This window comes from Onychomys torridus, chromosome 11, assembly GCF_903995425.1.
Source record: "Onychomys torridus chromosome 11, mOncTor1.1, whole genome shotgun sequence".
Taxonomy (NCBI): Eukaryota; Metazoa; Chordata; class Mammalia; order Rodentia; family Cricetidae; genus Onychomys; species Onychomys torridus.
Window position 1 is genome coordinate 50598769 of NC_050453.1, and position 72089 is coordinate 50670857.

The following is a 72089-nucleotide window of genomic DNA, read 5'->3' on the forward strand; positions in this document are numbered from 1 at the left end:
TCCACATGGTTTAAAGTGCCTAGAAAACGGATGCATCTCTGGATTTTGTTTTGTAAGGATTTATTTGTGACTTCACCTTGGAGGTGTTGTTCTGCATTGACCTGCTCCTGGAGACCAACACCAGCCTGCCTACTGTACTTATGTGAGTGAAGTAGTCAATCTGGGGGGATTCTGAAGTTGGAACAAGGAATTGGACCATGGATAGAAGACCCAGAATAGAACCTGAAAGGTATCTATAGAGTCAGTGATCTAAATGAGACCAACTTGAGCATTAGAAAGAGAACAATACTGCCAACTGAAAAAAGTGTTGAGGTAGAAAAATATTTGATGTGAGATCAAACCATGTTTTGAGTTTGGCTTCTGAGGAAATGAATCCTGAGGAACTTAATATCTGGCATAAAGAGATTTTCCCTAGTCAGCTGGTTGACATGCTAACTGAAGAGTATCTTGAGAATCTTATTATAATGGGGAAATTCCACAGTGTGATGTCAAATATCATTGTTCAGCAGAGAGCTTATGCAAGTGAGAAACCCTTTTGTTTATGTGTGTGTGTAAAAACCTCTTATATAGGTCAATCTCTTTGTATATCAGAGAGCTATAGATTAGAAATGTGCTGATGAAGATTTAGTTGTTTGCAAAACATAAGTAAATCATTAAGTATCAGATAGTCAAGTCATATACTCTATACAAGTATATATGTGCATAATTTTGTATAACTCGTAGTGCTACAGGTGTATTTACACCAGCATTAAAATAGATACCTTAGTTATTCATTGCATATCACTTTTCAGGAGGAATTTTTCAACTCCATTATAATTGTATGGTATTATCTTGATATATATGATCAAACATAGACCAAAATGTTGCCATGTAGCATATGACTGTACCTCTCAAAGTCCTCATCTGCAAATGGGATTCAAACATGGTGATTTTGAGGAGATGCAACCATTTAATCTATTGGGACATACTGATTGGAGTTGGATTGACATGAAGAGTAAGTGGACATTGTTTTCCTAGTCTAAGCACTGATATAAGGTGTCTATAATTAGCCTCATATTGGCCAGTATAGACTTGGTAAGGGAAGCACAGTTTCCTGTGCACATATCTCCTGTATTATTAGTGGCATGGAATATTCCTTTCCTCTGAGTTATCTTTAGTTATGAGTAGACTCATGTAATAGGACAGTTTGACCAAAGATTCTTCATTGACTTTGGAAGGACATTTGCTTTAGAAGAAAAGCTTAGAAACCCCAAATCTAGATACCAGGGAAGGACTTACCACATAGGGATTGAGGAAGGCTGACTGCAGCCTTCAAGAACCTGAGACTAAGAAACTATTCTTTCAGTTTGGGGCATGGAGAATAGAAGATCCAGCTGAGGGTCTTAGATTCTAATCACTCTCTGGATAGGGTCTTGTCATCTCTGTAGCCCTTTTTAAGGAAGTTTAGAGAGGTTTACAAACTCCTAGAGTGTAGATGAATTTCTAAAATGGTCTTATTAAATAAAAAAACATGGAGTCAAATATAGGAGTGAAAATCTTAGATCAGGGAAATAGGCAAAGCCACCAGCCAACCTTATCTCACCAACTCTGCAGCTTCCAAATGCACAACTTCCTGTCTACCCAGGCTTTATATTCCTTGCTTTTCTGCTCTCTCATTGACTCTCTTAGTCCAGCTACCTCACTTCCTCTTCCTACACAGCTCTGTCACTTTCTGTCTGTCTGTACAGACTTCCAGGTCTCTACGGTAGGTACTGGAATTAACGGTATGTGTCAACACGCATGGCTCTGTTCCCTAGTATGACCTTGAAAACACACACACACACACACACACACACACACACACACACACACACACACAGATCTGCCTGCTAAGTGATAGGATTAAGGGTGTGTGCTACCACTGCCTGACTTCTTTGTTTACTTCTAATGGCTTTTTTTTCTGATTCTCCAGACAAGCTTTATTTATTAAAGCACAAATAAAATATCACATTTCAGCACAAGCAAAATATCACCACCCTAGAGTTCTTCACAAGTACTTGTGCTACCACCAAGAGAGATTTGGGGGAGATACAAATTCAACGCACGTGTTGCCAAGTTTGAATTGAAGGTAGTTCAAAGATAGTGTCTGGCTGCTACTGGAACGGGAGGAGCAAAAATTACCGGATCTGGAAAGATCTGTACAGGAGAAAGGTAGAAGGGGAACTCTAGCAGAGACAGGTAAATCATAAAGAACAGAACCTCTAAGCACCTTGCAAAGGACTTAGATAGAACTTTGGGGAAAGCTTTGTAGCTGTGGGAGAACAAAGCATGGACTGAAATGAAATAAAGGGGTCAGTGTAGAAATAGCTGAGTCATGTGAATTGAGATCTGTTTGTTTGTTACAGACGTTAAACTTCTCGATGGTAGAAACTTTCTCATCCTTTGTGTATGTTACTCCTAGCACATTTCTATAGATTTTTCTATAGAATTTAAATCTGTCCATAGATTTTTCACTTAGTGCTTTCTAGGTCCTGGAGCAATTTTAGAATTAACTTTGACCTTCAACTGAGACTCTATGGCATGTATGGGTACAAAGCACTCACAACTGTATGTACCAAGCATGGCAGTGGTGGTGTGCTCCCGGAGCATAGAGCAGCACAAAGGCTGTGGGAGTTTACAGTCTATATGGCACAGAAGTCGGAGTGCTTCAGAGAAAATAACCTTGAATTTAAGAACGAGTAGGCCTTTGTGCAGCAGCCTAGGAGACAGAGATACTTTTCCTGAATGGGAGACATTACTACAAAAAGAGTCATGATTTTCTCTCCTCAAAGAGAAAGGAAGCAAAGCTGTCTTGAGCATAATGGCCTTGTCTGCTATTTGACATAAAACTGAAGGATGACGTGAGACCTGCAGGAGATGGTGTGATCCAAACTCATGGGAAATGGCACACGCATGAACTCGTGCTGGCATTATTTAAGCCAGATGTTTAAGTCCAGATCTGCCACCTAGTTTGTCCTCTAGGTATTTAGCAGATTCTTTCCTTTTTATTGTAATTTTTTTCAAGTCTCCTTTGGAATCCTGAGTTTTCTGATACTGCATTGGAAATGGCTTGCTATGCAGGGCTTCAAGGTGATAGGAGAGGATGAGTTTGGCAATATAGTTTGTCGGTAGAACTCTTGCCTTGAGGCTCTATGTTTAATAAATAGCACTATAATTAAACAAACAAAACCAAAACCAAATTCCGTATTAATGGATGATTTGTAGCATTTACCTCCTTAGGAGTTTTAAAGTGTATTCTGGAAAACTACAAAGTACATAGAATTTATTGTGATTGCCCATTTTAATAACCAAACTAGAACTGGCCAGGAGGCTACTAACTGGCTAAGTCAGTATTAGGACTTTACACACTAGATGCTATTTAATTAAGGGATGTTATTTAATATCATGTAAAGAAATATACCTTTTAGTACATTACCTTTTGGGGGAAGTGCTGGGTATTGAGCCCAGGGCCTTGTACATGCTAGGCAGGTGCTATACATCTGAGGTGTATCCTCAGCTCTGAGTGCATCATTTTAAAAGAAAAATTTAGTCTACACTGTAAAATGAAATAAAAACAATACTTCCTTTGATTTGCCATTTTATTTGTATTTCTAGCAGAGTTTAAAAAATGGCTATACTCATTACATCACAAAAGCTGTTATCTGCTCAAACTTGTGTGAGGTTATTAAGTAAAAAATAATAATAAGCAAAAAGGATTTGAAGACCAGAAAGTCATCACACAATCAATGATTCACAACTGAATTAGAGGAAGTTTAACTTTCTCCTTTTAATTATATTTTTACCCCTTAGAATCTTATAGATAGAGCTAAAGATTAACACTTAGAAAATAAAGATCTTCAAAATCCTGGCCTTCAGTGAACAAGGGAAAAATGAATAAACTCCCCATAATAACTTAAGAAAATGTAGAATAACTTACATAATCTAAAGTTTGGCAGCAATTACATGTAGATAATTTCAAGAGAAAAATGTCAAGTAGCTATAGATATACTGGAAAAATTATATCACAAGGAAAGTCACTTCTAAAGCTTTACCATTGAACATTCCTACGCTCATTAGAAACCTTCCATGCACACTGGATGCCTCTTTGAAAAGCATAAGCCAGTGGACATAAACTCCACATTCATTAGTCACTGGGCTCCATAATTTCTGTGTTGTAGCTTTATTACTGCTGGCATATGTTAATTTATGTTTGAAAAAATTAGGCTTATTGACAAAGTAGACTTTTTTTATCCACTTTTGAAATTCTCTCAATCCTTTAAATATTCAACCAACAAACTCGATGCAAGAATTTATTCTAACTCCTCCCCAGTAGCAGTGATCGAGTTTCAGAGTGTCCTCATCCTAGATCTGTCTTTTAATGTCTACATGTTGCTAGGAGTGTAACTCCATGACTGCAAGTCTCTCTTAACCTGTAAAATGGGGAGAATGGTAATATTTACTTCCCCAGAACACTTACTTTGCAGACAACAACCTAGAGTTTAAGTCTCATTTTGTTTCTTCATGTCAGTAGCTATACTTTCCCATTAATCAAACTTTAATAACACCTGTCTTACTTACCTCAGTAAGACCAAAGGCACAACGTATGTTAAAGCAATTTCCAAATCCTAGAACATAGTGAGAAGTTTGATTAAATCAGGACTATGGACTCAATCTCAGTTACCAGAGAAACCTGGGCTGAGAAATGTGTTCAGATTTTGTTGGATGAGTGGTAGATTCATTAATGAATAAAATCTACTGGGTAGGAGCTACTTGCCAGTACTAAATAGGAATGTATAGTTTTTGACACTTTGTAAAATATTCAGTGCAAAGTAACTCCTATATAGCTATTATGCTATGTAAACGTAAAATAACATTAAGAATTCTTTTCCTCTTAAAAAAGTTCCCAAATATGAAAACAATGGGAAAGCAGTTCAATTGTACAATTAAAGACTTTCCCTTTTACCATTTTAATACTCACCTCTCTTATATTTTTCTTGTGAACATTTAATGTACCTCTTCCTCCACCAGCAGACTCATTCATGTTTTAAAACTGGAGATTTATTTCATCTCTTCCAAGGGCAAAAAGGCTCCAACCTCTAGGGTTTCCCCCCTCAAAGCTCAGGTTAAAGCTGCCATTTTCCTCTGAAAGAGATTTAAGCTTGAACAAGTACCAGAACACAGTTATGCCTAGTTATGTCAGCACTGTGTGGGAGTGAGCAGTCTCAGCACATAGAAATACTCCCTGTGCTCTGGCCGTTGCAGCAGGTACTGGAATAACATCTTCTGTGCTGGTTCAGTGGGAAAGAAGATACAAGCTGTTCACTAGGACAGAAGTTCAACCAGGGTAAGAATGATTATCTTGTCTGAAATAGTCAATATTGACCATTGAGGAGGAGGGCCAAGAAGTATAGATGTGGAGTCATGGAAACTTAGACTTCTGAGTGCAGTGAATAGTTATCCATTTGTGGTAGCTATACATCACAAAGCTTTAGGAGACTTCTGGCACATCAAGTTTCCAATCTTAACTCCTGTAACTTTGTTCTTAGAAGAAAAGAGTGGGTGAAAAATTAAGTTCTGGATTCACAATTCTGCTCTCCCATTCAGAGCAGCATGGACTGGCTGCCCCTTTACTTTGATTTCAGTTACATTACTGCTTGCCTTGTTGGCACAATCCATTGATGACATTTTCTTTTCTTTAGTAACGGAAAACTAAGCACCTAGGGAAAGAAGTTTGAGGCATTCATCATTTTATGCAGGTTTGTGTTGAGACTCACACAGAAGGTCACTTGAGAGTGTCTTCCTATTATCATAGTGGACTTGATCCTAAGTCAGTTGAGCAAAAGTTATTAGTTTCCATTTATCTAGCTGGGAAAACAAAACTATTCTAGATTCATACTTGGCTGGGATGGCAGTGGGGATACATAGAAGCAGCATCTATTTTAAAGTTCAAATAATAAAGAGAAAGAAGAGAATGTGTTACTGAAAGTTAAAGCTGATTTCCCCAAGATCCATGAAGGCAAACTGGGAAACTGGGTAAACTTTGAGAGAACACAGCCCAGGCTAGAGTTTCAGAAGATTTTTTTTTAGTGCAGTGGCTCTCAACCTGTGGGTCGTGACCCCTTTGGAGCTCAAAGGACCCTTTCACAGGGGTCACCTAAGACCACTGGAAAACACATGTTTATGTTATGATTCATAACAGTAACAAAATTACAGTTATGAGAGAACCTCAAAAATAATTTTATGGTTGGGGGTCACCACAACATGAACTGCATTAAAGGGTCACAGCATCAGGAAGGTTGAGAACCACTGGTTTAGTATATCTATAGAATGACAGTTATGAACAAGGAAGATCTGAGAAAAAAAATCACAGTGATTGGAGTAAACACATCATGTTCTGGAACCTTAAAAGTAACATCTGAACAAGAGACCAGAACAAAATAACACGTATTGACAGGCATGGCTGTGGGATCTGCTTTGAAAAGGGTGCCTTTCAGGGTAGAGAGAAAGCATCCTTGTGACAGGTGATGATGACAGCTTTAGAGCAAGGGTTAATTGTAGCAGCGAAACGGAGGCTCGCTGCAATTCTAGGAAGAACTCAACCAAAAATGGACTGAAACAGGCCAGGCGTTGAAAAAGGTAAAAAGACTCAAATAGAGATTTCCCCTTTTTTTTTCCCTAAGTGTGGAAGTGAATTTGAACATAATAATCATTTACTACAAGTTTTGAAGAACTAAAGCAAGCATTTCAGCCTCCTGCAATTACTTAACCATGTTTTCTGGCAGTCTATTTGCCAATAAGCCGTTAATTATGGTTTTCGTTGGCAAGTGTGGTTGTTAATATAGTTAATGAGTAGTGTGTTAAACTGTGCACGGAGCTCATTGGCCTTTGCCTTCAGATACAACCATCAGACAAGTCAGTAACTATTTCAGATGACTAATTTCCTAGAAATTGCTGCTTGCTATAGAGTTTCTAAGTGCTTACCCCTTGATCTTCAGTGAGTAAATACTAAACAGAACAAATTGTTAACCACTAGCCCAGGGATTGCACATTGCAGTCCCAGAGGAAGGAATGAGGTCCTGGAAGGAGCAATTATACAGGCTGGGAAGTAGCTGCAGAGTCTCCCTCAGGTCATGCCATCGCCAGCAGCTAATACTGTCATAGAAGAAACACAGCACAGAGGCTGCCACAGAGCCAGAGCAAAACAATCAGAAAGTACCTGCAGATGGCTGAGTGATGCCTAGTAAAGAAGGTAAAAGACTTCTCCAGAGCAGAATTTTAAGCTGAGTTGATTTAAAAACAAAACAAAACAAACAACTTCAATATGGCTGTTGCCATTCTGAGAATGCCAGACTATGGCATAAAAGACAAGGTCTGTGTGTTTGTCCAGGTCTGTAGTGATGTCACTGTGACTTCATTTCCAGGAGATGATTTGAATATTTGTTCCTTTAATGGCTCTAGCTCTGCAACAGTCTGGGCTTTTCAGGCACTTAGGGAGCCCTAAGGCCTTGCCAGCGGCCTGCAGAGTGTGTTCAGTATTTCCCCGGCCTGATGGGAATCCCGTATGCCCTCTTGATCATGCTGAGAGTTTCAGTAAAACACTTGTTTTTTTTTTTTTTTTTTCTCCAACGCTTTTGGCTGGGGTTTTATTGTTACCCTTGTTAATCAGAATTGTGGTGGTTGATTTTGCTGCTAATGTGCTAAAATACAAATGCATGGATGTTTAGTTACTAACCAGATTGCTAATAAAATATTTTAAAACTAAAACGTGGAAGGCGGTTGCCAGTTCTGCTAGCTAATAAAGCAGCCTGGAACCATCACCAGTTTCTCTCAATGACCTGATTCCCTACTGGGATTAGAAGTCACTGATTTTTTTTTTTTTTAAACTCAAACCCTGTGTAAAGTCCTAGTCAATTTATTTAAAAATAAGCCTAACAGCCTGATGTGTAAAATTGTCTAGAATCCCTGATTATTGGTATTTAGTAGGCATTCTGAGCTTTGAGCAGTCAGCTTCTTCAAGATGTTTGGGAAACTGTCCCTTCCCGAGTTACCTGAGACACAGCTATATAAACTCACGCTGTAGCTGCTAGCAGGGACGATCACTATCCTGAGGGAGATGTACTTTAGACAGTGTGAATAATTGGGATTTTATTTACTGCTGAGAAATAAACTCAGGCTGGCATTTTTATGACTATTCGGGGACTTGGATGCATCATTTTCCATGATTGCAGATGCCCAGTCGGGGTTGCTACTGGGGCAATCTGGCAGAGAGAGGAAATGTTATCTCGTTGTGGATTCTCTTTTTTAATTATCAGGGATTTGGAAATCCAATCTGAAAGATTAAAGTTGCTCAAATAAATTTCAAAAAGACCCACAATGCAAATGGGGCTCCAGAAGCTCGATCCCCAGTTTTATTTTTACAAGTTTTAAAAATCCAAAGTAGGTTTTTTTTTTTTTTTATTTCCAGCATGATGTTGAGAATGTCTTTGATCATGTTTTTGGAAGTCATAGTTAGATCTCATCTCTTCTCTTTGCTGTTCCCAAGAAGCTGTGAGGACTGAGGTGTTACTGCCTTACTCCAATTCTTGTCCACATCAGAGTAGAACAAAGCAGGATTTGGGGTCAGAAATGCAGTCACACTGTTATCTGTGGATGTATTTCACATATTGCAAATTTTTCCAGAGTCAAAAAAAAAAACCAAAAAAAAACAACAACAACAACAAAACAAAACAACCCACAACCAAACACTGCATTTGTTGAAAAGACCATGAGCTTAAAAATGTAATACTGTATTAACCCTTTCAGTTTTCACGTTTTGGAACTTAGAGATAGCTAGAAATTGAAATTAAAATGGTGTAATTATGGAAGTTAAACATGTCTTACAATACTTCTAAGTCACACTTTATGTTATCCAAAAATTGGAGAGTCACTAGTAAAAATATTTTCAAATATTAATGCAGCATTGAAAACACTTCTGATTTGTAGTCCCCCCTCCCCTATTAACAATAAAAGCTCAAGACACAATTTTGAGTATCTGACTTTTAAGTTTTCACACTTTTCCAGGAAATCAACATTATGAGAAAAGTCATGAGTGCCATACAGATGGTGGGGAGTCAAACTTGAATTCTTTCCTGGATTTTATTTTTCAGTGTTGTGAGTTTGGTGATGCCATGTGACTTCAGGGAGTGGCAGCTTCCTCATCCCCCAAGTGAGAGGTTCATATAAAGCAGTACTTTGGAGTCTTTTCATAGCTGCCTCTTATTCTTCCTCTCCCATGCGTAGGGACTGTAAAGCGGAAGGGGATGTAGCCTTTCAAGTTGGGTGATACTTGGCACATGGCTTGTGAAAGATGGTTAAGAATATGCCAGTAGAACAAGAGTGTGTGGGTTTGAATTCTGATTAAGTTGCTACTACTAGTTTTGGGGAAGACTTAATTTTGCTCTTCTTTGATTTTCTTCCCTGGAAAGTCAGGGTCGTATTGAATCTCTATCACCGGCTTGTTAGATGATTAAATGAGTCAGTGTGGGCAAAGACAGACACATAGCTGACATCAATGAGTTATATACTCTTATTAATTACACACCAATTATATTTACTAGGGTTCAGGAATCACACTAGGTATTAATATGGAAGACTGTGTGGGGCTCATAAAATAGGGAAGAACGTGAAGGAGAGAAAATTGAGGGTGAATTCTAGTCTACTGCACATGTCTTAGCTACAGTCTAGGGACCGGGAAGTTACTGCCCAGGGTTACAATTGATACTCTGTCCATGTAGAACATTTTGTTTGGAATGTCTACCAGCAAGATGGTGAAGAACTCTGACTTGCCTGATGCAGACTTCATGACTGTGCTGCTGGGATGGGGTTTTTCTTTGCATCTGGACGCCATGGCCATAGAAAAATGTGGGAAACACAGCATGACTTTTCCACCCGTGCAGTAAAAGATATCTATATCTATATCTCTCTCTCTCCCTCTCCCTCTCTCTCTCTCTCTCTCTCTCTCTATATATATATATCTATATATATCTATATCTATATATATATATATATATATATCTTCACACACATGCACACATATATATGAATAAGTGCTGAATGCTGAGCACCTGGGTCTAGGTCTAAATATCCTCAGCTTCCTATGCAATGTTCTCCACTTCAGAGCTGAGAGCTCTTGTGATACACTGCTTCTTTAATCCTCACAACCCCACTATTGTACTGCTATTATTATTCCTAATTTCAGGAAGAAAACAGGCTCAGAGCAGCTAAGTGAATAGCCTGGATTGAAGTGCTGTGGCCAAGTTCTGCTTGTTGGTGGTCTGATCCTAGATTTTTAGCTCGGCTCTTATCTCGGGATTCAGAGCTGTGCTATTTGACCTCCTGAAGGACTTAAAGGACCAAGTTCCACTGAAGTGAGCTTCACTGGCTGTATCAGATGACTAGAACCAAATTACCAAAGCTGTTGAAGTTATAGGCCACTGGGTCAGGTTGTCTATAAGCCAGTGCTGAATGGTGAGTTGGTTCTTGAGAAGAGAAAGAAAGTGAAAAATGTCATAAAGAATGTAAACAATACCTATGCTGTTTATGGTGAATCATACTATTTTTGATCTTGTCTCAAATGGGCGATCTGATTTTTGAATACAAAGCTGCTTAATGGCTGAAAAATTAAAAGACTGAAAAATTATCAGCAGTGAGTGTCTTATGTATGTTCCTGCAAATGAAATATTGTTGGGAGTTTCTAATATTTTAACCCAGTTCTGAAATATAACAAGTGATAATTCTAATGAACATGGTCTTCCAGAATTTTCAGATAAACAGTTCACATAAAATTGTTTGTTGAGCATGTAGTATGTGCATTGCTGCTGTTGTATGAGATACACAATGATAAAAAATATTCCCAGTGTTCTGCTAATGATGGTTCTATTCTTGGGAAGGGCTGCTAATCAATTGGTAATCAATAAAAGAAACAATGACCTGCTTTGAGTTTGAAAACTTCCAAGAAGAAAGAAGCGTGAAGCTGGGATGGAAAGTGTAAGGGGTAACTAGTCTCAAGAAGTGACATTTGAGCTGAGAGGAGATGGTGTACTGGAGGGGTTATGTGAACACTAGGAAACAGGACAAATTCAGAGACAAAGGACAACACAGAGGCCACAGATAGGACTGACCTGGGTGAGCCAAAGGCAGCAGTGTAAATAGAGTGGCAATGGACTAGAGTTTGTGAGTTAGATAGTCATGTAGAACTTGGAGAACAAAATGGTTAGATTTGTTTTCATGGGAAACTACAGTAGATGATTGTGTTTGGGGGGAGAAGAAATCTTGCTTTATATAGATCTCCTACATAAAGAAGGGACCCTCAAAAGGTGACAATGGAAACAGATCTCACCAGGAGGCTATTAAAGCTGAAGATAAAGACTGTGATGCTATGAATCAAATTATAGCAGTGGATAGGAGTGGCTAGCTTCTAGGTTGTGTGTGTGTGTGTGTGTGTGTGTGTGTGTGTGTGTGTGTACATGCATATAGGTAGAGGTCAGAGGCCAAAATCACATGTCTTCCTGAATCATATTTGGCTTTTGAGGTAGGGTTTCTCATTGAACCCCAAGCTTATTGATTGGCTAAACTAAACAGCAAGCCCTAGGGATACTCAGATCTTTTTCTCCCCAGTGCTGGGATTACAGGTGCACACTGCTGCACCTGACTTTATGTGGATGCTGGAGATCTGAACTCAAGCTCAGGTTCTCATGCTTGCACAGTAAATGCTTTACTCACTGAGACCTCTTTTTAGCTCCTCTATCTATCTATCTATCTATCTATCTATCTATCTATCTATCTATCTATTTTTTTTCTGAACTTTTATCTAAGTACATGCACTGACAAATTGTGTAACTAGAATTCATCACTGAACCTTCCTAATACTGTGGTGGAGAGACTTGAAGTATGGGAAACAGAGGAATCAAGGATGACTTCAAGATTTTAAATAGATAACAGGGTAGACAGTGCCATTAACAGATGAGCAGATTAGAGAAAGAATAACTTCCGTGTATAAAAATCAGCAATTCTCTTTTGGACACTTTAAATTGAAGATTAAGATAAGACATTTGAGGAGAGAGAGAGACTAGACGGATGTTTGAGGCTGGAGTTTAGAGGAAAGATGGGTGTTCCATGTTTAGATAGACATTGGGTTCAAAATATATAGATGCTCTGTGCATTAGAATGAGATTTCCCAGGGCGACTGAGAAGAGAAGTGAGAAGGCCAAAAAAGAATACTATATATTGAAACAATCTGGCAGGGAAGTCAACAAAGGACACTGAGAAATCCTTGGGTTAAGTAGAAAAGGGAGACATCCAAGTCCCAAATGAATGCTGAGATGTCTAGTAAGGGAAGGACAGTTATTTAGCCCCTGGATGTGTGGAATATTACTTTAACTAGGCAAAGATGTATTGCAAAGATGAGTTATATTTGTTTATGGTGCGTTTGTTTAATTATGTAAAGATACGTTACAGTTGTTTATGCTGTGTTTGTTTAACTATGTGAAGATGTGTTGCTGTTTTGCCTTGCCTGCCTAAGGCACCTGATTGGTCTAATAAAAAGCTGAATGGTCAATAATAGTAGAAGGATAGGAGGGACTGGCAGGCAGAGAGAAGAAATAGGAGGAGGAATCTAGGCTTGAGAGGAGAACAAGATAGAAAGAGAGGGGCACGCTGGGGCTAGCCAGACAGACATGAAGTAGTAGGACATACAGAATGAAAGAAAGGTGAAAAGCTCCAAGGTAAAATGTAGATGAAGAGAAACAGGTTAATTTAAGGTAGAAGACCTAGTGGAACAAGCATAAGACAGGACTGAGCATTCATAACTAATAATAAATCCCCACGTCATGATTGGGGGCTTGCAGTCAAAGAAAGCCTGTTATACCTGGATTTGCAAAATGAAGGGCATTTTCTAATACTGGTTAGGGCAACAGCTTAATTGGATCATAATGTACAGAGATGTAGGGATTTGGTGTTTTCTTTTGTAGCATGGCCTTAACCAACTTATCAACACAAGTAGGGCCTCCTTTGGGGGCAAAAGTCAGGTGGCTCTTGTACTTGTCTCCAAGATCTGATTGGGTAACTTGGTATTTTTCTTACATAGACTTGAGCATCTTGCATTAGAGCTGTGATTTCTAGCAGTAGAATTGTGTCCTTATTCAAAAGGAGAATAAAGCAGCTTCATACTATTAGCTTATGATGTTTTTCAGCTGATCTGATTAATAGAAAGCCAGACTATTTTTAGCATAATTGAACAGCATATCTAGGGCACGCTCAGGGGAGATTAGGTAGACAATGAATTGCTCTGGTTTGTAGATGGCTGATGGAAAATTTGAATAATTTACCAAAATGAAGGCCTTTCCTCAAATATCAAGCAGTTCATTGAATTTCGTTGGCATTCCTGGACACTAATGCACATAATGCGTGGATATATTCCATTGTACATGACATCTGGACTGGGAACCAAAACAGGATGTCAGCAGATAGAGTACAGGTTATGATAATGGTCACAGCCAATCTGGCTGACAATGCTGTGTGTTCATTTGACTGCCTGTGGGTGAACAAGACAATCTTGTAAAAGCAAATAAACATATTAACATAAGACAGGCAGGGTTTTGAGACAGTGCCAAACTGCAAATATCATGTGTGGACTCCTCTCAGGGCTGGTGCATTTGGAAAGGTACATCTTGCCCGCCGTGTAGAGCTCGCATCCCTCTCCCCTGTGGAGAGAAGTTGGACATGTTGTTTAAGGGTTAGGAGCCTGTGCCAAGACGTGGATGTTGATGTCCTAGTTGTTTCCTGACTCCCCTTCTGTGAGCATATGTTCAGCTTGGCTCCTCCGCGTTGTCTGGAGGAGGCTTCCAGAGTGGTTCTGGGCAGAGCTTGGCACTTGTCAAAGAGCATCTGATCCCACTTCATTTTCCTACACCCTGGCTTCCTGTGCCAATCACTGCTGGGAAGCTGGTGATGTGAGTTTGGGGCCCTCTTTGTGAAGTGGAGCTGCTGGTTGTTGCATCTATAAGAGGCTGGCTGTGAGTCAGAGAAGATGTCTTGACTTGTGTGGTCATATTTTAGCCATAGAGAAATCCTCTCATCTGATGTCGAAAGAATAATGGAAATGTTATAAATACGATAAAGCATACAGTAAGTTGCAGGCCGACAAATGATTGGTATCACAAGGGATGTTGGTATTTTGCAGTCGATAGGAATATTTTCTATGGGGGGAGTGTGTGGTCAATTTAAATGTTTCAAATCCAGGAGAATCATGTAAGTATTTGGTTCAGGTTATAACATCACGGAGCAATGGGCCCTGTAGAAGATGCCCGATTACACACCTCTGCACCTGTATTCAATTAGGACAGGCAACAACACAATTAAGTCTAAAAAAAAGGAAGACATTTGAAGGATGGATAGAACTACCTCGTGGCAGCTAGTGACACAATATCACATAACAATAGAATTTTCCAGGTGAAAGAGCACTTTGACATTATTTTGGCAATCTTCAGTTTTACCAATAAAGGAACAGAAGTCACTAATCTAATTATAGGGAAAGGTAAGTTCAGAAACCCTCTCCATTATTGCTAGAAATCTTAGCTGGTGTCATCTTTGTGGATTTGTGGGGATTTCCGTAGCATCAGGTTTCTCCCTAACCCCTTAATGGTTCCCTCTACCAAAAATATCTTTCATTGCTCTCTCTCTCCCCCTCTCTGTCCCTACTCAGCCACCTCAGTCCCTCCTGTCCCCATCCTCCATCCCTTCCCTTCTAACCCACCTCCGAGTTTACCTAGGAGATCTTAACTATTTTCCCTTCCTGGGGCCCTCTATGTGTCCCTCTTAGGGTCATCGTTTTTACCTAGTTTCTCTGGGGTTGTGGATTGTAGCCTGGTTATCCTTTACTTTGCGTCTAATATTCATTTAAGAGAGTACATTCTGTGCTTGCCTTTCTGGGTCTGGGTTACCTCACTCAGGATGATTCTTTCCAGTTCCATCCATTTATTGTTATCATCGACCCTACATCCAATAACTGATGGAAGCAGATGCAGCGATCCACAACCAAGCTCTGGGCTGATATCCTAGGCTTCAGTTGAAGAGAGGGAGGAGGGAATCAAGGAGCAAGTGAGGTCAAGACCATGATGGGGAAAACCACAGAGATAGCTGACCCAAGCTGGTGGGAGCTTATGGACTCTGGCCTGTCAGCTGGGGAACATGTATGGGACTGAACTAGGCCCTCTGAATGTGGGTTACAGTTATGTGGCTAGGTCTGTTTGGGGAGCCCCTGGCAGTGGGACTAGGACTTAACCCAGGTGTATGAAATGGCTTTTTGGAACACATTCCCCAGAGTGATGCAGAGGGGAGGGACTTGGTCCTGCTTCAAGTTCAACAAAGTATGCCAGACTTTGTTGACTCTCCAAGGGAGGCTTCACCTTCTCTGAGGAGTGGATAGGGGGTAGGATAGTTGGAGGTGGAGGACAGGAGAAGGGGAGAGAGGGGGGACTGGAATTGGTATGTAAAAAGAAAAAAAGATGAAAAATGAAAAAAAGTGAAATGAAATGAAAAATTCATGAAAAAAGAATGAAAAAATGAAAATGAAACTTGAAAATGAAAAAAAAAATCTTTCTTTAAAATAAATAAAAAAAATACAAGTGAAAGGGCCTGGGAAGGGACATTTGGAGATGATGGATATCTTTGAAGAATTGCTAGTAGTGATGTTTTATGGGTATATTTTAAATCTCTAAACTGATTAAATTATATACAGTACATTAAAAAAAAAGAAGAAGAAACAGAAGTTGAAGCTCTTCACCTTCTCTGTAGTCCTACAAGTTCTATGAACCAGAGTTATGACCAGAACTCAACTGCCCTGCATGCAGGCTGACATTCACCAGAAGACTGAGGGCCTCCAGGGGTGCCATATTTCAACTGTGGTAAAATAGGTGCTGTACTGTACTTCTTGTCCTCTCAATGTAGTGACCTTTCCAAAACTCATTTTAAAGTCCTGCTGATAAAACTATTTGAATAAAGTAAATTCCTGTTTCAAACAATGTGACAAGGGAATAAATTCATAGTAATTACAAGTTACACATTCAGCAGAATATGCCTGCACCTGGGGTTTATAGAGGAAGACTTCCACCAAATTAATTGTAGCCATGGAGCACAGACTTCTCACAGGGGTCAGAAAAGTATGACCAATTTTTACATAATGGAATTTGAGCAGAAACATTATTTTTAAAAAACAGAATGTGATGCTGTTTTTTGAAGTGTGAGCTGTATAACTGCTTTGGAAAGCGGTTTTGTGTTTGCTAAAGTCCAGTGGTGGCATGATTTTGCTGAGCAACAGGGTCACTGGGAAACACCAGTGCTCAGAGCATCATGGTAAGAGATGAAATCCTCATCAACATTTAGGTAACAAATTGTGTTTTATTTACATGGTGGAATCATTCACAGTGTGAAAACAGATGGGTTATGGTTATGTGTACTAGTGAAAATAAGTAAAAAGCACAAAAATCTACACAGGATCTCATATATTCAAAATAAGACCTTCAAATAGCTAAATGCTGTGTTAGGGCCCAGAAAACGTCATGTGAGTGTGGGAAAGTAAGGCAGTTATCAACACAAGAATAAGGACAGTGATTTCCTGATGAGTGATAGATGCATCTGAGTGGGGGAAGCAGGTGTTTGTAACATTAAACGATACAGTGGTGGATATATCAATAAAATTCTTTAAAAGTATATGTTGTATGGGTCTGCATTCACCCTGATGCATGTTATGGGTTTCAAAACAGAAAATATGAATAAATGTCATTTGAGTAATCTGAGTTCACTTCCTCTATTTTGAACAATAGTTTAATATTCAGTCTTAAGTTAAGGCTTTTACAGACATGTATGCATATAGGCATGCACACATAAACACACATAGAACCATCCTTTGGAATCTCTGAGGAATAGGTTCCAGAACCTCATATGGATACAAAAATGCAAAGATGCTTAAATTTTTGTCATATGATAACTTAGAATTTACATGTGATGCATGCCTTTTTGGATACATTGCTCATATTGCATTGTAATTGGTCATAGGACTGCTAAGAATCTGCTATATTGATTAGCTAATAATGATACAATAAGAAAATACCAGTACACTTAAATGTGGACAAAAATTTTTGCCTGGATTATTTTTGTCTATGGTTGGATTTCTGGACACACAACTGTGTTGGTAAGTTTTTATCACTGTGATAAAAGGTGAGAAAATTTATTCATATATTTTTATTAATTTTTTTCACATACTATATTATGATCATGATTCCCCTCCTTCATCTACCCCCAGATCTTCCCCCATCTCTCCATCCTTTTCAATTCTATGACTGATTTCTCTCTCTCTCTTTACAAAATAGCAAATTAAAAAAAAAACAGGATAAAACAAAAAAATCAAAAAAGAAAAAGTATCAGAAAAACACACACACACACACACACACACACACACCCTAGAAAAGCACAAAACCAGAAACAATAATATATAAGTAAAAGACCAACAAGATAAGAAAAATGCCTGAAAAAAACCAATATGAGACAAAAGAAAAATCTTCAAAAATATCATTGAGTTCACTTTGTCTTGGCCATCTACTGATGGGCATGGAGCTTGCCCTTAAGTTTGGTTTGTATATACAGTGAGACTCCATTAGAGAAATCTAATTTTTCCTTTGTTAGCAGTTGTTAATTGAAGATAGCTTTTTGGTTAGGGATCAGTGCTTATGTCCACTTCCATTGCAAGGGTTGGGACCACATCTGTCTTAGACCTGTGCATGTTTCTACAGTCTGTGACTTCATACATGCATCAGTCCTATGGTGTCTGTAGGACAGTTCCCCTGGAATCATTCTATTTCCTCTAGCTCTTATAATCTTTCTGCCTCTTCTTCCATATAGATCCCTAAGCCCTGAAGGTAGGAGTTAGAAGATATTCTATTTAGGACCAAGTGCTTCAAGGTCTCTCATTCTCTGCAGATTGTCCAGCTGCAGGCCTCTGTGCTTGTTCTCATCTACTGCGAGAGAAATCTTAGCTGAGCTATACCACTGATCTAAGGGCATAACAGAATATCATTAGGAGTCATTTTCCTGGTACATTCTTTTAGCAGAACAATAGTATTTGGTTTTCCCCTATTTCCATGGCCTGTCTAATGTTGGGTTTTTGGCCATCTGAGCAGTGTCAGGCACAGGTTCCAGCTCATGGAGTGGGCCCTAAAGTCAATCAGCGAGTGGATGGTGACTCCTACAATGTTTGTGTCACTATTGCAGGCAGGTCATGCAGGCAGGTCACTGTTTTAGATAGTGAAGAACCCAGGCACCCCCATTTCAAGCAAGCCCCTCACTCCAACTTGAAATAGGCCTGAATTTAGAAAGTCTCAGAGCTGCTGACATAGGTCCCAGGAACTCAAAAGTACAAAGTCAGGATGTTTGAAGGACTATCTGGTAGCAACTGATTAACTATAGAATGCCCCAATGCCGGAGACGGTCAAAAGTACAAAGTCAGGATGTTTGAAGGGCCATCTGGTAACCACTGATTACCACAGAATGCCCCAATGCTGGAGACAGCCTATAAAGTTTGACCAACAACCGGTCAAAACTGCAAAGTAAGATAACACAGAAATGTTGGAAAGCCCCTAAAACTTGAGCCAATCAGAATTGTACCCATATTTGCACCCCTTAACTGATGTAACCTTGTGGTTTTTGCCTTTAAGAACTGAGCTTGCAGAGGGTTGGGCACCTCCTCCAGCCTCTGCTGTGCTGCATTAGTGTGCGCAAGTCCCTGCCTCGCTGCTGGAACTGCTCCAAGAAAACTTGCTCTTGCATTTCAGTGAGTTCGTGTCTCTAGTGGTCTCGTCAGTGTCTCGCACCTAGGGCACAACAATAGCAGGTTTGTAGATGGGTTGTAGCTTACCTGTCTCTTCTGGTTTTGAGGCAGGGTATTATTCTGCACCTTGGTCTATTATGAAAATTACAGCAATTTTCCTGCAGAGCCTCCCAGTGCTAGGATTTCAGGTCTGAGCTACCATACCTGATAAAGGAAAAATTTGAGGGAAGACTAATTGTTTTGGCTTATGGTTAGAGAGGATATTTTGGTCTGTGGTCACATGGCTGTGCATCTCTGGGCCTGTGATAAGATAGTACAGCATTGTCAAAAAGCACAATAAAACTACTTATTTCCTGGCATGTAGGAAGCAGAGGACTTGAAGTAGAGGGCTTAATTCAGAGGTACACGGCCAATGGCCTGGTATTCTAACATACCCCAGCTTCTATAGCCCATTGACTTTAAGCTCACCAATGGATTAGCCCATTGATGAAGTTAGTACCATTATGATCAGTCTTATTGGGGAATATTATTTTAAAGTGTGTTGCATTTTTTTCCTCTTTTTTTTTTTTTTTTTTTTTTAGCAATGTAGCAAGGGTTTTTTTTTTAAGTGGGCGTTAAGAGAAGAAAGGTTTTTTTCTTTTTTTTTTTTCCAGAAGTTGTAAAGGGAGAAGGTTAGCTACTAGATGTTTAAGCCTCTGTGAGCAGAGTAAAAGTCCACCTACTAAACCACTGAGTTGAATGGTGAGTTCTTTAGATTTAGATAAGCTCCCTTAGTAGCTTTGAAAGAGTCAGTGCCTGAGGGAACAGAATCCTGTGGCTGAGGCTGTTGTTCAAGGCAGCCACTGTAGATACCAGAAAACAGCTAACAAGACAATCTACTCTCTGTAGCTTTACCATCTAGGAACTGAGCCCTCAACATATGCAGCTTTTAGAAAAAACGTTATTCAAATCACAATATGTACATAGAGGTAAGGAATATAATTGTATTTATACTTAAATTCAGTAAGGTGCTTTATTGTGGAATAATTTAGCATCTTAATCATTTTGATTGTACATATCAGACATGCAAAATGTTGCACAACCAATGTCTTAAGCTTTTCTCTTATAGCTCTTTACTCATTAAACTGCACCCCCCCAATCCCATGGCAACTATCATTCTCTTTTGTTTATAAGAACTTACCTTTCTGTAGTCCTGCCCTCCAAATTGAGACATGTTATCTAGGAGGAAAGCTAGCTAACTTTCAAGAAGTTCTAAAGAAAGGTTCATTAACACTCAGAAAGTAAACAGCTCACAGATCTCAGAAGTCCATGAAATTTATCAGACCCACAACCCCCCTTCCTTTAAAGCTATTTTTTCAATAATGACCTTGCAAGAAAGGAGACTCTCTAACCTGTGGAAATGCCTGCAAGTCAGACAGCTGTCTTCATGATGGCTTGTACTTGTCTTTGAGTCAACATTGGTCCCATAAGTAGTAACCTTCCTTATATTCCTATAAGTAACTCCAATAAACACATTGGTTTACACATACATACACACACAAAAAACAAAACAAAACAAAACAAAACAAAAAAACCCTTACTGTCTACATCCCAGGTTAGAGGAATGTTACATGACTTATATATACTTGCTTCCATGTATAGAATACTTTGATTCTTCCCTCCAAGGAGAGAACTGAAAATGCATTCCAGTTATTTATTCTGGGCAAAATAATGGAAACAAATACATGATACTCAGTTCTTTCCATCAGGAGCACATATAAGCTCCTGTGGCCAAGCACTTTACACAATTAAAGATGTTAGTGTAATAAGTTGATGGTTACTGAGCAAGAGGGTCAATTTTCTTTAAGGATGAAGTTCAAGAAGAGGCTACCTATGCTCCATTAGATGGACCTATACCCATGCACACACAGGGCGCACTAAAAGGACTCAGTGTGTGTTAAACAATAATAAAAAAGGCAGAGCACTTAAATTTGGAAAGGAAAAGTGTTTGGAGGATAGGGGAGGAGTTGTAGGGAAGGGAATAGGGTTGGATTAAATGTAAACACATTATATGCTTGTATAAATATTAAATAAAATTTTATCTAAAAGCGTTAAAAAATAAATTCATCTAAAAGCTTTAAAAAGGATGTTAGTGCACCTGGGAGTTTCATAGAGGGGAAGATCTTGCAGGAGGAGGCTCATGAATTGATCTGTCAGGCATGCTGTGAATATTCTGCTCCCATCTCTTTCACATAGCTCTCTGTAACCCACCACCTTCTACTCCCTCAAACAGAAGGCCTGCTATTTTACCTCAGTCCCTTTGTCAGTTCTTGGGGCATAGTATTCAGTGCTTTCTTTGGATTGTGATAAAACTTGATAGCCTGGGATTGCTCTGGAATTTCTCTGTGGGGGATCCTTCATCCCTAAAGTGATAGATTTGATAGGATAATACTTTTGGCTTCAAATATTTTTATTTACCTTAATGAGCCTCTTCCATGTGTATAGTTGGAGCAAGGCAGGCTCCAGAGTTTCAGGTTTGCTGCGTTTCTGTGCCTTTGAAGTTGATTCCCTTTTCCAGATTTCTTTCTTTCTTTTCTTTTCTTTTTTTTTTTTTTTTTTTTTTTTTTGAGCTGAGGATCGGACCCTGGGCCTTGCGCTTGCTAGGCAAGCGCCTTACCACTGAGCTAAATCCCCAACCCCTCAGATTTCTTTGATGTAGCTCACCTTTTGGAGCATCCCTAATTCTTGTTCCTGGCTAGTATGTTAGGCAAACTGAAATCTCAGCATAGCCATGGTTAAAATCTTGCCTCTGATAAAGCTTCTGTACTAGCCTCCTTCTCTGTGTAAGGTCATAGATATAAGATCAAAAGAACAAAACACCAGATTCTCACTGGAAGATGTGCTACCTAGCTCAATTTTACAGAATACCTGTATTTGGAGCTCCTTCTTGGACAAGATAGTGAATGTTTTTATTATCTTGTATTGATATGAGACATTCAGTGTCATTTTTATTAATCCAAAATGTCCCAAGTGAACACTGTGTATCCCTGAGAAATAAAACAAGGAGAATGTGGTATTTAAAAAAACACCAGGTCAAATGAACGTGTTATTTCCCCCATACATGTATTCACACCTTGCATAAGGAAATGAATGGTAGGTATAATACATGTGAGTAGGAACTGAAAGCTGTGACCACTTGTGACAATTGCAAGGATAGCTTGGAACTCATAGTACCACTACTTAGAGCAAGATGAAAACATTGGTTCCCACATGGAACCAAACAGGAAGGAGAAAAGCAGATTGTAGTTAGAGTCAGACACTGAGTCGTGGTCTGTTTACCTCTCCCTTTGCTGCGGACTCTCCTGTCTTCCATTTGGAAAAGTGTGAGCACACTGAAGATTTAGGAAACTAGAAATGTCTCTAGGATTCGGATGTTCTAGGATAGTATTGGAAGGATCAGAACCTAAGAGGTTCCTGGCTTTTATCTTCAGATGCACGTTTCCATGTATTGTCTCTCTTGTCTTTTCTTCCACTCATAATGACTCAGGGATGCCTCATAGACAAATTGTACAATTTTGCTAGCAGAAAAAGAAAGGTTAATTTTAGTCAGCTCAAGTGAACTAGTAAGCAACCAGAAGTTAACTAATGAGCACAAATAGGCCATCTATTCTTGAAGATGCCACAAAGAAGCACCCAAAATAAACCCTGAAGGAGGAGGGAGAAAAAAGATGAGATTCACACTTCACTACACCCTTTGCATCCAAAATGTTGAGAGTAAAGTGAGGGATGGTTTGAAAATTTATGCAGAGGCATTAATTATTCCAAAAAAGGGGGAGACTGTGTTTAAAAATATAACAGAATATTCTAGGAATCCCAGGGTGTTGATGCAAAAGCATCCCTCTAACTTTGTAGGGGAGAATACAGTTTCTTCGGGATCCAGCTGTGAGTGACCAGGGCCCGGGAACAATGATTTAGGCTGCTCCATTTCTATTTTCTAGCAGGATACTCTTTCATGAAGTTTCTATAGTAACAATGAGGAAAATTACAAATCAATATACCTTTCAAATATATTGGATGCTCCACACAGGTAGGCTATAGCAGAGTGTGAAACCCCTGCTAGAGAGGTCGGGAGCTACCTGTTGACTTCCTTTGCCTTTGAGTTGGTGAAGCCAGGATCTGTTCATTCATTGCAAAGGATTTACCTAATAGTCACAAATATGCAAGACCATACACAGAGATGGACAATAAATGGGCATTTAAGGGTGTTTAGGATAGCCAAAGATAGTGTAGCTCTGGATCTGCAACATTCCAGCCTCTCCATATTACTGAAGTTCAAGTTAGTTATCTGCCTTGCAGATGGTTCTATGTAAAAGGTGTTTTCCTGCCAGGAGTATTGGTTCACATGTAGACAGGTGAGAGAACATGCCTCATGAAAATGTCTCCATCACTTGAAACTTAAAGTTGTTTTGAGAGTGCACTATAAAAGACATAAGGGAAGTAGTTTGTTATTATGGAAGACAATTAAAAAATATGGATAAGCCCAAAGGAGAAATTATTTTATTATCCAGTGATGATACATGTTAAGCATGGTTTATAAACATGTCATTTAGAGTTCAAGTTATACATTTTGAAGTTTGAATCTTTAGAAACTGTCAATATAGGCAAAATATGGTATTGGTGGCAATCATTTATTTAAGCCTTTATTCTTTAGCTTTTCAAATCTCAGGTTACATGAGAGCAGTGAGAGGGTGGAGGATAAATGAACTTCTGATAGTTGTCAACTGCCAGAGTGAATGGAGATAAGCAAAGGAAAAGGAAAACTGAACCAGAGGAAGCTATACAAACCTGTATCAGTGATGCTGTGGTCAGGGTTGAGGATAGAGAATTTAAAGAGGCAGAGTAAAGGTAAAGAGAGAAAGAAACTGAAAGTGTGGTTGAGTTTGTAATCAGATCTCCTCTTGGTACTTAGAATTCTGTAAGCAAATGTTGGGATACATTTGCTGAAACCTCATGACTCCTCTTTGAGTGCAGCAGAGGGAACTCATGCTGTATGGAGCTCTCTGCTGCGGTCAGGTTATATTTAATAGTCCTCATGGGGACCCTGGAAAGGAGTGCATTTGATAGCAGTAATAGAACCATTTAAAAACAACGCCTCTGAGTTTATCTGCGTAACTGAAATGTTTTGACTATCAAAGTGATTGTTTTTTTTCTGATTGTCCTTTTTGACTTGAACATATTTACAGTTTGTTAAATGAAATGGATTTTGTGATTATTGGTTGGATAATAAGTATATATCAGAAAGAGTTATTATATATGATATGTATTGTGCTGTGTTTTACATTCCCATTGTGAATTCTATAACCTAATTTGAATGTTTAAGAGGCAAGAAGGGATTAAAGTTAGGGATATGACTGTTACACTTCTGTTACATTATTGTTCTGATATTCTTAGGCCTTTGGGTTCTATATTTCTTAGGCATTAAAAATTATGTTACTTGAGCAGTTCTTTGGGAAGGTCTGGGCTTTAGTCCAGACACCTGCAGGGCTGGCTCATGGAAAATGGGGGAATATAGGCAATTTATCTCTGGCACTTTCCTGTTCAGTGTCCTGGGTTTCCTGCTGTGCTTCAAACCATCAAGGACTATGCTGCCATAGGTAAGCTGTTCTCGGCTCCCATTGTAGTATTAATGGGACCCTTTCTGCAGGAATACATTTTGATAGGAGGACCAGAAACAACTGAAAACCCTTAAGTAAGGGACTTCATTCAACTAATCACTGTTCAGTGACTGTGTAGTATTGAAATGAGTTAACTCTTTGAGTCCTTAGCACATACCAGCCACAGGTGCTGCTCATTTGTTTTGAGTTGATTTCATCTCTGTAATAAGTCTACCACACTGGAACCAGTGTTGACACAGGTGCCAGATTTCAGAGTTGTGTCATATACTTGGTTTGGAATTTACTGCAAAACTTGTGAAGTCCATATTTTCCAAATGTTTATAAAGAAAACAAATTTTTTTTCCTTTACACCAGCATCTATGTGACATTCTTTTCTTTTCTTTTCTTTTTTTTTTGCCTCTCGCATTCATTTTCCAGGTATTCCTTGGAGATGAATTTGAAGTACTTGTTGTGGCTGCTTGCTTTTCTCTCATGCCAGCCCTTCCTGGAAAAGAACTTGGTATAGGATGCAAGGCTGACAGTGTTACTAGGCCCTGGCTGTGTGGTTGAGCACCCAAAGAATTATAACTAAATGTCATTCATGTTGTTTCTGTTTAATTGTTCTAGTGGGGAGCCCTTACTTCTGACAATTTTAAACACTGCAGGGAACATAAATATGTTAAACACTATTGGGACAGAGTGAAAAATGATTTAATTCTCTGTCTTCCTCATTTCTGTTTGGTTCTCAGAACTATGCATTAATGAACCAATGGCTGTTTTTAAAAAAATGAGTCAAAAAATAAACCTCAAATAGAAATGATATATAAGTAATCAATGATTTTTACTTTGATCATTTTTAACATTCAACACCTACCTAAATGGTATCATTAGAATGAAATGAAATTACAGCACAGCTGGGTTAATTATAAAAACAGATTAAAGCGTTGGTCTTCATCATTTGGGTTTCTCAGTTTTGAGGCGAGTTGCTGTGTTTCTTCTTCCTCACACTCATATTCCCATTCCTCCCCCTCATTCACTCTCCCTCCCACTCCATTTAACATTTTATTGGTAGCAGAAATTTGACATTGTTATAGCTTCCTCAAGGTCTTTCACAGGTGCCAGAAGACACACTTTGCATTCCTTATCTGCAATAAGGCAAAGTGTGCCGAGTAAGGAAGATTAAAAACAAATTTTAATGATCTATACTCCCACTCTCACATTTAATCTGTGCCTGAAGATGTTGTGGCCCAAATTACAAAATATATTATTGTCTCAGAGAAGGTAGCTGCCCAGGTTCACTCTTAGCAAGCTCAAATTGAACTCTGTGGAATATGGAACAGGAGAAATTATTTACAATCTATTTGGTTGCCAACCCTTCCTTTGGGCTGAAGACAACGCACATTTGTATTCCTGTTGCGTTCTATTGTGCTCTTCCATCTTTCACATCCCCTAGGACAGGGAGAGAGGAGCTTGAGGAGAGAGATGCTTGCTAAGCTCCCAGGTTCCTGGCAGGATGAATAATGTAAACAAAATGTGTTCTTTGCCCAGTGGTCCTCCTTGAGTGGTACACAAGTTAAGTAGCATACAAAAATAGGTCTGCACGATGTGGTTTATTTTTGTCTGCAAGTTCAGATACATGGATAAAGTATGCATTAATATAGAAAATACTCTTTGACTTCAGAAAATATTCTCTTTTAGGAAAACCAGTTAGCCTCACTATCAATATTATGCAAAGCCAAGAATATGACTTAAAACTATGATGATTTCCTTCATCACTAAAGTGAACTGTTAAAGGAAAGCAGACTTAGTGATTAAATAGTCTTACCATGAACTTTCCATCCAAGTAATCATACACAATTGGCTCCATTGAGAAACTGCAAGTAGAAAGTTAATAAATTGCTCTGATTAATATAAAAATCTTTTAAAAGCAGCCTTTGTTTTAATAGTATCTTCAAATGGAGACTGATAGGCACGAAGCGGTGGTTTTTATCTTCCTTGTAAAGGTGCAGAACTGTGAAACTATTGATGTATTCTATAATGTCGTTTGCTATGGATGCATTTCCCAATTGTCAAATTAGGCATAAGTGTGTTTTGCTAAGTGGTTATCATACTCCACAGTTAATATTTATTTTAAAAACAGGAACTGGCAGTTTCTATGATCATGAACCATTGCACTGGATAGTTAATTTTAAGTAGAATCAATAGTGCGGCAAACTGGGTACCATTTTGGTGGAAAACTTGTTTTTGGAAGGGGTATTTTCAGCCTGCCTTAAAATTTTCTGCCAGAGCCATTATTCCTCACATAATGAGAGACTCCCCTGGACTCCTAATGAGTGCAGCCATTCTCCAGTGTAGTGCTCAATACTGACTTGTGGACCGTGCTGTTCTAGACCTCAATTGAAATTCATCAATGCCTGTGTTGTTGGTAAAATCATTGGGAAGCAATACATTATTAAAGAGTTTCTCAGACACATAGGGGTTGGAATTGGAATTGCTATTGATAACAAATGCTGCTAAAGTGCTCCTGCAAAAAAAGCCATCGTGAAAGGCCCTAGATTTCAAGCTTCAAGCAGTTTTGAGAGCTTGGCATAGTTGAAATAGTAACTACTCATATGGTAGGTATGGGCTTTGGGTGTTGGGTTTGGGTGATACCCACCTTTCCTATTCACTAGAAACATGGAGGCATGTTAGAACAGTGATAGAAACTCAAAAGAAAAGGTGATCTAGAACATCTTTTCTTCAAAAAATGTAAGTGGCCATTCATTTAAATGACATGTCCTCATGTCTTTATTGAGGAGCCCTGTTCTGAAGATCAGCATCTCAGCAGAGTTGTTTAGCTGTGGAGGGAGCTTTACTCATTTTGTGAGTGTCTGAAAGGCAGTATCACAAAGTACAAACATTTCAAATGCCACACTGTACTATCGAAGGTTCAGTTTCTCTGTGTGCCTTGTGCTGTATCTGGCTTTTATACATTTGGCCTGATCTTCTCAAAATTTGTTTTTGTAATACAACCAACATTTTCATTATACTTAATTAATTTTTAAAAAAATTTCAAATTGAAGCCACGGAGAGTGAAGATGTAATTCAATTTCTTAGCCATATTCTGTGCTAATATTTATAACTTAACTGGTTTTATTGTACCCTAAACACATGTAGCCTGAAAACAATTATCAGTAGGTTGACAGGGTAGCACTGAACATAATTGGACATTTAAATAAGTCAGCTTATTAATTAATAAAATTGCTAACGTCCTTTGAATGCATTCCAAGTACTGTTAGAACTCACTAGCAGGTACAGTGAGCAGTAGAATGCTTGCTTGGAGTGCTTTACAAGAAGCTATATTGGGTTTTTCTACCAAGTGCAGACATAAAATCACACAGCTGTGAAGTGAGAAGTTGGTAGATGGTGGCAGTTAAAATGCTGGGAGCCTCTTGTGATTCAGGAGGCTCAGATGTTCACAGTCTTATACTGCTTAAAATTTCTTAAATAAAAATGTAATACATTTGTACAATGGACTATTATTCAGATGTTAAAAAATGAAATTATGACATTTACAGTTAAACTGATGAAGCTAGGAGCAATCATCCTGAGAAACGTAACCCAGACCCAGAAAGAAATTCAATGTATGCTTTTTCTCATATGTGGATGTTAACTTTGAAGCTTTAGATACATATGTTTCATTCAGAATATTCAGAGGTTGTGTAGCTACTAAAGGACTGGAAAGAGAAGGGAGATCGTTCAAGGAATGGGAAATAGATTATAATGCTGTATAGGGATAAAAGGGAGACTAGACTAGGTGGATTAAATGGGGAGGGGTTTGGGAGTGCAGGATAAAGAAGGGAATATGGGAAAGGAAACATGAAGCTAGCAACACTAATGGCCTTTGGAAAAGCCATGTAGGAACCTACCACTGTAGAAGCTTTCTAAAATATATACATATTTAAAAATATTTAAATTGAATTACCACATTACTACCAAATAAAACCCCCAATATCAGAAATGGGTTATATCGTCCTGTGTTCTTGGCCAAAGGGGTCCCATAGAACCTCCCAAGACATAACAAGCTATTGCCAATGCTGTTAGTTACCCTCTACAACATGACAATAAGACCCTACTGCTGAAGACAATGTATACTCAAATCATTGAGCATGGAGAAATTGAGCTGGTACTTAACTGGAGGCTTTACCCCTATTGACTAGTGTTCATAGATCTGGATAGTACCATGACACACTGCTGGAGGAGAAAAGTAACCAGAAATATCACTAAGCAATGAAAGCTGTGAACTAAAATAGTGGCCTACTTGTATGATATGCCCACTGATGCCATAGAGGTACAAATGTTATGGGAGTAACCAACCACATGACCAAACCAAACCAAACCAAACCAAACAAGTCTTACTTGGAAGCTTCACAAGGACAGCAGCAGTTGATATTGTCTTAGTGTTTATATGTGCTGGATTCTATGTAAGCATTTGCATGGATTCACAAATTGAATCCTTGCAAAAGTCCCATTTTAAAGGAGAGGTTTGAAAGTGAGGCAAGAGAGGCCAGTGATTCTAAAGCCGTCACTCTTAGCTCTTTGCTGTGCTGTGTTGCCATTGGAATCTAGGTTTGAGAGGGACGTGAGAAATAAAGCATGGATGAAGAAGCTGAGGTTTTCCAATAATGTAAACATTACACGATCTTATAACCAGTTGATGACAAAACAGTAACAAGGATTTGAGTCTCCCAGTGCTGAGCTCCGGTGCAGTTGGAGACAGAGGCTGGCCGGTAAGACTGGAACACGGTTTGTCTCTGTACCTTTGTGTACTGTTCCTACCCTTGCTCCTCTCTATCTTGGTTGGCTCTTCTCCTTGTATTCCATTCCTTCTTGCTGAAACAGATGGACATCTGGATCTTCATCTCTCTAACAGTCTGTGACAAAAATTGTTTGACCATAATCCCTTCATTAAACCTGTCATGAGCTGCTCATTGACACAAAACAACATTCTTAATTTCTACTGGTGAGAAATTTTATTTGTGTTGTAAAGAGGGATTGAATTTGATCCACAAGTTTGGACTGTGGAAGTATCTTGTTCAATGCACTAGACTGAAACCTGGATTAACAAAAGGAAATTACAAACAATGAATAAAGTGTGAATTTATTAAGTTTGCATATTAATAGTAAAATGTTTATAAAGACTGCATGCCTTTAATCCCAGCACTCAGGAGGCAGAGCCAGGTGGATCTCTGTGAGTGCGAGGCCAGCCTGGTCTACAGAGTGAGATCCACAACAGGCACCAAAACTACACAGAGAAACCCTGCCTCAAAAAACCAAACCAAAAAACAAAACAAAATAAAACAGACTGCTTTAAAATATTGGTGTGATATTCCTAATATGGATAGGTTAATAGAAAAACACTGTTATCCCCTCTTCTGGACTTTCATTTACTTGGAAATATATGACACTTGCTCATGTTTCCTCAGTGCTAGAGTAGAGGTTGCCTGAGAAGTTCGACTTATTCAGATGATATTCTATCACTAGAGGTACAGGTAAACAGTATTTCTGTAAAGGGGCAGAATTAATTTACTAAGTGTAGTGGACCTTATAGTTCCTACTGTGTATTACTTCACTGATTCTGCAGTTTGTGAGTAACTAAATCATCCCAATAAAACTTTATTTAAAACAGCAAGTTGTGGGCTAGATGTAGCAAGCTAGTTTGCTAACCCCCGGTGAAAGGCGTAATCTATCCTGTAATAGAAACTGTGTATTAAATCAGCTGAAACAACATTTTCCATTTATTTGTATTATAAAAAACATTTAAAAAAAAATACCAAAGCCTTTCCATGCATTTTTAACTGATCAGCTGAAGTTCTCCTTCTTTTCTGTAAGATTTCACTTATGGGATGTTTGGGTTTGTAGAACCCGCTAAGGTTGGATCAGTGTCCTATTTGCCTTCAACAAGTGTTCTGTCTCTTGTTTGCCTGCCCTTCCTTAAACCTGTCTTTTCATGAACAATCTTATATTGATTTGTTTTCTGACATTTCCACCTTCCAAGCTTACACTGTTGTCCCAAGAATTGTGCTTCTGGCTTACATGATTTTATGAATGTAGAACTTAGAGCTTTGAAGCCAATACACATATGTGCGCACGCAGACACACACATACACATACCCCCCCCCCACACACACACTTTAAATGTCTAAATATCTTTGGAGAAGGAAATTTCAGAATTGTAATTATTTAGAGTTTTTTTTTTTTCTTTTAAAAGCCTTGTTAAGGTTGTACTTTTCTAAAACATTTGCTAAAAATTGAGCAGGGCATGTTATGGGGTACATAAATCTATGGATTTCCCATAATACTTTTTGTTCTAGATTTCTGTTGGGTTTTTATTTTTTGTTGTTGTTGTTGTTAGGATTAAAAGATACAACTAAGGCTAGAGAGATGGCTTGGTGGCTGAGGGCACTGGCTGCTTGTCTAGGGCACTCAGGTTCAATTTCCAGCACCCACATGGTTACTCACAACTGTCTAACTTTAGTTCCAGGGGGATCCGACACCCTCACATAGATACACACAGGCAAAACACAAATGCATGTAAAATAAAAATAAATAAATCATTAAAAATTATTTAACTAGACATTAGGTTTGTGATTTGATTTCCCATTAATTAAATTTTAATAACTTAGCCTGTTACTATTTCACAGGTACTTGTAAAAAATAGAACACTTGTAAGTCAGACATGAAATATTTCATCAGCGTGGGATAGCAGCAAGATCTCTGACCTACTTCTGCTGGTTCATCAATCCTCCATATACCACAGAAAGGACCAAGTGCTGCTTCAGTATATTCAAAGCACCCAGTGGAGCTGCATTTTGTTGAGGGACACTGACCACTGGGAATTGACTGTTTTTATGATACATTGCTAGACAAACCTGTGCTTTGTCCAGTGACAAGGTTGACTTGGCTCACTGAACATATGACCCCGAGAGAGGGACTCATAATATGGCAGCTAGGTCCTTGAGCTATTGACACAGTCAGCATCAAACAGAGAAGCATGGTCTCCTGTAGGATGCAAGTTACAAGTCATGTAAGATTGATGTGTGTGAGCTGACATCAGTTAACCGCTGGAGAAGAAAGGAAAAGAAAGCAGGGGAATATCTTTTTGGGTTTCCATGAATGCCAAATAGTTAATTTTTTGAAGATTAGCTCTACTGAAGAATGAATGCATACATAACAAGAATGCATGTCTCCTTAAAAACCATTTCTAAAATACATGCCTAATTAAAGACAAGGTGGAATTAAAATTTATGCAGAAAGTGAATGGTTGAGCTTTCATTTCCTTTGAGTTCTTGTTCATGTTTTCTGGAATTCTTTTTCTTATATAGTTTTCACTCTTTGTTCTGAGTTTCACACAACATATTTTGAGCATATCACTTCCACCTCTCACCAGACACACTCCCCTTCCCTACCCATCTAACTTTTTGTTGTTTTCAAGACTAATTTGTGTTGCCCAAATCTCCTTGGTTGTGCAGTCTTCTACTGAAGTGCAGTGAATTTATCAGGGATATACTCTTAGAGAAAACAGTCTCTCCCTCTCCCTGCAGCTAACAATCGAGATATGCTTCATGGGACTGTGTACCAATTCTCCACTCTTAGCTTCATATCTAATCTCTCAATCATAATGTTTACTAAAGCTACTTATTGAAAAAACACTCAATTTTTTTCTTTTGTAGGCTTATTGTAAATAGAAAATGCCTGTAAACATCAGCGCTGTATTGATAGTGGTCTGTAATACAGGTACGTTATTATAGTTAGTATGTGATACACCTAAATCGAAGGAGTACAGAAATCGGTGTGAAGCTGATAAGCTGTGGATTTTCTTGGCATCACTCACTCTGTCATTGATCATCTGAAACTCAGCGTGATGCATTGGACGGAAAAGGAGGGGAAAGGTTTTTGGTTTTGATGTTGCTCCAGCTGCTTTATTTGGGGCATGAAAACATGAAAAAGAGAAAATTAAAAACTCCTCTGTAATTTTCTCCATGAAAAAGAGGAAAAAGACTAAGTGGCATAAGAAACTAAGAACGCTTGGAAATCTTCATGTAAGAGTTAGGACAATGGAATATTTCTCTCCATTGGACCCCTCCAATTGTGCAGAGATTTTGCCTCCTCTTTCCCTCCCTTAAGTTTTCTATAATAAATACTTCTTTCTAAAGCAGAACAAAACAAACAAACAAAAAGGACAGAGCAAATGCTCTTTTGGACAAAAACATTTTGAGTGATTTTTTTTTTTTTTAATGTTGGTTGAACAGAAAAAATAAAACCAAGGAGGAAAGCAAAAAAAGTACGCTTTGAGTTCTGAAATGCTTATTATACATGAGGAAGAAGGTCATATTTCTGTTTATTTCTTAAATGTCAAAGAATAAGATAACTCAGAGTTCTCTCCACTAGCAAGCAGTGTTTAGATAGCCTTTCCATGTAACTCTGAGCTTGCTGTAGGGCTGGTCCTTTGGACACTGATAACAGATTTATAGAACTGACCTAATAGAGTAATTGGGCCCCCATGACAGTCTTTCATTTAATTTTGTAGCTCTAACGGATATTAATGGATTGCTACAATATGGGAAACACATCTGTTAGGAATTTATGGCTCAGAGTGAGCATACATATACACAATAGAGTGCTAATATGAACAATATTAATTAACTCAGTTATACAGAGATAACAGGAAATCAGGAAATAGATACAACCAGTGTATAAAAAGACCAAAGGAGAATATTTTGATAAGTGCAAAAAATAAGTATTCCTTGATAAAGAACAATGCTTTGTGTCAAAGGACTTTTTAAATATCAGCCACAAGCTGTAGTTAGAGTTTTCCTGCCTGGCCAGTCAGGACAAATCTCTCTTACCCGCCAGTCCCACAATCGCTCAGACCCAACCAAGAAAGCACACAGAGACTTACATTGTTTAGAAACTGTATGGCTGTGGCAGGCTTCTTGTTATCTACTTCTATCTTAAATTAACCCATTTCTGTTAGTCTATACTTTGCCACATGGCTAGTGGCTTACCGGTGTCTTTACATGTTGCTTCTCATGGCAGCGGCTGGCGGTGTCTCTCCCCAGCCTTCTACTTCCCAGAATTCTCTTCTCTCTTGTCCCGCCTATACTTCCTGCCTGACCACTGGCCAATCAGAACTTTATTTACACAGAGCAATATCCACAGCACTTCCCCTTTTCTTTTTTTTTTTAAGGAAGGTTTTAACTTTTACATAGTACAATTACATATAACAAAACAATTATCAAACAAGAATTACAGTTACAATATTAAAGAAGATATCCTATCTATCTTATATTTGTGAGTCTAAGGTTTTTATATCTAACTTACCTTTTATCATAACTGAGGAAATTATAACTATCTAGTCTTCAACTACATCAAAGACCTCAGAAGGATATAATATTACCTGAGAAACGGGAGAAGGATGCAAGCATTTTTCGGTAGTCTTGCAGGGTAGACAGAGACAGCTGGCAGCCTGGACAGTCACCTAATGTTCCTTTGTAAAGTTGGGGCATTTGTCTTCAGCCCATAGGGCTAGAGACCCTTGGTCCCTTTTTTCAGTGTCCTGTAGATTGTCTGGCAGTTTCCTCTGTGAAGCAGGAACTTGAAGGACCATTTTGAAAGCAAAGTTCAGTGGTCACCTTTCTATGGGTCCTGCATGTCCAGGTGATCGAGCAGTCCATGCAAGAACAGTTTCTTGCCAAAATGGCCATTTTTGCCAAGGGGAATCTTCACTCCATATGAAGTGTCTTCAATGCCCATCTTCCTCTCTGAAGTAAAACGGTGCTGCCAGAAGCAGACATGCCTCACTGTCCAGAAAGTCTAAATTTTAAAAATATTTTAAATGCCATATTCTGTAGGTCTTTGAAGTATTTGAAGATTACCTATCTATCTGAAATATCTCTATGTATATGTAGAAGACTTAACTAACATGGCTACGAGTATGATTATCATAGATGACTAATTATTAATCTATTTTTAATTATCCATTACAATTTAAAATGAGCTATACAAACATAATACCTTAAACACGATTAGAAATATACACACAGTATAACAAAATTAACTTTAAATTTGTATCAATAGACTAAAATCTATACCAATGTAAAACATTTTAAATGAGTTGTTGCTCTTTAGAAGTAAGTTCATTAATCTACCCTTTCATCCTATCATATCTATATCATATCCCCTTTTTTTCTTTAGAAAGAGATCACATTTATAATCAACCTGCTTTAAAGAAAAATATTGGTTTTTCTCTGTCCCACACCAGAGGGCTCTTCTGATTTGGGACACAAGAAGCTCTTACCCTTTTCTTTTAGCAATATGTCTGGGTTTAGAGAAGGAGTGAGCCAATTCCATCTCCAAAGCCAGCTTGGTAATTTTGGGAATGTGGGCGTAGTTTCTCTTACTACTTCCTGCTGGAGGGGGGCGCTGTATTTTATGGGGACACAAAGAAAGTTTTAGGATTATGGAGTAGTCCATTAGGGTGAACCTCTGAGCCAGTTGCCTTGAAACCATTCTGGTTGTTGGATCATCTGGGCCATGGTGTCATTGGAGACCTTTCAGGTGGTCTTGGCTGATCAAACCTGATGTATCTTAATCTGGAACAAATCCGTAGCCTCTGGCTTTCTGTGGAAACAAAAGCAGAGACTCCTTTCCAAAGCAACATATCCTTATATCCAAATTTTGAAGTCAAGGTACCTTTAAAATTTACATACTTGTTTAACTCAACAGCTTTTATGATCAAATCTTTTTCTGCAGTTAAAAATCCCAAAGACAACATAAACCAGATTCTCTGTGTAATATCCATCTTTGTAAGACTGAAACGCTGCTGTGGCTGCTGACTCCGCCCACCTCTGCTTCCCAACATGGCGGCAGTTACAGTACCGCCAGCTCTGGGTCTAGAGCCATGTGTACCATCAACTATCAGAAGCAGTTCTATCAAAGTAGTGCATAGCCGAGAAACTTTTTTTTTTTTTAACTCGCAAAGACTAAATTCACCACGCAGCAGAGTAAAGTGCCGCTTGTAGACTCCTCATTCCCGCCGCACTGCAGGTCAGACTCACACGCCAGGAACCCGCCATAGTAGCTCAAACCGGCACGCTGCCGCTAACTTGAGAGAGACAATTAGGAAACTGTTTTTACCTCCGTCTTAGAATCTTTTTTCTCATATTTTAGGTGGAAACTCTGAAAAAGCTGATTCTGTAATCACTCATTTGCTAGAAGTTATGGCCATCATGGGTATACCTGCACAAATTAAAACTGACAATGCTCCAGCATATGTCTCTATTAAAATGAAACAGTTTTTTGCTTATTATAATATAAAGCATATCACAGGTATACCACATAATCCTACAGGCCAAGCAGTTATAGAAAGATCCAACAGAACTCTAAAGGACATGATAAATAAACAAAAAGGGGTAACAAAAACCCCCAGAAATAGACTGCACAATGCTCTATTAACTTTGAATTTTCTCAATGCTAATGAGAAAAGAACAACAGCTGCAGAGAGACATTGGTTAATAGAAAAAAACAACAGAATTAAATCAGCCTATATACTTCAAGGATGTGCTGACCTCAGAATGGAAACCAGGGCATGTGTTATGTTGGGGACGAGGTTTTGCTTTTGTTTCTGCAGGAGAAGATAAGCTGTGGGTACCATCAAAACTGATAAAGGTTCGATTTGAACAAGAGAGACCTCTTAATTAGAGGAGGTGATAGTTCATCAACCAACATGACCATCCAGTTTAAACTCACTTATAACATTAATACATGCCTTTTCATTTAATCAGATGTAACTTGCCAAAAGGGGACCTCCCCAAAATTAGTCTTGGGGAAGGGTTTTGTTTTTGTCTTTTAGGAGAATGAAGGCTAAGGAATCTGAAGAACACTGGACAAATGAGACAACTGAAGAAAAAGGACAAATCATCTGTCCCAGGAAAAAAGAGTAAAATGGCCTATTGGCATATCATCTACAAAATTTCATAAACCTTCCTAAATGTTTCTGCCCTTCTCTAAAAATTTAATACTCTTAGTCTTCTTGTAGTCCCAGTTCAATTAAAGCTTCAAGCTGATTTTGGAGTTGGAGAATGGCTCTCTCCTCCTTTAAACTCAAGCATGTTGTTAAAAAGAAAATGAAAACTCCCTGTATCATACCAGAAGAAAGAGCCATCTTCTGACATGGGACAGGAGAAAAAACAAATTAATTAAGGGACTATTCTATTACTAATCTCAATTCTTTGACTCTATTCTGATTCTTTAAACTTTTCTTAAAGTATGAATTTTATATCAGAATTCACAAGAGATATATATATATATATATATTTTAAACTTTGTTGAGATAATAATGGTCATATGAGTATTAATTAATTTAGAGAAAAGGCTTCGATTAGCTGCCTATACATGTCTTTGTGTTCGAGTCTCTTTTCAGTTTTCTGCAGGAAATCACGGCCAGGCCTAACATCAACTGAAATCTCCAGGAAGAAGATGGGGTCCCACAACGACAATTCCACGTGGAAAATAATATCACTAAGCTGACAAACATCATCTACAGATCAGCTTTGGACTACAAAGTGCTTAGAGCAATTCTGAGATGGCTAGCTGAGATGATCCAGTTTCAAAGACTGCTTGAATAAGGACTTGAGATAAACCCTGAACTTTGGCATTATGCATAACAAAGAATATAGTTATCTTTCCTAGAATTTGTCAATTAACCCAAAATTTTTCTTCTCAGAATAAAGATAACTTCGCCCATACCCAGCAGGAAGCAATTTTAAGAATTTGACGCCCACATTCCCAAAGGGGTGGTGTGGGGTGGGTGGTTTTTTGGTCTTTTTATGGGTATTGGGTCTGGGATAGTTTTCATTGTTTAGGAGGGTTGGTTACAAGTTGTTGTTAAGGGTTAGGAAAAGGGCTAGGCAAAAGGTGCTTGTTTAAAAAAAAAAAAAGAAGAAGAAAAAAGAAAAAGACAATTACTAGTTTTAAATACTTTACATTCAATTGGATTGTTTTATATTGTATACAAATTATTATTATTGAGATTGAGATTGTTAGAATATACCATATACGTATTTCTAATCTTGTTCAAGATATTGTATTTATACCATTCATTTAACAATGTAATGCAATTTGCTAATCCTTGAATGTTAGTATTACCAACTATTCAGGATATATAGAAAATGAATAATTACGTGGTAGACATACCAATTGAACTTGTAGTCATGATTAGGTGTTGTTTTAGAAGATCAAACAGATATATTTTAGATAGACAGGTCTATTGGTGAAATTATTAAGGCCACTCCACGTAGTTAAAAGGGAGGTTTATTTTGTGGGGGACTTACCAAATGAGGGGGAGGTTACAGGTCTGGCAAGGGTATAGCACAATCCGGCGTTGTTCTTCATGGAAACTCGTGCTCGGTTACCTCCAGCGTCCAGAGTCCGGGAACCAAAGAGATGTGAGTACTTCCCATCCTTCGTTCTTCCGCTTCCTCCTCTGCCCCGCCTTGTGGGCGTGACCATTACCAAAGCCTCAGTGGGGGTTGGAACTTCCAGGCCAATGCTGGGATGGCTACCCACTACACAGGTCATCTTCAAACCCTTCAGATATCTACAGAATATGGCATTTAAAATGTTTTAATAACTTAAGAATTTTTCTTTTTTGCTATGACTATGAGACATGTCGGCTCCTGGCAGTACCAATCTACTTCAGAGAAAATATGGGCTTTGAAGAAACTGCATATGGAACTAACTTTCATTGTTGCAAACGTCAGCCACTGGACAACCAAGTATCCTTGAATCAACTGCTGACAAACAGGACAGACAGGACATGAAACCAAGGACTACCAATTCTTGCCAAAACAAGTGTGGTTGTGGCTTTAACAAAAGGCATCTTCTAAAGCCAGGACAATATGGCACCATCCCTGAAGTGAGTGACCTTTGCAATCTGTAAAAGGTACCGTGCCCTTTTCTTCGAAGGCAGCTGAACAGGGAGTGGGCCAATGGCTTCTGATGTGCAATGGAACAGCAGATAAAACAGTTATTCTTGAGGAATAACTAAGCTCACCTCTCTCAATAGTAGACTGGCATTTAATAGAGAGATGTGGAGAAGAACAGGATGCCAAGATGAAGCCACATATACACAGCCAAGAAAATGGACAGCTGAATTGAAAAGACATCAATAATTTCCAGAATTTAAAATCCTGAATCATGACATGACACTAATGGAATTCAGGTGTTTCTGGTACATGGACTGCTCTCACCAAATGTGAGGTCAAACTGTTGACCTTGTATACATCTTAGTTCACAAAAGAGTCTGTCAGATACGCTAAGCCTGTAGGCTGAAGATGATGCCCCAACACTGTGGAGAAACCTCAGGTGACTGTCCAGGCAGCTGGCTGTTTCTGTCAACTCACATTTTTTTTTGAAGCTGCTTGCATGCATTCTTGTTTTTATTTTTTATTAGGTAGTATTATTTCCTTCTTGGGTCTCTGAGGAAGTTGAAGATCAGTTAGTTATAGTTATAATTATCTTTGTTAAGGATTTCAGAAAAACTCACTAAGAGCTGTAAGTGTATAAATTTGAAAGACGTTATAAGACAGTTCCGTTAGCTATATAAGTTAGGATAAAAAGTGAATCAGGTACATTCTGGACTTACCAAAATAGGATAGATAATGGAATTATTTTCTCTGAATTTGTCAATTACAAATGGACTAGACATTGTTTAGGTATTTATTGTTTGTATATATGGTATATATAGTTATTGTACTTTTGTATATAGTTTTTCTTATATTAGTTATAACTTTTTCCTTTTTTTCTTTTTATTAAAATAGAAAAGGGGAAATATAGTGATATTTTATTTGTATTGAAATGTGATTTTATTTGTATGTCAATAAAGTTGCCTTGAGGTCAGAGCAAGCCAGAGCAGAAGCCGAGCAGTAGTGGGGCACGCCCTTAATCCCAGCACTTGGGAGGCCGAGCTAGGCCGATCTCTGTGTGTTCAAGGACATAGCCAGCATAGCAGACACACGCCTTTAATTTCAATACCAACCATAGAAGACCTGGAGGTCTGTACAAACAGGCAGTGACGAGGAGGTCATGTGGCTGGGTTTACAACCAATGAGGGAGGAGAACAGAAAGTCTTTAAATAGACAGGACGCAGAGAAGTAGGTCTCTTGCGGAGAGGAGGAACCGCAGAAGCAGTGAAGGGTAAGGTTTTCTGCTTTGGCTCTGACCTCGTGGTTTTTAACTCTGCAACTGGCTCTGTGTTTCTTATTTAACAAGCAGGATACATCTACAACAAGCTATAAGGTACACTTTGATTAATTTGATATCAAAGACAAAGTTTTATGTTTTAGGAAGGTCACCACACACACAACTGATGGCTGATAGAATGGAGAAGATATTCAGGGTTATATTCTAGAAATATAAACAAGTAAAAGAAATCTAGAATTAGATATCAGAAAATTACAAGGAAGAAAATTGAAGGGCCAAGAAGGATGTGTAACAATGTCAGTTAATAAAGGAACAAACAGTAAAGTGATGAGATGCCATTTAGAAATCATCAGACTTTTTGTAAAGGACCCAATATCCAAACTTGAGGTAGAAACGGTGCTACCTATGGTTACAGCTACTCAGCTCATTCATAGGGTGTGAAATAGCTTATACCATTGGTAAGTAAGCATGGTATGTTGCAATAAAATGTCATGTACAAAAACATTCAGTCAACAGGCCTTTGCTGGCAGTTTTATTTCATTTTATATTTTTTCATTGATTCTTTTTTTAATTTTTTTTTAATCTAAGAATTTTTTTCATTTACATACCAATCACAGATCCCCCTCTCATCCCTCCTCCTGCTCCCCCCACCTTTTCCCTTACCCTAGCCCCCCCTCCCCCATCCTCTTCTCTGAAAGGGTAAGGCCTCCCATAGAGAGTCAGCAAAGCCTGGTACATTCAATTGAGGCAGGACTAAATACCTCTCCCCCGCATCAAGGCTGGAAAGGCATCCTACCACAGGTAATGGGCTCCAAAAAGCCAGCTCATGGACTTAATAGACACCTACAGAACATTCCACCCAAACACAAAAGAATATATCTTCTTCATTTCATTTCTAACCATTGGAAAGATGGTCTAAACTTTTTCCAGAAATGTGAAGTTAATGATCTTACATGCAACTGGTAGGAATTGACTTATTAGTTGACTTATTAGATAGGCACATAAACCTGTTTGTATTAAGAATTATGTCATATTATTGCCATACAAGCCAAACTTAGGTAGATTTCTGTAGATAAACCTGTAGGTATATCTCAAATAATGAATGAAACACTTGTCTGAGATTGCATTGCAACTTTGCAAATGGAGAGAATAGGAGAGAACCAATCAAATGGGGAGTGGATAAATACAATGTTCTGGTAACTGAGAACCAAGTAGAATTCCTACAAAATGGGATGGCTGAAGAAATAGACTACAGAATGTAAATCCCTAGTCAAGTTAATAAAAATCTAGATATATAGTACCAAGAGTCTTTAAAGGAACATGAAAATAAAAGAATATGTGTACCACATTTGAAGCTTTCAAAATCCAACGTGCTGTGTTCACATCATAATGAGCATAAAACCAAAATAAACTCAGCTGAGACACAAAGGAAGGGGGTCTTATTACTTGTGGTGGGTATTGGGGTTGTTTCTAAAACAAAACAGTGTCTTTCTTGAACCAAAGAAATGGAGATTTCGTTGGAGGAGCCTATACATCTTCCTAGAGGAACCATTTTAGGGTAGGCACATTCTTGAGTACGTTCAGTTTTAAGTCACAGTTGAAGAGAAAATAGTCCACACTTGGTGGGAATGTTGAGTTCAAAATCCTGGGACATGTGTTTGGAAGGTCAAGATGATAGACTGGGGTGCTTCTGGATGAGTACAACTTGCATCACAGCTTTAGGTGAAAGTGAAGGTGCTTGGAAGGTGTGATAGTACAGCTTTTGCCCTTGAAGGCACCTTACGTTACATGGTGACTATAGCAGGATCTGTAGAGAAGAGGACAAGGACAGAAGATGAAAGGGCTACAAAACATGAGGGTGTTGGAAGGACCTAAAGCTAGAGCTGCAGTTGCTGGTAATCAAAAGCTGAGCTTCAACCTGATCAGTGTCTTTGCTGTGTAGAAGCTCCTTCCTCACTAAAGGACAAGGCCGTGTATTTTCTAGAATTCTCCTGGAGATGTGCAAAGAATCTTCCCAGGCTCTTTGGTTCTTTTTTTGTTGTTGTTCTTTTTTAAACAAAGTGAGGCATCCTGGGTTCTGGTACCTTTGTTTCAGTTGTCACTATTGACTTACCTGTGCCAACTTTATGTTTGGCCTTTCTGTTTCCTGCTTTTACCCATAATGCTCTATTTAGTCCCTCCTTGCTCTGTCCCACAGCTACTGGTCATCCTCTGTTATGTGATAGATTGAATTGGACCTAGGAGAGAGGCTAGGTAGTATTTTGAATCACAAAACCAAACTGTCCCTGTATTAATGCAGTTTGAATAGATGTGTGTGTGTGTGTGTGTGTGTGTGTGTGTGTGTGTGTGTGTGTGTGTGTGTTTAAATTTTCAAGACAGGGTTTCTCTGTGTGGCTTTGCACCTTTCCTGGAACTCACTCTGTAGCCCATACTGGCCTTGAACTCACTGAGATCTGCCTGGCTCTGCCTCCCAAGTGCTGGAATTAAAGGCATGTACCTCCACCACCTGGCAAGATGTCCTTTTCTTAAGAATGGTAATCTATGAGGTCATTTATTGAAAAGACAGAAATGAATGAATAAAGAAAATAAAGTCAAAGATCCTTGAAAATTTACCTTAAATATTGAAGCCTCAATATGGGTAAATTTATCTGGTGAACAGTTGGAAATTTGTTTTGGAATAAAATGGAATGTTTTAGAATATGATTAGCATCTGGGGTATCCATAAAAGTTACAGCTAGTATTTCAAAGCATGTATGCTAAGAGATAATGGCATACTAAATTGAAAACGAATATGTCCTAAGCTGAGGGGTAAGTATTTAAATACAACAGGAAAGTAGTCCAGAAATGACTTGATTACTACTCTGCTTTGAAGCAGAAAAGACTTACAGATTTTCTTCAGTCACCTGCTTAGATAATTGTATATATTGCAGCAGAAGAAAGGTATTGTGTGGTACTGATTTACAGAGAGGTATAATGTATGTGTAATTTCTTTAATGTAGGGTATGTAGTTCCCTTGCATTATCTGTTTTATTTTGTTTTTATTAGATCTATTATATCTACTAGATTTCATTATGCTGGTTTCATAGCTAGAATGTATTTAGTGTAGTTTGATCACTCACCCACCATTTACCTTGTTTGATCTCCTTTTCACTCTTCTTCATCTCTTCCTTCTTCCAATTTATTCCTTTTTTTGGAAGGTTTTGTGACTCAATGAGTGTAGCTGGAGAGCTTCTCTCCAGGTGCCACCAAGCCCCTGCAGTCCCACAACCCACATATAAAATAATCACTCAGAAGCTTATATTACTTATAAACTGTATGGCCGTGGCAGGCTTCTTGTTGTCTACTTCTTTTATCTTAAATTAACCCATTTCTATTAATCTATAACTTGCCACGTGGCTCATGGCTTACCTGTACCTTACATCTCGCTTGTCATGGCAGCAGCTGGCAGTCTCTCTCGGTCTCAGCCTTCCTGTTCCCAGAATTCTCTTCTCTGCTTGTCCCGCCTATACTTCCTGCCTGGCTACTGGCCAATCAGTATTTTATTTACACAGAGTGATATCCACAGCAAATGAGTTTCTTTAGGGTTGTTTCCCATAGCCTGAGTGAGGGATTATTTAGAAAATGGGTACATAAGGCTACACACTACTCAGCAAGATCTCTTTCCTGCCCTTAGCAACTACTAACTGTCTTTAGGGTCTCTAAAGTCTTTTATCCCCTCCCCCTAGGTTACTTTATCTGCCTATAAATCCTTAGGGATGAGTATGGGGCTTCAGGAGTTCTTTTCCATCCATGACAGGGTGCCCCCATCTTGTACAGGCATTTTATGTATCAGTGAATATGCTGTGAGCTCAGTAGTGCCATGGCTATGCCATACCCAGCCCAAAGACAGTATTCTTTAATACTACCCCATACTTTGGGTTCTTTTTACTTTTAATTTTTAATGAAAAGGCTCAGCAGAAAATTTAACCCATTAATGGTTTGACTTATTCATAAGAATCTGGTATTAAACATTTCTGTTGAATTTCCCTATTGAAGTGAGGAAGATATTTTTGTCAGTTGCATCCTGTGCTTAACACACTTTGTAGGAACCTACAAATCCTTCTTATTTAAAGAATATTTCTTAAGTTTGCTCTTCTGAATGACTACCAACTGCAAATCACATTTTCATTTCCTATGATCATATAAAATGTCTCCTTTTGGTAAGGAAATTATGCAAAGACAATACCTCATTTTCTGAATCTTACAAAGATAGTTTCATCATAGCTTTCTTCTCTTCACTCACTGGAGCTATTAGCCATTGTCTTACTATCCCTGCTCCAAATCCATGCTGGACCTGCTGCCCACATCGGCCAGCATCACCAGGTTTCTGGATCAGCTGGTGCAATGTGGCATAGCCAGAGCTCACAGAGTTGTCAGGCCATGCAACATCCCTGACTTATCTTACCTTGACCTGTGTTGTGTCCTTCAGTGTGGCGTCGATCACACCAGTGTTGCCCAGCCAAAGTTTTCTTTTGTCCTGAGAGTCTGTTTTCAATGTCAGAGCTTGGAATTCATCACTGCTTGATTTTTTCACAAGTTTTTGATTGTCTCAATATCAGTTGATTTTGATGAGTGTGACTATAACTTTGATTTCTCCAGATAGAGGAATTGGGAAAAGATTATTCCAATTTTTGTCTTTCTGTTGAAAACAACAACAACAACAACAACAACAACAACAACAACAACAACAACTCATGTTAGGTTGCCTCTAGCAGTTATCTCACTAATGCTATGCAGACCTGGTGGGGGAAAGATGCAAAAGCATGGTTTTGTGAAGTGGATAGCTCTGGCCCTAAAATTGGTGTATTTTCAAAAGTACTAAAAATTATTTTGCAGTTTGGATGAGAAGGATTTGTCCTTCCTTCTTACTTGGGTCTCTGGGAGAATATGCCTTAGAAAAGTAAACATGCATCTTGAGTAAGTTATACAAACCAGCTTGACACCAGTAAATCAGGCAAGCATAGCGACTATTGGATTTATGGTGTTTTAGGAGGATTTTGTGAAAAAGAGGATTTTCCTCATTCCAATCTTTGAAAAACATAATCCTCTAGATTTAGAGAGATTGACCACTATTTCAAGGGGGTCTGACCTATTAAAGGTCTCTCAGGCAGCCAGCATGCTTAGACCCGAGTGGATATGGGAGACTATAAGATGTTTATCTTCTTTTGGGTTTCAATTCACTGTCTAAAAGCCAGGCTTAAATGAAGCTGAGAGCATAAGGAATTGGAGATGACCTTATTTTACTTAAAAATAAAATAAAAAAAAAACAAGCAAAAAAACCAAATTAAGGACAAGAAATCTAAGCTTTTTTTTATTTTTTATTTTTTTTATTTTTGTTTAAGGCAAGAACCTATTTTTGTTTAAGTGCAGTACTAGATAAATATCCCTAAGGCATTTAAAAGTTTGATGGTTGACTAAAAATACCAGGTAACTGTGCTACTGCTAGGTATTGGAGCAAATGGTATTTCCTCACTTTGGGTAGCTGTTTTTGATGAGCAGTCTTAGGATTCTGACTATTCAAAGCCACACACACGATTCACAATAATTCAGACAGAGGAAAATGTCCTTGATTTTGTCTACAGACAGCCTGATTTTAAAGGTTAGTGTGGTAGGCTGATCTTTGGCATCCTTTTGGAGGTTTCTTGAGTCTGTCATGGCTGATCAAGCTGTCCTACCCATGTTGGAGTCTGGAAGTATCAGTTCCAGGGGAGAAGCGTAGCAAGACCATTTCCTTCACAGTCAGGCAGACTCGAAGACAGTGTAGCGTTCCCAGATCTCCACCTGACCACAGAGCATGACCCTTTCCAGTTGGTTCTCTGATCTGCAGCCATTACAGAAGAAGCCTGGGCCTGATGCAGCCACCACTACGTTCTCTTTTCAGGCCAGCTTGCACTGGCAGTAGATTTGAATGTTTGACATGGCCTGTAGGCTACTGGCCCTCCCTTCTCTCATCCATTCCCAGCAGCCATGACGGTCCTTTTGCTGGGCTTCTCCTTTCCAACTCAGAGTCCACAACACAGAATACCAGGGACAGTGATTCCTAATTCCCAGCTGTGTGACCAGATTCACATGCAACTCTGCTTGCCCTTCATGTTATTGGGGACAGTGGTTGCTCACCTTATTTTACACTGCTTAGGGACAGAATTACAGTGACCACCTATCTTGGTTTACTCAGGACTTAGGTATTTCACTGGATATTGGGCTTTACTATTAAAACGTAGGCACAGCACAGTAGGGTGACTGTACTTTACAAGAGCTTACATAGTTTACAAAGATCTACAATAAGAAATCACAAGGTACCAGACACAAGGAAAATATGAAAGAGAAATGCTAATCACCCTAATTTCACTAGTATAAGCTATGTACATAGTAAACTACTGTATTAAGTTTATTTGTGTGTGTAAATATCAGGCAAGCTGAGATGGGCTGGTAACCCTCTTTGTCAATTCTTATCTATTAACTCAATATAAACAGGAATATTTTTCTCTATGCATAGAACTTTATAATCAAGTTTTTGGACCTTGCCAGTGATAATTGCTAAGGACTCTAAAGGAATATACTTTGTAAAAAGATTTGCTTCAAAATGCTGTTCTACATATGTTTCAAGGTAGAAGACCGTAATTTTTGTAGAACCCTCTGTGCCCATCTCAGAAGGAAATCTTTAGATAACTCCAGCGGAAAAATTATTTATTTAGAAAAACAAAAGTGTGTGGAAATGATAGTCAACCTTGCCCCATCCACATGACATGGTAAAGCTCAATGTAAATTGCCATGACCACACAGTTGTAGGTCAGTTCATCCTAGGTTTTGGTTCACTGAGATGGATTCCGGTAGAAATAGCTGTTTACATTGACATATGCATATGAATAAACGTCATTATTAAAAGTCAACATTTGGAAAACTACATCCCTTAAAATACAGCCAGATGGCAAATAGAAGGTTTTTCAGAATAATCCACATCTGATAGATACTATTCTATATGTAATAACAACTTCCCTTCTCATTCTTAGCACTTTTCACTTTGAGCTACTATGTACGGGGGACGTATTTTTGTTTATTGTTCAGTTTTCATACTTAGTGTACTTCCAGTCCACAAGCACAAAAAATAGTTTTGAACAACTGACTAAACTATGAGGTCACAATTTCATTCTCACTTGTAAATACACACCTCTTTTCCCCCTCTGTAATATTTATATAAAGGTCCAGACATTGGTGATACATGCCTTTAATCCCAGCACTTGGGAGGAAGAGTCAGGTGGATCTCTGTGATTTCAAGGCCAGCCTGGTCTACAGAGCAAGTTCCAGGATAGGCTCCTAAAACTACAGAGAAACCCTGTCTTGAAACCTCCCCTCCAAAAAAATTCATATAAAGGAAAAACCCAAGCAAGTGGAAACTGACGGTCATCTTCATATTGTAACAATTCTATGATGACATCTTAAAATGTCATTTCTATTTTAGTAGTTTGTTTAGCCTCAGTGTGTGAATAGTTTCTATCCTTCAGTGAAGGCTCAAATATTAATGAAAACAGTTATCTATTGAGGGTAAATATTAATTTAAGACAAATGTAATAACCCCCTACCTGCTGGAACTTGTGGGTATTATCTTACATTGCAGATGGTAACAAGGCAACATACAGAAAGGTTTGATCTTGAAATAGGAAGGGTTTCCTGGATTATCCAGATAAACCCTATCAGAAATATCCATAAATTTGAAGGAGGTAGACTAGTTTTCGTCAGAGTGATATCAGAGAGGGCTCACTTGCACTGCTGGCTTTGAAGATGGAAAGCGTGGAGAGGCTGGAGGAAGTGGGAACATGTTTCCATGGCTCCTCCTACATGGTCTGGTTTTGTAGATCTCAGTGCTGCAGGACCCTTCAGTGGACCTCTGACCTCTAGATCAGTCATTCAATAAGTCTGCGTGGTGAACACAACACTTGCAGTGATCCATTGGAAGTGGTAGGGTAGTAGTACATGTTTATTCCTTGGCATCTATCCATATCTGCTATGTTCAAATGTCTATTTGTATTTCTGCAAAGATTGCTATCAAAATCATGTATGATTTTACTTGTTTCATACCATTTAAAGTTTTCCCATACTAAATCTTCCTCTATAACAGATTAAGACAGTTGTATGCTACAGTTCACTTATTTAAGATATACAATCCCATGGCCTTTAGTCCACTCACAGAATTATGAAACTATCACCCCAATTGATTTTATAGCATTTTTGCTGGAAAAAGAAACTCTGTAACCTCCTTCATATCACTCCCAGTTCACCTTCCTAAGGCAATGTTGAACTGCTTTATGACTCTCTGTGTAATTGGTTGATGATGCAGTACCAGAGCCTGGATAGTATTTGGTTCCAAAGAGAAAGGAGGGATTCTATGAGCAAAGAATATGGAGACCATGACTGGAAAAAGTACAGAGACAATTATCCAAACTAGTGGAAATACATGAACTGTGGACCAATAGCTGAGGAGCCCCCACGATACTGAACTAGGCCCCCAGGATAAATGAGACAGTTGTTTAGCTTGAACTGTTTAGGGGCCCCCAGGCAGTGAGACCAGGACCTGTTCTTAGTGCATGAGCTGGCTTTTTGGAACCCAGTGCCTATATGGTGAGATACTTTTCACAGCTTTGGTGCAGGGAGGAGGGGCTTGGACCTGCCTCAACTGAATGTACCAGGCTCTGCTGACTCCCCATGGGAGACCTTGCCTTGGATGAGGCGGGGATGGGGGTGTTGAAAGGGGAAGGCTGGGGGGCAAGAGGAGAGAGGACAGGGGAATCTGTGGTTGGTATGTAAAATTAACAGAAAAAAAGAAAAAAGTAACAGCAGAAAACTGTCCTTGGAATCCTTCACTTTTGGAAAATGTTCTTTCTGTGTGTTCATTTTAGAAATCAGATCAATTCAACAGACAAAATTAATGCTCATAATACCAAACAAGGAGTAATTACTATTATAGTAATTTACCCATGAGAAATTTGTTTGCATGCGGATATACGTGAACATGAACATGGAAATGTACATGGGTATGTATATCTATGCTATCTCAAAAGTATATAGTGTCACACTAGATTCACACTCAATGTTTTCATCATTTGTGTGTGTGTGTGTGTGTGTGTGTGTGTGTGTGTGTGTGTGTGAGTGTGCCCATGCACAACTGATTCTAAGTAATCTAGAAGGCCTCTGACAGCAAGTGGTATGCTTGATGTCATTTTTAATGGCTAGTTAGTATAAATATTTACTGTTGACATTTGGCAGCCTACTTTTCTTAGAAATAATTCTTATTTTACAAATCAGACTGACATTTTACTCTTTGATCTGATTGAAAAGTAAAATTTAGATATTTAAGGATGTTTTAATTTGTGGCTTTGGCTTTACATTGAAGAAACAATCATTAGAAACCCGAACTGATTCATATGAACATACAATATACCATCTATAGAATATATGATAAAATGATGACATAGATTTAGTTTATTTGTCTCTGAGCTATTTTGAGGCTTGGGGTTTTCTATTTGGTGGATTTTGTCTGTTTTATTCCTGGATAGTTGGCATCTTGCTCATGATATTTCTTTGTATACCAAATATGTTACCGTTTTTCAAGTAAGTGTTTTTTGCTTTTCAATTCCACATTTTTTTTGAAACATGAACCTTTCAAGTCTTATGAAGCCAAGTGTATAAAACCTGATTTTCAGTATTGTTTCTTGAATTTTACCATAAGCATAATTCTTTCTTGGTTATGTAGAGAGAACATTTTTCTCTAATGTAAATATCCACCAGTCTTTACAACTAGTGTTTTAATTCTTAATACTTACAACTTGTTAGATGCATCCATTTGTTGTTGATATGCTGTATTTGAGTATCTACTTAAGTTTTCCAACATGGTTAAATTATTTTCCATTCATTAATTTATGTGCCATTTTATGCTACAATGTCATAGTGACATATTTTATAGAGAGGATTGGATTATAGACTTTATTTTTGTTGTCATATCTGTTTCCTTGAGCTAGGAACTATACTCAGAAATGATAATGTACAGTGTTTATAGGACCTTAAAATATGTTAAATACTCATATGCTTAAAAATTAGACATCAAAGCTCAGTATCTATAAAATCATACTTGTGATTTCATAAAGATGTTTGGTATTATACCATAATGCTGCTTTCTAATACATTGTGACATCTTGTCTTTGCTTGATAATATTATATAAGATATAACTATAGCTCTATCAACTTTTCAAATGTTTGCTTTTTTGAACTTTAAAGGCACCGTCTGAGTTACATACATGTTTGTAACATAAAAGTTGTCGTAGATTATACTTTTAATAATGTAGCATCTTCCTTTTGGCAAAATATCTTTGCTTTGATTTTTTTCCTACTATATCTGTTACTATGCTTTATATTGTTTTATCTCATATATCTTTGACTTTTTGTTTTGATTTTCTGTGTATTTTGTTTCCAGTTGATTGTGAAAGGTACAGTTGAATTTTCATTGTATCATTAGATTTGTCTTTGAGAAAGAGTCTAATTCGTGTGTGTGTGTAGCATCCAAAGCAATACATTTGCCTGAAAAAAATCTTTTTGAATTATTTGAAACCTCGTTTATTTTGTGTTTGGCTTAATGTATGCCAGTGTTTATGGAGGTCAGAAAAGCACATCAGCTCCCCAGGGACAAGAGTTATAGATAGTTGTGAACTATCATGTAGGTGCTGAGAATTGAATGTGGGCTCCTCTAGAAGAGCAAACAGTATTCTTAATCACTGACCCATCTTTCCATCCCCATAGGGAAGGTCTTTTGTTCAATAGGGTGTATTTTTGCTAATGACTAGTGAAGTACAAGTCAGTATAGTACCATAATACATACTGAGTCTATAAGTCTCCCACTATGTGCAAAAGTCTTATTGGTGAGTTTATTAATTAAAATACTTTGATGTTTGTTTTTTATTGTGTCTGTGTTTTGTTTTTGAGACAGGTCTGATGTAGTTAAGAACTATGTACTTAAAGTTGGTTGATCTTGAGCTCCTGATCTTCCTTTGTCTACTGTCCAAATGCTGGCGTTGTAAGTGTGCTCCAGGATGCCCTATGAAAGATGTCGTCTATACTGAACTCAACACTGGGGTGTCATTTTCAGTTCTTTTCCCTCTTCTGATGTCACAAGTATCTGTTTCATGTATCTTTCCTGGATTACCTTCTCTTGCCTCTCTGCCATGTCTTTCTGATCCTTAGTACTTATTATACTTAATGTGACAGTTTACAGAACCCTTTCATCTCAAGATGCAGTTGAGCATGGTGAGTGTCCAGTGCTCCCTGACATTCATTTACTGAAGGTATGGTGCAAGTTTTCATAAAGGTGCCATCTTGAAAATCCTTGAATTGTCACACAAAAGAGTATATCTTGGTTCACAGACACAGCACCAAACCCACCTAGGAGGTGGTGGGTAGTGACTAGGGACTTGCTGCTTGTGATTGTCCTTACAGCTTCTAAGATATAGTCTATGCAGTTTCTGCCATAGTGTGCTTACATTCCACTCCCATAGCCAAGTCATTAAGCACATTTAAGAAACTTGTTCAGAATCCATGATAATGGTATTTTACTGGGCATTTTTCTAGCCATGATTTGTATTAGACTGAGTCTTGGCTTTCTTAGTTAATTTGTATTCCTGAATGTCTGGTAGGGCTGAATCTCTGAATTCCCTTTTCCTCCCTGTCCAGCTGCTTTACATGCGGCTGTCAGGTTAATGTTCTTGAAGTTTGTGATTTATTTTCCTTCAGGGCACAATCTCCAGTGTCACCCAAAAGTCTGCCTCCATTTGCTTTTAACATTCTCACATGATGCTTGTCTGCTATAACTAGCCTGGCTAACTTGGTGTGTGGAAATATCCCACAGTTTCCATCCCCACATCCTCTCATTTCCTCTCTCTCAAAAGGCTTCCTCTTCTCTCCTTATTCTTTGCTGACTTGGAAAATCCTCTCTACTCTTGAAAGATTTTTCTCTTACACTGTCCTCTGTGTAAGCATCCCTGGTCCTGCCCTGAGTGTGGCACTTCACTGCTTGTGATCCAGCAGCCTCTTTGTTTTTGTGTGATGATTCTATTTCTTCAGGTATCCTTACCTGTTTCCTAATTTATCCCACCCAACCTGTCCATTAAATGCCTCAGATCCACAAACAAGTTATTATTTAGTAGAAAAATAATACTTTGAAATGTTCATTCAACTTTGTCTGGTGGTCTATGTGATTTTTTTGGTTTTTAGCATGTGTACTTTCCTGTGATGCCACATGTTTGGGAGGTGAGATGAATCTTGAGAGTTTACTTCCCCAAGGCGTGACTTGCTTTTTGACAGACATGTATCAAAATGCCAAAATGTTTGTCTATCTTCTCCCTTACATCATACTTCTGGTTACCTTTCTGGTTCTTAGGCCGACCTTGTCAGGATTATCAATCTTCACAGCTATTTCACTTCTTCTGTCCTCTGTAGACCTGGCAGCATCACTGCAACTTAAGAAGTTCTGTGCATCTTTTTTTGGAATTGTAATCTAGGAAAGCTCATGAGTTCTCTAGGCTCTCTGCCAAAATGTGGAAGAAACGAATGGGCTAGGCAGTAAATTTGAAGCTTGGCTTTAATGTGAAAAGTTAATTTGCATAAGTAATAGGAATTGAAACAGTCTTTTCATTTCTATGTATAAGTGAAAATATGGTCGAAAAGATTGCATGGATGTTATGTGGTTTCCCTTGGAAGGTGACTCCATGTTTGGAGATCACCGACTTCCATCCCTGTAGCCATGGTAGATTGAATCTCCGTGCTTCCTAGCTCTTGGATGGCTGCATGCCTGCTCTTCTGTACGCCTCCCTTCAGTTTGTCATATTTTTCATGTTTTGACACTTAACACTGCTTTTTTAGTATTCAGGTTGCTCTTATTCTTTAGATGTAGTCAAAGGCTCTTTTCATGGTATTCTAGAAATTCTCAATTCCAGTTCTCTGATTAAAAAAACAACAAAACTAAACAAAACAGTGAGTGTTGTGATGTATAAGTTCTGCTGATTTTCCTTTGGCACTATTGGAACATTTCTTCAAGTTTTAAGTCTTCCTTTTATCTTAAGACTTAGTGAGTTGGTTATATTTGTTTTATCAAAGCTGAAACTCTTACCTGGAAATGGTGAATACATAATACTAAATGCTAATATTAGTAATTATGTTTCTTGTCTTCTCACTGATGGGAGTGGCCTGAATTCCATGTGCCTCGCTTTATGAATTGTTTCTGATTAAATACTTCTCTTCAATGAATACATTTTCTTGTGAGGGTTTATGGAGATAAGCAAAATTTGTTGTGAGAGCTAGGTTTCATTCATGGTTTCTGCTTGCTGTTGCAGTTAGTGCTGTATGGTATTTTTAAGATAAGGTAGAAGCAAGGAGGTTGGGAAATCTTTTTTTTTTTTTTAACTCCTTTGTCTACAAATTGTTTTTTTGAAAATATAAAAACTACAATGTATCTATGTATTTTACCAAATATATCAGGTATAATTACTTCTCATACAGACTTACAAATAGACCAGGTGCATTCCTTCCAGAAACTTCTTTAAGAACTGTTGAGAAATTGTGATTTTTCTTTATTAATATTCCATTCATAAGTTAAGAAAAAGGGAAGGAAGCCCTATTTAGTCTTATGTCTGAAGTCATTCTCTGCTGTAGTAGTTGCTCTTGCTGTGCGTATTCAAATGTAAACCCTGATAGAATTAGATCTCAAAGTATCTGCCTCAGTGGTTCTCACTTGGGTCTGGTGTTTCTCAGTGTGGGAGTTAACTTCTATGCGAATAGCCTGTGATGTATGTGGTATCCTTCCCTGGGCTTCTGAGAGGGGGGTTTTAAGTTTTGGAGGCAGTGATCAAGAGTGTGTTTTACGTTTGATAAGACTGTAGAAACTGAAGCACCTCAGATTTGATTTTGTCCTAAATGGGGCGTCACTCTTATTTCTTTTCTTCTGTAATGAAAGATAACCAAAGAATGTCGTCTAGATTTGTCTTGAAATGGTGGTAGGACAATATGGCCAAAGAGCTTTGGTGGATGAAAAGTTTTCAAGATGACATTGTTCATATCAAATGGAGTATGAGATTAAGAAATAACACTGAACCAGGAATATTTCTATGTCAGTCATAGTGGCAGGGCATAAGTAGGCCATGAAAGTGGCTCTGACATTCCCGAGAGCAGGATTGGGAGGATGTTGACTCTTTGATCCTCTTCCTTTTTTCTGACCTTAGATTTGGGGCCTAGAATAGCCCAAAGTACCTGGGACTGAAGTTAGGCTTGGGTTTTCATCTTGAGGTGACTAATTAATTAGGTTAGACATGGAAACTTTTGTTGCTCTTTTCTGTCCTCTTGTATAAAATGGAAATGCTTAAGGCTTTCTAAGAATTAAATAATGATATAAAGTGCCTTACATCATTTCTGTCTTAGATGAAAGGCTTTATCTTCATGAAGGGGTGAAAAATAGAGAGCAGTAGACTACGATATCCCTCAGGGTAATGGGAGGGTTTCATTTATCTGAATGGACCTTTTAGTTTATCTTTTTATTGTCACACACACATGAGCAGACAATCTTCATTTTACTAGTAATAGGGATATTGGCAGGTTTTTAGTGACAGGAGAGAACCTACTGCGATCCCAGTTCAGATAGATTTGCTGTAGGGTCTCTCCTCTAATTGCCCAATTTCGTGTAGGTTTTTGGCATCTGTTCACATATAGGGCCATCTCCAAGTCCTAATATTATTCAGTAGATTTCATTATTCCTATCATCTTGATGTGGAGAATATAGTGTAAGCTTGATGTTCACATTTCCAGGTGAGGAAAAGCTTCCTCAATACTTGGGTCAATAGCTTAGCAATCTTGGCCACTTCAAGCAGAGGACTGTTGCTCTTCGATGTCCTGGCTTTATGCTCAGCACTGGTCCTAAATCTCTAACTATATTTGAGCCAGTTCTGTCCTCTATAGACTTAAAAGTGTGTGCTTTCCAGGATTCAGAGTGCATTCACTGGCTTCAACACACTGGAGAATCTTAGGAAAGAGGCAGTATCTTTCCATTGAGTTTCTGTTTTGTAGTGTGAGATTTTTTTTCTGTTTCCACTAAGCTTAGTTACTGATCTTCATGTAGTATAATGCTTAAATTAATATTACTAGGTGATTATGGTAGGAACGAAGTTCAGTCTATCCCTCTTTCAGAACTAAAATATGCTTTAAAACTTGTTTACTATCTTATCTGTTACATGTCATAACTTCTCTGCTAAAATATTTACTTCAAAGCTTTGCTCTTATTTAGTTATAAAAATCATGGATTTGATTATTTCAATTACAGAATTTAAATTCAAGCATAGCAGGTCCTGGGTACTTTAGAGGTGGTTAGATCTGATATCCTTTGAATGAGGAAAGCTAATGCAATAAAAGTTTCCCTGTCAAAATATTTTATCATTAAGTGTTCTGACAAGAAACATGGTTTTCTCAAGTTGGCTGATTAAGGAAAATCTGGTACAGGTACCAGAAGAGTGCTGTGATGAAGAGAAGCCACAAGTCATGGCAAGAAAGTCTGCGGCCAGCAGCACAGGGAGCAGCCTGGCCTCTAGTCTTCCTTCTGCAGAAAACTATAAGCAACCTCAGTTGTAGAGAGGACCCGGTGAAAGCAGCTGTGTCATGGGAGGAAGGGTAGGCAGAACACCCAGTGCTGGGGAAGGAAATAGAGTGGAAGTGGCCTTCTGTAACACATAGGCTGATCTCACCCCTTTAGTCCCTGTCTTCTACTGTTTCCATTCTTTGGATGGAACCCTAAGCTCCCAAAGCCACTGTTGGAGAGGTTGGTGAAATTCCCTTGGAGGAGAAGCACTGGCAACTTGCTATGTTGAAAGCTGCTCTGGGGAAGGTGGGGTTTTACTTCCTGCTAGCCTTGTATCGCTTAGAAGTTTGACAGCTGTTTCTCCTCAGGGTCAGCTGTAGGTAGCTGAGGACTGGGACTGATGAGATTCATGGAAGCAACAACCTCTTACCTTTAACCACACTAAAATTTTGCATATGCTTTCAATATATTTATATCCAAATGCAAGCTTTTATTGCTGTGTCATTGACTGTATGTATCACATAAAGAATAGAGCATTATTTCCAAAATTTGCAAATTAAGATTACATTTTAAGGATAGAATTTTCTGTGTTGCAACTATTGTAAATTTTTTGTTTTTGTTTTTTTTTTTTTCCTTTCTTTCCCCCATCCCCTACCCTCCATTCCCATCTCCTTCAGGGCCAAGACTCCCCTGGGGATCCATTTAAACCTGGTGGATTCAGTACAACCAGGTCCAGTCCCCTCCTTCCAGGCTGAGCAAAGTGTCCCTGTGTAAGCCCAAGGTTCCAAACAGCCAGCTCATGCACTAAGAACAGGTCCTGGTCCCACAGCCTGGATGCCTCCCAAACAGTTCAAGCTATTCAATTGTCTCACTTATCCAGAGGGACTGATCCAGCTGGGGGCTCCACAGCCTTTGGTTCATAATTCATGTGCTTCCATTCCATTGGCTATTTGTCCCTGTGCTTTTTCCAATTTTGGGCTCAACAATTCACGCTCTTACAGTCCCTCCTCTTCCTCAACTATTGGACACCTGGAGTTCCACCTGGGGCCTGGCTGAGGATATCTGCATCCACTTCCATCAGTTATTGGATGAGAGTTCCAGCACGACAGTTAGGGTATTTGGCCATATGATCACCAGACTAGGTCAGATCAGGCTTTCTCTTGACCATTGCCAGCAGTCTACAGAGGATGTACCATTGAGGATTTCAGGGGACCTCACCAGCACTCTGCCTATTCCTGTTCTCATGTGGTCATCATTTATCATGGTCTGTTATTCCTTGTTCTCCCTTTCTGTTCTTGATCCAGCTGGGATCTCCTACTCCCCTAAGCTTTCTTTCCCTCAGACCTTGCCCTTCATTACTTCCACTGTCATCCAGGTTGTTCATGTAGCTCTCATCCATTTCTCTGTCATTGGGTGATCCCTGTGTCTTTCCTAGGGTCCCGTTTTCTAGGTAGCCTCCCTGGAGTTGTGTAGAAGTCTAGCCATCTTTGTTTTACATCGAGTTCTCCTATGAGTGAGTACATACCATGTTTGTCCTTCTGAGTCTGGGTTACCTCACTCAGGATGATTTTTTTCTAGATCCATCCATTTGGCTGCAAACCTCATGATGTCATTGTTTTTCACTGCTGAGTAGTACTCCATTGTGTATATGTACCATATTTTCTTTATCCTTTCTTCAGTTGAAGGGCATCTAGGTTGTTTCCAGGTTCTGGCTATTACAAACAATGCTGATATGAACATAGTTGAGCAAATGCCCTTGTGGTATGATTGAGCATTCCTTGGGTATATGTCCAAGAGTACTACAGCTGGGTCTTGGGAGAGATGGATTCCCAATTTTCTAAGGAAGCGCCATATTGATTTCCAAAGTGGCTGTACAAGCTTGCAATCCCACCAGCAGTGGAGGAGAGTTCCTCTTGCTCCACATCCTCTCCAGTGTAAGCTGTCTTCTGTGTTTTTGATCTTAGCCACTCTGACAGGTGTAAGGTGGTATCTCAGAGTCATTCTGATTTGCATTTCCTGGATAATTAGGGATGTTGAGCAAATCCTTAAATTTCTTTCAGCCATTTGAACTTGCTCTGTTGAGAATTCTCTGTTTAGTTCTATAGTCCATTTCTTAATTGGACTGTTGGGCATTTTGATGTCTAATTTCTTGAGTTCTTTATATATTCTGGATCTCATCCCTCTGTCAGATGTGGGGTTGTTTTAGACCTTTTCCCGTTCTGTAGGCTGTCACTTTGTCTTGTTGACAGTGTCCTTTGCTCTACAAAAGCTTCTCAGTTTCAACAGGTCCCATTGATTGATTGTTTCTCTCAGTGTCTTTGCTACTGGTATTATATTTAGAAAGTGATCTCTGGTGCCAATACGTTCAAGATTACTTCCTACTTTCTCTTCTATCAGGTTCAGAGTAACTGGATTTATGTTGAGGTCTTTGATCCATTTGGACTTAAGTTTTGTGTATGGTGACAGATATGGATCTATTTGCAGCCTTCTAGACATTGACATCCAGTTATGCCAGCACCATTTATCTGGTCTTGATTTAACTGAGGTATGTGGGACCTATCCAGAAAATTAGTCATTTCTTTTGGATTTTCCAGTTTTTTGGAGTAGAGGTTTTTGAAGTATGACCTGATGATTCTCTGGATTTCCTCATTGTCTACAACTATTGTAAAATTTTTGATCTTTCTATTTAAATGTTTTAGACCCATTCAAGTCAAGAAGAAAAAATTATGATTTTGATCATAATTTATTTGATTATATAGGACAATTTGGGTGCCATTGATGTATATGTAAATTTACTGATATAATCCATAAGCTACTACTTATCAGCATTTTTATGTAGTTATGTTTTCAGTAATTTTTAGTTTTTAACATTGCCTCAACATTGTGATATTTTATTCCCAAGTGTTCTATACTTTTTTTGTTAGTACATATTAATTATGCAAGATCACAGCAGCTGTAATCTTTTGCATAAGACCTTTACAAGAGTAAGCCACTCAAAATATCAGCACTGATAAGGGAAGGGGCCCTTGAGAACTCACCCTTGATGGAAGATCTGTTTCCATTTGACGGACTGAGATACAGCCAGTCTTCTCTGGTGCTGTGTCTCATGGTAGGTTGTCCATACCATAGTAGTTGACCCACGTGTATATCGGCACCACTAGTTGAACTCAGGATTGTATATCACAGTAACAAAAAAGGCACTAGTGGAGTTGGAGGGAGGGAGGGAATGGTGGATGGTTATAGTTAAAATACCTTGTGTAAATATATGAAACTCTTAAAGAATAAATTTTTTAAAATTCCAAATAGAATGCAAAATTAAAAAAAAAAAAAAACTAGTTGGAGGAAGACAAAAGCACAGAGAACCACTGGGGGAAATATGTGAAGATATTTGGTAATACGACAAGTCAGGCAAATTTGAAGATATTAATTTGAAATATTTAAATTTACATTCAAGTAAAATAGTTTGACTGCTCAATATCCAAAATAGAAGCTTTCAAAATAAAGCCCTTTAATAAACTTTTTAATGTACAACTTCTGTTAAAAAGTACTAAAAAAAATGTTGAGACCAAAACTGGAGACTGAAGTTAACTAGTGAATAAGAATAATAGCAAGGGAAACAATGCAGATAAGCTCCCTTTTCTTACTATTTTTATTTTCCAGACATTGGGCCAAGTACTATTACATTCTGTGGGGGCCTTCAGGTGGATGTAACTGATACTATTAATCCCATATTCTGCTAGATGTTCTGAATCAGGATTTACAAATTTACTTACATGGCTTGCCTTTTTGGTCATTTTGGGATTCATTTGTATTGATGTATCTGGAAATACTAACATGAAAGTGATTTTATAATTTTGTAAACATAGCAAAGGCAACAAGCTAAGGCCTGAAAACCATTAGTTTTATTATTTATTTTTTTGCTTAGCATGAACACATATACACATTTAAAGATTTATTTAGTAATTTATTTTTTATTTGTATAGATGTTTTGCCTGAATGTGTGTATGTACATCATGTGTATGAATGGTGCTTAAGGATGTCACAAGAAGGCATTGGATTCCCTGGAACTGAAGGTATAGATGTTTAGAAGCTACCATGTGGGTGTTGGGAACTGTATCTCTACAAGAGCATTAAACACTTTTTAACACTGAGCCATCTCTCCAGACCCAGCAAAGAAAATCTTATAGGAGACTTCAGATATTTTCATCCAACACAATCTCCAAAATTATTCATAAAACATCCCAACATGCAATTTCCCACTGAGGGTATTAACTAGGATACCCTGTGTACTCTTGAAAGCAAATCCAAAGTATTATTTAAAGGATTTTTTAGTACCATGCATTGTTACAGCAAGCCTATTATGATCCCAAGTGACTAATGTAAAGAAGTAAACAACCATCTTGATGTATGTTGGTTAAAAAACAAGATGACAACTTTATGACTTAGCATTCTTCTTTTATAATTGTACCAGCATTCAAGTCCAAAGGAATGTGATTAAGAGGAAGAGAAAAGCAGGGCTCTACTAAAGTGATCCATATAGGGAGGAAAGGATAATTCAAACTTACACACACACAAAAAAATTCTGGGGAGCGGAAGACTGCCACAGGTCTGCCTGGGTCCTCACAGCCTGGGGCTGGCTGAAGACACCCACAGTTTCACCCAGCTCCGTGTTGCATTGGGTAGGTAGGAGCCATTATGATGAGCAGATAAATGGTGGAGAAATGTGAGAGAGAAGTAGAATGGTTCATGTGCTATGGAAAGAGGCAGAAATGAAGAGGCAAAGTTGGTGAGGAACAGGCTGATGTTGGTGGCCTGCTTACCACTCAGGGCCTTGGTGATGTCCAGGCCTGGGCTGCTGCCAAGAGCCATGTCTGGGCACATTATCCTACCTAGCAGGGGTCTGTGTTGACATCTGTGGCCCATGCTTCCACCAAAGGCCACACAGATGGCTGGGGTCTGGGCCACACCCCTGTGGTCATATTGGTGTCTGAGGGCTATTGCACTGCCACCTGGGGCCATGGTGACATCTGGTCCTGGCCTGAGCTGTTGCTGAGGACCATGTCTGGGTCCAAGGCTCTATACCAGTGAGGGTTTGAGTTAATTTCCATGGCTCCTGTTACCACTGAGGATCATGTGGATACCTAGGTTCTGATCAGCCATCGGAGACCATGCTGTTGTCTGAGGACCATGCTGCCACCAGGGCTATACTGATCTGGGTGGCCTGTGATAGTACCAGGACCATGGTGATGTCTGGGCTTCAGCTGTTGCTGAGGACCATATCTGGGTTGATGGTCCTGCTGTAGCTGGGGTCTGTATTGATTTCCATGACCCATGCTACCACAGAGGGGGCATAGGAACCATGTATGTTGAAATATGAGGGCTGTACTGAAATGACACCGCCTTTTGCTGACCCTGGGAGAGTGGGCCCTGCCCCTCGCTGGCCACTACAGCACAAGAGCTGGCCCTGCCTCACACAGTAGAGCTGGCTTTACCCTTCAGCATGGATATGGAAGAGCTGGCTCGACCCCTCGCCTGACCAAATCAGCTACCATCCAGACCCACATCCAGGGCTTTCATTTGGCCCACCCCAATATCTACCACATCTATGACCTACCAGAGCATGTGAAGGGACTGGTCCTGTGGAACCATAGCTGTAGGATCTCTGTGACTTGGAGCAAGAGCAAGATATCCCAGAGGACTTTCCATGAGGGTCCAGCATTGTTGGTGTACCAGAGGCCAAAGGCCTTGAACCTGACCAAAAACTCATTGCAGTGAACATTTATTTGTAGGTAAAGCTGAATAACAGTATACTCTGTGACTCACTGCTGCTCCCAATGCCTCTAGAGGATTGAAAGAGGTGTTGGAGAGGTGGGAGAAATGGAGGAACAAAGTGGAGTTTTTTGTTTGTTGTTTGTTTCTGTTTTTGTTTTGTTTTAAATTTTCTTTTTGGGGGGATGATGCTACAGGGGTAAGGAGTGGATATGGAGGGACTGGGAAATGAATGGGGTTGGGGTGCATGATGTGAAATTTCCAAAGAATCAATAAAAAGTTAAGATTAAAAAAAAAATCTCTAAATTCTGAACATCCTAAAGGAAAGCAGGTACCCTTGGGGTTGTTTCAACTCTATCCCCATTGGTGAACTCTCTCTTTTCTTTTGCCCTCCCCCATGGGTGTGTGTATCTTTTCCATTCATAGAAGTACTGTATCATCGGTACTTGAGCAGGTATGGTGTCTCCTGTGGCATTTAGGAAGACAGGGTTGTATTTAAGAGGGCAGACACAGCTGCACATGCTCTTAAATGAAGACCAAAATCTACTGTGTAAATCACCCATGGAACAGTGCACCATTAGTCCTTGATGCCAGTTTGGAGCAGAATAAAATTTCTTACCTCCTATCAGGTATATTATAAATACTGAAATTTATTTTGATCATGTAGTAAATCACACAGGCCCCGGGATGGTTACAAATTAAACAAAATACATTGCAGAAGATGGACTTCCTCATAGCAGGAGACATTGTTAGATTTTCCTTTTTATATTTCATACAGTATAGCTCTTGGTGATTTAAAAAAAAAAGGAAAGTAGAATGAAATACATAATATCATTTAAACATTCCTATGAAGCTCTTTCTTCTGGCTTCTGGAACATTCTCACTGACATGAAAAGATGGTCCTCAGTGCCAGGTTTGTGGGTTCCTCACGCTATTTTACATCTGACAGTTTCCAGGGAGAAATGCTACATCAAAGCTTAACTCCCCCGAGATAAAATGATACTCACTTTGTCATTAATTTTAAGTCACAAGGATGCTCGGTGTGTGTGTGTGTGTGTGTGTGTGTGTGTGTGTGTGTGTGTGTGTGTTGTGTGTGTGTGTGCATGTGTGCACGCATCAACAAATTTCTGCTAATCTTTAAGGGAACTGAATTTCTGAGGCTATTGCTACATAACACAAAGTGACGGGGAGTTAGAGAAAAAGTATCACGTAATTGCCTGTTTTCTATAGTTCTTGTCACTTTCCAGATCTCTAAGCATCTTCTCTAGGTTCTTTTTTTTTATTATTGAATTTGATACTGAAGTTTGCATATGTATTTGGGGCATGTAGGTTATAAGAGTTGTGACTGATGGGTATCTTGATTTCAAGGCTTGTTATAATGAAAACCTCAGTATAGGCTTTTATCAAACCCACCTGCTTGGATTTTTAGAGGACTTTTAAGCTCGGTGGGGTTTGGCTCAGGGTCTTCAGTACAGTAGAAGCAAAAACAAGCTAATTGTCCAAATTACACCATGAAATAAAGAGAGCACGTTCCCATTTCAGCAAACATGTCTTCCCCTGGTCCCCACTGATATTGCCTTAGAGGAGAGGAAAAAGTCAGAATAAAATCATGTGCTGATTTAAGGAAGGAAGGTTGTGAAACAAATTGCTGTCCCACATGGATGACTTGTTTCCCCTTACTGCAGTACAAGGTTGACACATTACAGCAACTTCTTCTATTCATTTCGGGGAGTTAGTACAAATGACCAAGCAAGTCTGCAGGCAGAGCCTTGTGCCCAAGGAGACTGAATTTCATGTTGAAATAATGCATGACAGGAAAGTAAAGCCACATGAGTGAAATAAAATCCTTCCAGGGAAAAAGTAATCTTTTCTCTCTAAGTTATTAAAGTTTTCAGACTCCAAGGTTTTTGATGAGCTTATTTAAAAATCTATGGGGGAAAAATTAGCAGCTTAAAATGCTGACAACATAAAACAAAACCCAGCAAGAAATACTTCATTCCTCAAGGACTCCCTCCCTCATCTCCCAAATAGTTTGATTTTTCCCTCTATTTATCTCCTTTGTCTTTTGATAAAAAGAAAAGAATCCTTTGAGAGGACAATTTTGAGGTCTTAATCCATACTTCTCTCCAGTTTATCTTTTACATTCAAAACAAACACTTTTAAAAGAATCTTTTTTGGTATGAGAGAGCTAAGTGCTGAGCTTAGGTATCAGCAGCTAATTAGCTTTATGTCTGAGGTGGGGGTTGTCGATGAACTTGTTCTCCTGAATATTTATTAAAGGATTTGTAAAGAAAAGGCTGTTTCCTGAGAAGTGTAGCCTATTGAATATTCTTACATCACATCAGTTGAATGAAAGGGTTGTGTATGTCGGCCCATCTAACACCTGCCGGTACTATAGATCGGGAATAATAAAACCCAGCGTGTGTATTGTAATGAGAGCATACCATATTGATCTCATGCTAAATGTTGCTTTTCATTTAAATGTCTTAATTGACCTCTTTTGAAGTCTCAAAATCCCATACCAGAATCTATCTCTAAATTCCTTTTGTTATCTTGATTCCTATGTCCTACCTGGGACAGGAAGGCATGGTGCTTTTGTTTTAGGAACCATATAAGAGAAGTGAGTTGGTCATCTGTTCCCTCTGCCAGGATGGACCCTGATCCTTCTGGAATCATAAACCCAAATAAACTCTTCTATAAGTTGCAAAAAAAAAAAAAAAAAAAAAAAAAAAAACCAAACCAAACCAAACAAACAAAAAACCAAACCAAACCAACCAACCAAACAAACAAACAAACAAAAACCAAGAGAAGTGAGTTGGTGCATAATCTGAAATTCTCCTGAGGTGCTGGTATGTGCTCTCTTAGTATTTTTGTACTGCAGAGAGTTTCAGAGTATCTCCTCCACCACCAGCCCTTCCCTTGCCAAGCTGCCTTTACCATTTTCTTCAATGTCAACCCCTGTGCCCTTCCTCCTGCTGGTTTGCCAGTCAATGTGCCGCCTTTACTGGTGTTGCTTTTTGTAGGGCCTCATGCCACATCTTTCAATGCTGCTGCCTTCCTCCCAGCCCTGCCAGCTGCCTTCATTACTGTTGCCAGCACTGTTCTTGGCATTCAGCATCACTACTCGCCTTTCTCACAGGGAGAAGTCTCTCTTCTTTCCCCAACTCCAACAGAAAACCAGAAATTGAATAAAAACCCCAAATGGACAATAGTGACCTCAGATGCTACACAAAGCTGAAATATCCTTCTTTCTGTTTTAAGAAAATCTCAGGTGTTTCCACACTCCTATTACTGGGTTTCCTATCATTCTGCTTCCTTGTCATCTTTGGAAAGATTGGAGATGGGATGAATACAGAATGGGGACTCAGAGGAATGACCTCATAGTTATCTAAAGTTAACGAATTCAACTGCACTTGAAGTCGAAGTTGTGAGAGGAAGTAGTCCTACTGGTATCTGGGACAGGCTGCTTTGCTTGGGCAGAAAAATTGTTTTTGCAAAGGGGTGGGAAATTGAAGCACATGATGCAGTCCCCAACTGGTGTGAAGTTGATGGAGACATTAATGGCAGTGGAAACCTAAAAAGGGGTGTGTAGAACTCAAGTTGAGTCTGAATTCAGATCTCTTTGGGAGTTTAAATGGTACACAAGGGCAAAAACATCCAGGAGGAAGCAGGTAATTCATGGAGAGAGGAGAGATGAAGCTCTAGTTTCACTGGAGATGAGAAAGACTATGCATGGGTGAGAGCATCAAGTTAGGGAGGAGAGAATAAGAAAAGCTGTGTAGGGAATATGGAAGGAGGATGTGGAAGGCGGTGAAAGGCATGCTGTTGGAAAAGTGAGAATGATGAATGTAAAATGGAAGACCTGCATGATTCCATAGGAAGGATGAAAAGGAGAATTTCAGGAAGATAGGGCCGTTCTTAAATTCAGAAATCAAGAATGGTAAAAGCTAGGATGACTGCCAGACTTGATCATTCACAGTTCACTTGGTGAGAGCAGTTTCACTAAAATGGTGTTCATCAACTTCACAGCAACCTGGAAGCTGAGCTGATTCCAGAGTGTACCCAGTGTACCATAATACTTTCTCACAGCAGGCCTGGAGGTGGTTCTTCAGGGATGTACACTAGTTATAATTGTGAAGGAAGAACATCGTCATTGATTACATTGTTTTTTCATAGAAAACTTAAATGCTGAACTTAAATAACACCAGAGATCTCTTTAAATTTTTATATAAACAATTAAAATTTGGTGACATCAATGATACAGATTGACTGTCATTGATAGGGAAAGCATTTGTGATAGATGTTGGTCAGTGATCCATGTATAATAGATATAGAACTTCATTCTTTATATGGTTAACTATAAATATAGTAATTAATTCTGAGTACTGAAGTATTACTTTAGATTTTTTTTTTAATTTTATAGTTGAATAAAAAAATAGTTACTAGTATACTTTTTCAAAAGGGGAATAAACATAGGAGAAGATCCTAAAGAGACATAGTGACTTCAGGATGAGTTTCAGGTTACAGAAAGGTGTTGGGCTGAAGAAGTAGACATGGATCTAGTCTAGAAGTGAGACTCAGAATAAAATTTATGAATCAGCTTAGAAATAACCCAGTGATGCAAAGTTCTGGCAAAGACTGGGTTTTAGTGCAAGTTTAATTCAAAATAGAGATTAAAATCCTTTTGAGTGTAGAAAGGTTGGATTTTTAGGAAGTAAAGTTTCAAACAAAGTTATGAGTTCATAGGGAAAAGGAGGTATGTAGGGAGTTGAGAGAAAATTTGGGGGAATAATTAGAGGAAAGCATTCAAGAAACAGTGTCAGCAATCCAGCAGTAAGTAGATGGTCTGGATTTGCACCCTAACATTTTTCAATCCCTGTTATGAGCTGATAACGTTAAAGCCAGTCTTTTGCTTTTGTCTCAACCCCCACCTCCCCGTCTCTGTCAGCCTTAGAGCTGAGAAAAGTGACGGAATATGTCTGCACTAATCATGAACAATATTGAGCTGCTATTGATCTGAGCAGTGTTGAGGAATAAAATAATGCCTTGCCAAAGCTGAGTGGAAGCATAGGCAGTTACTCAAGGGCAGAAACCAACTATGTCATCACAAAATGCACGTTCAAGGGCATCCACACATCAGTCCCCATGGCAGGTATTTTATTAGGCTACTAAGTTCTTCAAATCTTTTGCAGCTTTAAAAATCAAACTTGCTTGAATGAGTTTTCTAGCCTTCTAGCTTCCCTACATACTTGCAACATTTTTATTAGCTTGAATTAGGGTCAGCTTGGCCGTGTGAGTCTGGAAGAATGGATAGGAAAAGGTGTTTCTTTTGCATCCCTGAGTAGATTCAGTTTCAGCACTTTGCAGTGGAGATTTTTCATATTTCTGAGTTCCACAGGAAAAATTAAGTAGATCCAAACATATTGATAGGAAGTTAATCAGCTGCCAGTACACATTTTCATTTCCTGTCGGTTCATAATGCTCAGAGTTGCTTTGGAAGAACTACAGCCGTCTAGAAGTGCTGAGACTGATTGTTAAAAGCCCATTCTGTGTTGTAAATGGAAAGGGGGCCGAGGAGGAAGCATAAAGATGAAAGGGAAGATGGAATGACTTTTTTCATTCTGTCAAATGACTGTTTATATTGGGCAATACTGCAGGCTTGTAGGTTCGGCTTGGATGTTCTTCAAATCAGAGGAGCCATTTAATATATAATAGAGAACTGTACTGGCAAGTCATTTATAAAAGTGAAAACATTTCATATCTGCTTTTTTGCAGAACAAGTTTCTCACTTCTGAGACAGGGCTGTTTGTTGCTCAGATCTGGGAAATAGGAAGTAGTGAAACTTTATATTCAATAAATCAGACATCAGAAATGTCAGTTTAGTCTGTTCTGGTGAATCTAGTTATATGTGATAAATAGATGTATTTATTTGTGACTAAATAATCATTAATTCCTGGTTATATTCTGTCAGTGTGATAATTCAAAAGTCTGGCCACTTAAATTTGGAAGCACATCTTATCTCTGGCTGCTACTTTGGGCTGGGAGAACAAAACGTTGTTTATACATATGGTTCTCATTTTTTTAAAGTGAAGTCCAGTAATACAAATGCCATAATTTCTATTTCAATATTGGTCACTTGATGGCCAGACCATACATTAACTTTTTCAATATCAAGAGTGATTTCAAGTGACTAGGACGAGCAGTGTCTTCGGAGATAGTGGCATTTCCATCATCCTATCTTCTGATACTGCCTGCTTGCTTTGCATTCTTTTCTAAGGATGGTAATGAAGAAGGAATACAAAACAATAAAGTGATACAACATAGACCAGTGTTAGGAGATTACAGATTTGAGAGCACCCAGACTTAAAGACTTCATCTTTGGGGGTTCTTTAGATTCTCTGATGCTCAGTTGTTATTTGTAAAATAGCTAAGATATCTTCCTATTTAGATTATCATTTCATTTACCCCTTCCACACAAACACAAAATTTTATAGGCTGTTGCTATTAATACAATGACTTTGTGTAATTTTAAAGTAATAGCTACTGTTATCAAACCATGTTGATTTCTAGTGTCATTTTAATGTACTAGATGAATTTGTATTTTCCTTAACACCAAGCCTTCCTAACGGCTTTTTTTTTTTTTTTTTTTTTTTTTTTTTTTTTTTTTTCTGCACTAGAAGATCCCCTTTAGTGGTGAACATGGAATATGTGATGCATGATGGTTGCCTTTTTTTTTTTTTGTTAACTTGACAGAAGAAGGAAGCATCTAGAAAGAGGAAGCCTCAACTAACTGAGGAATTGCCTCCATCAGACTGGCCTGTGGGCAAGTGTGTGATGACATATTCTTGATTAATGATTGATCATTAATAATGGGTCCAGGGCACAGACAAGTGTGGACAGGGTCATCCTGGGCAAGTGGTACTGGGGAGTATAAGAAAGCAATGTAAGCAAGCCAGTAACCCATGTTTCCTCATGGTCTCTGTTTCGGTTCTTCTTTGTTTTCCTACCCTGACTTCTCCCAATGATGGGACTGTGATGTGAAAAGGTTAAGACAAAATTAACTCTTCCTCCCCAAAGTTGCTTGTGATAAAATTTTTTAGTCCAGCAATAGAAAGCAAACTATGGCACAGTGACATCATAAATTTAAATTAATCTAGAAGAGGAATTGTTAATTCCAAAAATATACTAGTTGTATCAAACATATGTGTGATATGCATTTTAATTATAATTATTCTGAGTAAGAAATTTCTGATCATAATTAAGTCATCCATCCCAACTACTTTCACTTAAACTTAAAATTAAAGATTTTTTGTTTGTAGAGAATAGAGTATTTTTTAATCCATAGGTTCATCAATTCCATAAATAATGATATAGTACTCACTTTGTCAGGATCTATGAGATATTGATATTAACCTTAAGGTACAGGGATGACCTGGGTCTGAGGAGTCTAAACAGGATTCATGGATATATTGAGTAAAAATACTCTTAAAATGTGTGTGGATATTTTAAGAAAAGTCTAGGAAAACAAATTGTGGTATGCTTATCAATGCCCTCCACTTTTTTGGGACAGATACATAAGAGGCAGTATGGGAGGCCAGCTCCAACTTTTTGAAGTGTTCTTATGAGAGAGGGATAAAAACAATACTAGATAGAAAGAGAGACCTAGCTGACAAGAAGAAAGACAGAAACAGGGCATAGCTTCAGGAAGGCCTGGATCACTACCCAATGGCCTTTTCTGTTTATTCAAAAGGCTTTTTATAACATGCCAAGAGGCTCTCCTCTTGCAAAAGACTTCCCCCTTGCAAGATCAAAGCACACCATATAGCCAAGTGTAGACCCTTCCAAATACCTGGTAACCACACCTGTGGTCAAGTCATCCCCTTATGCATCCCTGCTGGGTAGAGCAAGCTCAGATTCTCAAACCCTGAGTAAGTTCTCACTAGGAAACCTCTGTGAGTTTCTACAAGGCAGAAAGTTCAGTGGAATAGAGATAACGTGTACAGCATTGGCAAGGATGTCAGTATAAAAGTAACTAGTTATTTTGGAGGTCTAGATCACCTTGAAACCAATAAGCTTCTATATTTGGGGGCTTACAAAATTTAAGATTCATTGAGTACTGAATTCTAGATATATTTAGTATATTTTGCTTGTTTTACCTTACTGTTTGGGAGTTTATTTTGCATGTTCTATTCTGATATTTAGAACTTAATGGGAGATACTGGTGACATTAAAAACAATAATCAGTAGGTATATGGGTTGAATATTTTTTCTTTAACAAACTCATATGTTGAATCCCTTAACCCTTAATGTAGTAATATTAGGTGGTGGTGCCTTTGGAGGAAAGTATGTAATGAAGTTGGGATCACTTCCCTGTATAAGAGAAGAGAATAGTCTGAACACCTGACATTGGACCTAAGGCTGCCTTGATCTTGGACATTATAGCATGCTAAACTGTGAGAAATGGTTTTGTTGTTGTTGTTAAACACTTGGTGGTGATTCGCAGTAGTTAGAGATTATGAAAAATGTGTTATATCCAATACACTCTTGGAGTTCTATATCAGACCACCATAACTAGAATCCTCTATTATTTTCTGTAATCCTAAAGACTAATGATTCTCTGAGTAGATTGACTTCACCATTTCTTTTTCTTTTTCTTTTTTTTTCTTTCTTTTTTTTTTTTTTGAGACAGGGTTTCTCTGTGTAGCTTTGCGCCTTTCCTGGAACTCGATTTGGAGACCAGGCTGGCCTCGAACTCACAAAGATCCTCCTGCCTCTGCCTCCCGAGTGCTGGGATTAAAGCCATGTGCCACCACTGCCCGGCCATTTCTTTGTTAGTAATATTCTTGAATCCATCTGTAATTTAGTGGCTATGAACATCTATTCTCAATGCAGTGTTTAGTGATGCTATCTTGTGACTTAACATGGAATACAACTGGAGTAGTAACATCAGAGAAGGCATCAAATGCTATTAGTCAGAGATCCCTCCCACACACATTGAGATGGTTTATGATCACTACTGGATCCAACTTTACATTATCTGATTCACTAACCAATGTTCTTTTCTTTTAAGTGATAAAAATATACAAAACAAAATCAATTCTAAACTTGCATGTGTTTGAGAGCAATTGATAGCTTGCAAACAGCAATGTTGTTCTAATTCAGATTTTAATTTTTCATCCCATTGATTTTTTGAGAATATCTTTACTCAAAAAAAAAAAAAAAAAAGAGAATAGATTTACTCAGGCAAAGGTGTATATGGACTCTTGTATCTGTGTTTGATGTCCTAGCCAGGAGCTGTTGGTTTTCATGAAAAAAAAAAAAAAAGTCCATTCTAGTATAAATGAGGTAGTTTGTTGGTTAAAAAGGATACCTCATGAAAATGAAGCATGTCTTTGTCACATGAGGACTGGGTATGGGTAAAACAGCCCTTTAATCAATGGATTGGGAAATTGAGAATTTATTATTCTCATGTTGCCCTTTTTTCAAATGTTTATAATCTGTTTTTCTCTGTATATCATTCTGCTATATCTTGGGGACCAGGTCTCCCTGCTTACTCTTCAGAACCTGTATGAGCTGAAATATCATTATTTTCTCCAGATATGTGTGTCTGTCAGAAACCAGTCACAGGTCTCCCCTACTCTCTATGTCTTACATGAAATCCAACCACTGAGAAAAAACTACTTGACAGTCTAGTTTATATACGTCCTTTTGACTCACATATCTTTGCTAGTTCAGGCAGGAATGGTCATCAGAATGAAGGTTCTATAACTGAGAGTAACACATCCCACCAACATGTAGAGATCTGTAGCCACGGGGACAGTTTCTAGAGTAGAGTCTGTAAACAAACACTCTAAAATATGTTTACTACAAATTTAGGTAAACTGAAGCGCTCTTTCACTGGAATAACTCAACTCCTAATTTCTTAGTGCACAGGTTTAAGTTATACTTCTCTCTTGCTATATTTAGCTACCAAGTCAACTCTGAAGAATAGCTAACACATTGGGCTCTTTATAACAAATCAAACTATTAAATCATTTACTTGATTGCCACCACACATAGGAAATGTTTTCCTTTATTGTTTTCAAAAATGCCTTTTATTTTCTAGCATTACAAAGTGACCTAATTAACTGAAAAACTATATAATCAGCTCTTTAAAAACCCATAAACCAAAACATAAGTATGCTAGCCCAAGAAATAAAACATAAGTTAATAATGCAGAGCAGTGGGAAACATATCTAATAAACATGATTAGTTCCAAATTAGAAATTTCATGTCACTTGTATTAACAAATACTTTTCCAAATTGTAGTTCTTCTTTGCTGATAGAAATCTAGTTAGTTTTATTTCTCTATTGAAGTAAGGGGAAAAATGTCAAAATAATCTGAATTTTCACACCTTAGCTTTCATTAGTGACACTGTGAAAACAGTTTTCTCTCTTGGCAGGGCTGTTGAAGAAATTAATGTAGAGGCATTAGGAAAAACTATTTCAGAAGGCTGGCCAGAGGAATTACTGGGAAATGGGAAGTAAAAATTCCATGCAGTGTTTTTCAAAATTAGATTCAAGTAGTATGATTCCATTAATATTTATACTCTAAAATGTCTTGTTAATCCTTTGGCTTTTGAAAGGAAAAAAAACAAAACAAAACAGCAAACAAGCAACAACATAGAGTTCTAGCTTCATTGTTTTTGGATAATGAATGCCTTCAAGGCAGACAGATATCTAATAGTGCATTGCAGATAAGGCTCTCCTTGAGGGTCTCAGAAGAAAATATGGACTGAGGCAAAGAAAGGATTCTTCATGGATTCTCCTTTTTTGATATATTTCATCCTCTGAGAATTTCATACAGTGTATTTTGTTTGTATTAATCCCTGCCAACTCCTCTCATATTCACCCTTGCCTCCTACGACAGCCAATCAGAGTTGTTTAT